At 37.1% G+C, this 72,089-nt stretch overlaps 4 protein-coding genes across 7 annotated transcripts; 1 reads left to right on the top strand and 3 right to left on the bottom strand.

Moving 5' to 3' along the window:
* Nucleotides 1-1,268: 1,268 nt before the first annotated feature.
* On the bottom strand, nt 1,269-2,231 carry LOC145006939 (uncharacterized). Its single transcript, XM_078965954.1, has 2 exons — nt 2,035-2,231; nt 1,269-1,422 (listed from the first exon to the last, which is right to left on the bottom strand). Exons 1-2 carry the CDS (start codon nt 2,229-2,231, stop codon nt 1,269-1,271), a joined length of 351 nt encoding a protein of 116 aa, XP_078822080.1.
* A 22,427-nt stretch (nt 2,232-24,658) lies between these two features.
* On the top strand, nt 24,659-31,601 carry LOC145004121 (disease resistance protein RUN1-like). Of its 2 annotated transcripts, none has more exons than XM_078963018.1 (9): nt 24,659-25,150; nt 26,064-27,168; nt 27,268-27,342; nt 27,527-27,751; nt 28,185-28,928; nt 29,451-30,033; nt 30,397-30,494; nt 30,961-31,069; nt 31,280-31,601. In XM_078963018.1, the coding sequence occupies exons 1-8, from the start codon at nt 24,690-24,692 to the stop codon at nt 31,036-31,038; spliced, it is 3,369 nt and encodes a 1,122-aa protein (XP_078819144.1). In that variant the 5' UTR covers nt 24,659-24,689; the 3' UTR covers nt 31,039-31,069; nt 31,280-31,601. The 2 variants fall into 2 exon arrangements, with proteins under 2 accessions (XP_078819144.1, XP_078819145.1); XM_078963019.1 differs by having other exon boundaries at nt 25,044-25,150; nt 25,878-27,168.
* Nucleotides 31,602-35,898: 4,297 nt separating this feature from the next.
* LOC145004122 (disease resistance protein RUN1-like) lies at nt 35,899-41,515 on the bottom strand. Its single transcript, XM_078963020.1, has 6 exons — nt 41,259-41,515; nt 39,318-40,413; nt 38,707-38,772; nt 37,023-38,097; nt 36,330-36,915; nt 35,899-36,236 (listed from the first exon to the last, which is right to left on the bottom strand). Exons 1-4 carry the CDS (start codon nt 41,459-41,461, stop codon nt 37,831-37,833), a joined length of 1,632 nt encoding a protein of 543 aa, XP_078819146.1. The 5' UTR covers nt 41,462-41,515; the 3' UTR covers nt 35,899-36,236; nt 36,330-36,915; nt 37,023-37,830.
* A 1,212-nt stretch (nt 41,516-42,727) lies between these two features.
* On the bottom strand, nt 42,728-53,362 carry LOC145004120 (disease resistance protein RUN1-like). 3 transcript variants are annotated; one of them, XR_013662275.1, is made up of 10 exons: nt 52,768-53,362; nt 50,916-52,056; nt 50,752-50,817; nt 49,884-50,105; nt 49,046-49,795; nt 48,349-48,937; nt 48,173-48,270; nt 47,489-47,763; nt 47,367-47,403; nt 43,011-43,123 (listed from the first exon to the last, which is right to left on the bottom strand). XR_013662275.1 is itself a non-coding variant. In XM_078963016.1 (8 exons), the coding sequence occupies exons 1-8, from the start codon at nt 53,262-53,264 to the stop codon at nt 43,001-43,003; spliced, it is 3,486 nt and encodes a 1,161-aa protein (XP_078819142.1). In that variant the 5' UTR covers nt 53,265-53,360; the 3' UTR covers nt 42,728-43,000. The 3 variants fall into 3 exon arrangements, 1 of the variants encoding a protein (XP_078819142.1); XR_013662276.1 differs by lacking the exon at nt 47,367-47,403 and having other exon boundaries at nt 43,038-43,123; XM_078963016.1 differs by lacking the exons at nt 47,367-47,403; nt 47,489-47,763 and having other exon boundaries at nt 42,728-43,123; nt 52,768-53,360.
* Between the last annotated feature and the right edge of the window lie 18,727 nt (nt 53,363-72,089).

Raw genomic sequence — 72,089 nt, 5'->3', positions numbered from 1 at the left:
GTAAATGCTGAGAGTCTCAAGGGTTACATTTATGAAATAAAATATGATGGAGAAAAGTGTTGAGGTGGTTAAAGAACCGAAAGTACCTCTGTTATGTGAAAGTGACCAAGCAGATAACTCTTAACTCAATATGAGAATAGTAAGGTAGCTCGTGACTTATGTGATTTTAGCAGCCTGATTGGGAAGAAACGATTTGTATATATCGAATCAGTAAGGCTTCACTTATAGTCTTTGAGGCTTTGGACAACATGTTGCAGCATGCTTCTAGGGATACATAGCTAGTGCAAAGACAGAGAGTTATACCTTCTCCAGTCCCATCATGTGAATTTGTCCACGACCCTTTCAGTACAATATTTGAAGTAATTTTTATTGATTTGTGAAAAAGAAATTAAAATAAAACTAAAAACAAAAGAAAATATTTTTGTAAAATTTTCATTTTTCCAAAAAGAAATAAAAACAGAAAGGAAAATATTTTTTTAATCTTTGATGTTTCTGAAAAGAAATAAAAACAGCAAAGAAAATATTTTCGAATTTTTATTTTTTCTGAAAAGAAAAAATAGAAAGAAAATATATTTTTGGATTTTTGATTTTTCTGAAAAGAAATAAAAACAGAAAAAAAATATTTTTGGATTTTTGAAAAGTAATTACAAACATAAAATGAATTATGTGAAAAGATATACATAGTGTACATAATATACAACCACATTTTCACCTTTGAGTAATGAAGCGAAATGGAACGAGCATTTGGTCATTTCAGCTCCCAAAAAATCCATAACCGAATAGACTGATCGTTCGCTCTATTTCACTTGTTAAATTTTAATAAGGTGAAAGTGGTTTTGGTACTGATTTAGCTTCCATCATTTCCAAGCCTTGGATTATTTTATTAAAACTTGCTTCAGGTAAGGCTTTCGTGAAGATGTCAGCTAATTGATTAGCGGATCGAACAAAGTGGATTTCAACGTTACCATCTTCTACGTGATCCTTGATAAAGTGGTACCTCAGTGCTATATTTTTCGTTTTTGAGTGTTGCACTGGGTTGTGACATATCTGAATAGATCTTTCTGAGTCACAATAGAGGGGAATCGTCTTCATGTTCAGGCCATAATCTCTAAGTTGGCTTTGTATACAAATGACTTGTGAAGTGCAAGATGCTGCAGCAATGTATTTACTTTCGGCCGTAGATAGGGACACACACTTTTTTTTCTTGGATTGCCAGCTAATGAGTTTTCCATAAAGGAATTGACACCCTACAGTTGTTCTCTTTCGGTCTAGACCACATCCTCTAAGATCGGCATTGAGAATGCTTGAACAAAGAAGCCTGATCTCGCAGGGTACCAAAGATCGAGAGACGATGTTCGCTTCAAATACCTAAAGATATTTTTCACAGCCACCATATGAAGTTCACGTGGATTAGCTTGGAACCTGGCACAATAACAGATAGAAAACATAATATCTGGTCTACTAGTTATTAGATACATTAGGGACCCTATCATTTGACGAAAGAGGGTCATATCGGCAGCCAGTCTCTCTAGAGATGGTGTTCGCTTCGTGCTGAATGCGATTGGAATCTTTACATTAGAATCTCCCATCATACCAAACTTCGCCAGTAAGGTCTGTGTGTAAGCCTCTTGATTAATGAATATACCTTCTGGTCCCTATCTAATGTTTAATCCAAGGAAAAAGTTAATTGGACCCATGGAGCCCATCTCAAATTTAGTCTCCATCAACTTCCGGAATTCATCTGTTAAGCTAGGATTCGTAGAACCAAAGGTGATGTCATTGACATAGATTTGGACGATCATTAAATGGTCACCCTCTTTCTTGCGAAAGAAGGTTGGGTCAACCAAACCTTTTTTGAATTTTGACATTTTAAGAAAGCGAGTTAACGTTTCAAACCAGGCTTTAGGAGCTTGCTTCAGACTATAAACCGCCTTGTCCAAAATGTAGCAATGATCAGGATACTTCTCATTCATAATTCTCGATGGTTGCTCAATGTACACGGTCTTTTCTAGTTCTCCATTCAAGAGCGCACACTTGACATCCATTTGAAAAACTTCAAAATTCTTGTGAGCAGCGTATGCCAGAAAGATCCGAACTGATTCCAAACTTGCTACTGGAGCGAAGGTTTCTTCATAATCTATACCTTCTTCCTGAAAACCTCCTTCACCACTAGCCTTGATTTTTTGCATATCATGTTCCCTTCTTTGTCCTTCTTGTTCCGGAATACCCATTTTAATCGAACCACAGATGCATCCTTTGGTGTAGGAATTAATCTCCAGACTCAGTTTCACTCAAACTTATTAAGTTCGTCTTGGATAGCATGTACCCAATCAGAGTGATCAAGTGCAGTATTAACTGTTTTTGGTTCAATCTTGGAGACAAACGAATTAAACATTCAGAATTCCACTTGAGAGAATAAAGCAGTTTGCTTTGCTTTCAGTTGAGAGCGTGTAAGAACTCCCTCAGATGATTCACTGATAACTTGAGTTTTTGGATGATCTCTTGTCCATTTTGTGAGTGGAGGATAGTTTGAATCATAAACAGGATCCAATTTAGCATTTATTTCTTCTTCAAATTCTGATTGAGCATCTTCGTCATTTGTATTATGATTCTCCCCCTCGAATGATGAAACAATTTCAATTTCAGGTTTAGAATTCTCCCCCTCGATTGGACTTCCATGGTTCATTGTTAGTGATGGGTTCTCCCCCTAGAAAGGCAAATCAGGTCTCTTTAATGTAGATGAATCCTCCCCTTTGAATGTGGAGCGTTTATGTGTAGGTTCGCTTGTACTTTGAGGTTCGCTTGGACCTTGAGGTTTGCTTGGACCTTGAGAGTCGTTTTCCATGGATTTTGCAACTGCGTCGATTATCTTCTCCAAGTTTTCAACCTTATTATCAGCTCCCTTCACTTCAGTGAGAATGGCATTCTCCGGTTCATCAAAGAGCAACATGTACTATTCAAACAGATTGGATATTGGAACTGAGACTTGACCGGTTTTTGGAAAGATTTCCTCCATTGGTCCTTCGTTGGATGGAAGTTTCTTCATGTAATTATCACCAAATGTGAAATAATAGGTTCCCTCGATTTTCTTTGAATGTTTATTCAGAACCCTATATGCCTTGGAGGTGAGAGAGTAGCCATGGAAAATTCCTTCGTTAGATTTTACATCAAATTTGTTTCAGTTCTCTTTAGAGTTAAAGATGCAACACCTGGAACTGAAAACATGGAAAAACTTGACATTAGGCTTGCAATTATTTAGAATTTCATATGGAGTGATAGAAAATCGCTTATTGAGAAAGGTTCGGTTCTGGGTATAACAAGCAGCAAAAATTGCATCAGCTTAGAAATATAGTGGATTAGAAGCAAAGCTTAGCATGGTTCGGGCAACTTCACATAAGGAGTGGTTTCTTCTTTCAACAACACAGTTCTGCTGTGGAGTATAGGGAGCGGAGAAGTTGTGAGATACTCCCTTTTCGGTCCGAAATTCTTCAAATTCATTGTTTTTGAATTCTAACCCGTTATCACTTCTAACATTTCTCACTACCTTTCTCAGCTTTACTTCCACTTGTTTTATAAAGGTTTTGAGCTTTAGAGTTGCCTCTGATTTCTATTTAAGAAAGAAAACCCAAGTGAAGCGTGAAAAATCATCGACAATCACAAGAATGTAATTATTTCCACCGATACTTTCTATGGCTGATGGACCGCATATATCGATGTGTAGAAGCTCAAGAGGTTCGATGATCTTTGTATTAACACGTGTGGGATGATTTTTCTGGATTTGCTTTCCCATTTTGCATGCAGTGCACAAATGCTCTTTGTCAAAATTGAGAAGTGGAAGTCCTCGCACATGATCACCAAGGACAAACTTATTGATATCTTTTAAGTTAAGGTGTGTGATCCTTTGGTGCCATAGCCAGCTTGCATCAAAATGAGCTTTCGTTAGAAGGCATACAACTGGCTTCCCTCGTATCGGGTTTAGATTTCATGGATACATCTCGCCTTTGCGTTGGGACTTCAACAGAACTTTCTTAGTTTTATTCTCTATGATTTTGGATCCCTCGTCATCAAACGAGACCATCAGGCCAGTCCCCACAACCAATTGCGAAACACTTATGAGATTGAGTTGCAATCCTTCCACATAGGACACCTTTCGAATTGAAAAGTCTCCGTTCATGATCATTGCATAGCCTTTTATTATGACATATGATTTGTTTCCATACTTGACACATCCACCATCTTTTAGAGCCCGAAACTCCCTTAGCTCTACCCTTCTCCCTGTCATGTGATGCGAGCAGCCACTATCGATATACCATTCATCGTCGAACTGCGCATCACTAATAACCTGCAAAAATCAAGCAGATTTAGGAATAACCCAAATTTTCTTGGGTCCTTCTGAGCATTTTACAGAACAAATAATAGAAATAGAAACATCAACCAAATATTTTCGTTTTATTTAAGTGGTTTCGTCTTTCCTTTTGATGGTGAAAACCTTAATTTTGTTTTCTTTCGGTTTGTTTGAATCAGATTGTGGAGTTTTATTTTGATTCTTAAAAAATTGTTCTTTTGTTTCCTAGTGTTAGCCGTCGTCTTCTTCATTTGTGTTTCGTGTTCAGAGACGAGATTTCCTTTCCCCTTGACATCCTTGTTAGGATCTTGCTTTGGTTTTGTAACATCCCGAAATTCAGTTGAAGCTATTTAACCTTTCCCTTTTGTCAAGTTGTCAAGATTAGTTCCTTGAGTGAGTTCTTGTAGCAAGTGAGTACGCTGAGCGTACTGGCGTCTACGCTGCGCGTACTCATGTGCTTAAGTTGGACGGTTACGCTACGCTGAGCGTACTGGCGTCCTTAGCTTGAGTGTGAGTGTTTTGGAGCTAAAAGTACCTTGGTGTGTTAGTGAAGAAGAATGAGAGGAGCTTGTGGAGGCTAGGGCTTGAAGTGCAAGTTTGGATCTCAAATCTTCAGAGGAAGGAGCTTCATCTAGAGGTATAAAGTTCAAAACGTTCCTCTTTATTTGGTTTGATGTTGCATGGACATTTCTAGGGTTAAAAGTCCCAAAGGTGGAGACTTTATGAGTGTAATGGACTCCATGGACCTAGATCTGTCCCATTTCAGTGATATTTGTGTTGTAGATCCATAAAAATCCCAACTTCATCATTGTTATGCGGTCATGCTTGAGTTAAGCTTTCTAGGGTTGGGAATGGAATGTTATGGGTGTTAGTGACTTGTCCAGCCATGCAAAGGCTTAAAGTCACCAACTTTATGGATTAAGAGGCTTAGGGGTGGTCAAATCTGAAAGTTGGATGTGTGTCTTAACTGTTTAAGACCCCAATAGCTAGAGAGTCTGAACTGGGAGTTACGCGGGGCATAATCCCACTACGCGCGGCGTAAGGGGTCACGTACCCCATTTTTGTGAGGACGTCGGGTACGCCCAGCGTACATGTTTGGTATGCGGAGCATAACCCGGAGAGTTAACTTTTGTTGACTTTTAGTGTTTGGTCAACTTTAGGGTCTTTGAGCCGCAAGAGGGGTAAAATGGTCTTTTACCGTTCTGAGAGTACTAAGAGAGGGAATAGTCTAGCCTTGAGGGATGTATTGATTAAGAGTGTTTATTTCGTATGATTAGGCGGAGGCTAGATCAGATTTTTACAGAGTTCGAGATTACCGAGTCACCAGAGGTGAGTCTTCTCACTATACTTTACCTAGAGTGATAATTAGAGTTATATGACAGGGTATCTTGTATGCTATTTATGTGATTGTGATGCACTGCATTATTTCTATGTGATTTATGTTGTGTATGTTCCAAAGTTTACAGAGTTAGAACCGGAAGGTTCATATAGTTAGGACCAGAGGGTCCACAGAGTTATAGCCTCGAGTGGCTAATATGTGTTATATGTGGTATTTTGGGGAACTCACTAAGCATTTATGCTTACAGTGTTGTGTTATGTGTTTCAGGTACCAGTAAGGATTGCAAGAAGGAACCGACATTACCAGTACACACATGAGGAGTTTTATGCATTATGATCTTGGGTTGTGTCTCTATGGTTGATGTGTGGTACAATGACATTTTTATAATATTTATGAATGAAAGTATGTTTTTGAAAATGTAAAAATTGTTTGAAAATTTTGGGTGTTACAAGTTGGTATCAGAGTCTTGGTTTGGGGGATTCGGGTGCACCTTCGGGTGTATCTGAACTCAAACTGAGGATTTGAGAGATTTTCAAATAAAATTCACAAAACTTTCTCAAGGAGTAAAAAGTTTTTTTTAAGAGCAGAGCAGAGCAGTGTGTACCATCAGCCAGCGCCCGAACGGTGATTTCCCAAAATACCCTTACATTATAAGTTATGAGAAATGTTATGATATGCTATGCATGCTAGAATAGGCTAGGTATTCTTATTAGGACTAGAGTGTCCTGATTTGTGATGTCATAGCCTAGGGGCTTTGCTAAGAGATGCTTGAGAGCGAGTAGATAGCAACGAGGAGCTATGAGAGATCTGCTAGAGAGTAGACTATGCATAGTGAGAGAAGAGTACTTGGGATTTGGGATCCTAGGAGGAGGACTTGGGATGAATATTGATGTGGTGTGGATGGTAGTATTGGGCCCGTACTACTGAAGACACCGGAGCAGTGCGCAACCCAAGTAAGAATCCTTGGGTGACCAGGGAACGAGTAGGGTCGAGTTATCGAGTGTGAGTATGTTCGAGTGAGTCTTTGATATGTTTTATGTTGTATTTCAGAGACATCATGGTTGGGACACCCCACAGACCAGGGACCAGCAGGGTGAGCCATGAGGAGCTCCGCCAGATGATCCATGAGGAGGTGGTTGCGGCTATCCGTGCAGAGATTCCAGAGATCTTTGTGTCTATTAAGACCACTCTGATTGAGACTTTCGATGAGAGATATGCGGCGGTTACTGAGGCTACAGCCGCTGCAGCTACCGCAGGTGTTGCTGCTGCCAGACCTCAGGGTGGCGATTCGTTGCTGTTCCGGGAGTTCAGCAACACGAAGCCACCAGAGTTTGATGGGACGCAGGATCTGATTGCTGCAATGAGATGGGTTTCTGATATTAAGGGATGCTTTTATACGTGTTCATGTCCAGAGCATCTGAGGTTCCGTTTCGCGCTGAACCAGCTTCATTTGAGAGCGAAGGACTGGTGGAAGTTTGTGACGGTGCACTTTTCGTCTACTGAGCTTGCCGTAGTGACCTGTGAGAGGTTCACCGCTATGTTTCGTGATGAGTATGTTCCCCCAGTGGAGAGGAAACATTTAGCCAAGGAGTTTCTAACCCTCAAGCAGGGTATTGAGTCTGTTACTGTGATCACCAGGATGTTCCATGAGAGGGCGATGTTCTGCCCTGAGCACGTGTCTACCGAGCAAGCACCTATGAGTCGGTATTTGAGTATTCTGAGGAGGGACATACGAGAGTTCGTAGCAAAATCATCATACCGAACACTTTTCAAGCTTTAGGTAAATGCTCGGAAGAGGGAGATAGAGCTGGAGACTCAGGTTAGGGAGGAGGCAGAGTCTTAGGGGAGGGATCGGCGACCGGCTCAGTCCCAGCCGGCAGCCAAGCGGGCCAAGCCCGCCGATTCGAGATCAGGGAACCAGAAGGGTTGTACTTGTGGCAAGTGCGGCAAAGGTCATGAGGGAGTGTGTAGAGCAGGGTATTGCTACAAGTGTGGCAAGGAGGGGCATATGGCCAAGGATTTCTCCAAGGGATTTGCAGTCTGTTTTCACTACAACCAGATCAGATACCGGAAGGCCAAGTGTCCGTAGCTACGGAGATCTGCCCATGCTGTTGTTCGAGCTATCGAGAGCCGACCGGTGAAGGCCGATGCACCGAAGGCACGAGGGAGATCCTTCCAGTTGACCACAGAGGAGGTCTGCACGGCGCCCGATGTTGTGGCTGGTATGTATTCTTTCACGTATTTACTATGATGTTTGAGATATGGTGTTTAGATTATGTTATGCGTAGGTACTTTCCTTGTGTGTTTTGTGCCTGCTTTTGTGTTATTTGACTCGGGTGCGAGTTGGTCTTTTGTGTCGTTAGCCTTTAGTCAGCACATCAGTATTCATCGAGAGATGTTGAGTCGACCTTTGCGAGTTTCCATAGCTGAAGAGAGAGTAGTGTATGCCACAGATGTGATTCGAGGATGTGTACTCGAGATCTTCAGCGTAGAGTTTCTGATTGATTTGGTCTCGATTGTTATCTGAGATGTCTGTGTCATTGTGGGCATGGACTGGTTAAGTAGATTTGGAGCGGTTATCGACTGCGAGCGACAGCTGGTGACCATACGAGACCCTAGTGGGGGAGTTCCTATGGTTTATAGTGAGGGTACCTGTTTTGGGTCAGCATTTTGTTCAGCCGCAAGAGTGAGGCAGAGTCTACAGCAGGGCTGTAGTGGGTTTGTGGCTTATGTGGTGGATATGAGAGTAGGTGCATAAAGACCGCGGTCGGTCGATGAGGTCCCGATAGTGCGTGAGTTCCCGGATGTTTCCCTGAGGAGTTGTCGGGTGTGCCTCCCGAGAGGCAGATGGAGTTCTGTATCGATTTGGTTCTGGGGGCAGCGCCTATCGCCAAGGCGCCCTATCGCCTTGCACTTCCAGAGATGCAGGAGTTATCCTCGCAGCTTTAGGAGCTACTGGGAAAGGGGTTTGTACGACCGAGTAGCTCGTCGTGGGCAGCGTCGATCCTTTTTGTCAAGAAAAAGGATGGTTCACACCAGACGTGCATTGATTACCAAGAGTTGAGTAAGCTAACGGTCAAGAACCATTACCCCTTACCGAGGATCGACGATTTGTTTGATTAGTTGCAGGGAGCGTCTTGGTTCTCTAAGATTGATTTGAGGTCTGGATATCATCAGATGAGGGTGCGTGATGAGGATATCCAGAAGACAATGTTCAAGACTCGTTATGGAAATTACGAGTTCGTGGTGATGCCTTTCGGGCTCACCAATGCACCGGCGGCGTTCATGGACCTCATGAACAGGGTGTGCAGGCCGATGTTGGATCATTCGGTCATCGTGTTCATTGATGATATATTGGTGTATTTGAGATCCAGAGAGTAGCATGAGGAGAATTTGAGGGAGATCCTCGGAGTCCTGAGATTGGAGAGGCTTTATGCCAAATTCTCTATGTGTGATTTTTGGTTACGAGAGGTCCAGTTTCTAGGACACCTCATCAACCAGAACGGGATATTGGTCGATCCGACCAAGATCGAGGCGGTGATGAGTTGGGAGGTGCCGAGATCCCCCTCAAAGATCATGAGTTTTCTGGGGTTGGGTGGATTTCATTAGAGATTTATCAAAGATTTCTCCAAGATTGTGATTCCTCTCACTAGGTTGACCCAGAAAGGCGTAGCATTCAGTTGGGGCCCAGAGCAGCAGGCCTCATTCGAGACACTTCACCAGAGATTATGCGAAGCCCCGGTATTGGCCCTTCCGGAGGGAATAAAGGACTTTGTGGTATATTGTGATGCGTCGATATCGGGACTGGGTATGGTGCTGATGCAGAGAGGACATGTGATAGCATACGCATCGAGGCAGCTGAAGCCTCATGAGACGAGGTATCCTAATCACGATCTGTAGTTGGGGGCTGTGGTGTTCGCCCTCAAGATCTGGTGTCACTATTTGTATGGGGTTCGGAGTACTATATATACGGACCACAAGAGCTTGAAGTATCTAATGGATCAGCCCAACCTGAACATGCGTCAGAGGAGATGGTTGGACGTGGTAAAGGATCATGAGTGTGAGATCCTGTACCACCCAGGCAAGTCTAACGTGGTAGCTGATGCGTTGATTCGTAGTGCAGAGAGTGCCCCATTACGAGATGTTTGTTTGAGGTTGACAGTGATGACTCCGGTGTTGGACACCATTCGGGAGGCCCTGGTAGAGGCCATGAGACCAGAGAACAGCAAGCAAGAGCCGGTGATCGGACAGATATCTGAGTTCATTGCCGATAGCCAGGGGCTTATGACCTTCCAGAGCTGGATTTGGGTGCCATTTGAGGGTGGGGCACGTGCCATTTTGATGGAGGAGGCGCACAGGTTGAGGTTTTCGATCCATCCTGGGGCCACTAAGATGTATTTGGACCTGAAAAGAGGCTATTGGTGGCCCTGTATGAAGAGGGATGTGGCGTGGTCTGTAGAGAGGTGCTTGACCTGTCGCAGGGTTAAGGTCGAGCACCAGTGTCCACATGGCAAGTTGCAGTCACTTGAGGTTCCCCAGTGGAAGTGGGAACATATTTCCATGGATTTTATCACCAAATTGTCGAGGACTGCAAGAGGCATCGATGTAATTTGGGTTATCGTCGACCGGCTGACAAAGAGCGCTCATTTTCTTGCTATCAGTGAGAGCTCTTCCACAGAGAGGCTGGCAGAGGTGTATGTAAGGGAGGTGGTATTGCGGCATGGTGTACCGATCTCGATTGTCTCAGATCGAGATGTGCGTTTCACTTCCAGGTTCCGGAAGAAGTTCAATGAGGAGTTGGGTACTAGGCTGCATTTCAGTACCGCATACCACCCACAGATGGATGGACAGAGTGAGCAGACGATTCAGACGCTCGAGGACATGCTTCGGGCATGTGTGTTGGACTTCTGAGGGAGTTGGGACACGTATCTGCCTTTGGCTGAGTTTTCTTATAACAACATCCACCATTCGAGCATTGGTATGCCTCCTTTCGAGTTGTTGTACGGGAGGAGGTATCGGGCTCCCATCTGTCGGGGAGAGGTAGGGCAGCGAGTGATAGGCAGCACCAAGATAGTGCTTCAGACGACCGAGCAGATTCAACAGGTTAGACAGAGGTTGCTGATAGCCCAAAGTCTCCAGAAGAGTTACACGGATAGGCGACGATCCGAGCTCGAGTTTCAGGTTGGAGATCTTGTACTCCTGAAAGGGTCTCCTTGGAAGAGAGTGATTCGATTTAGGAAAATGGGCAAGTTGGGGCCCTGGTACATTCGACAGTTTAGGGTGATCGCGAGGGTGGGCAGGGTAGCATATTGTTTGGAGCTACCTGCAGAGCTAAGCCAGATCCATGATACCTTCCACGTGTCTCAGCTGAGGAAGTGTATAACCAACGAGTCGCTAGTGGTACCGTTGGAGGATATCCAGGTGGACGCAAGACTGAATTATGTTGAGAGACCGATCGCGATCTTGGACCGGAAGGTCAAGGTTCTGAGAAACAAGGAGGTGCCTCTGGTTCAGGTCCGGTGGCAACATCAGAAGGGATCCGAGCTAAGTTGGGAGTCGGAGTCAAGGTTGCGGGAGCAGCATCCGGATTTGTTTTCGGCATGAGACTTCGAGGGCGAAGTCTGGTCCTAGTGGGGGAGAATTGTAACATCCCAAAATTCAGGTAAGGCTATTTAACCCTTCCTTTTTGTCAAGTTGTCAAGATTAGTCCCTTGAGTGAGTTCTTGTAGCAAGTAAGTACGCTGAGCGTACTGGGTCATACATTGCGCGTACTCATGCGCTTAAGTTGGACACGGACTCGCCTGGGTATGTTGGGCATACCCAGGGTTACGCTGGGCGTAGCGAGCCCAGATGCAAACCCTAATATTTGGCTTGTGCACTATATAAGGGATGTTAATGCTCATTTCTCAGCCTCCATATTAGAGAGTAAAACCCTAAGAAAGCCTTCCAGTGTCCTTAGCTTGAGTGTGAGTGTTTTGGAGCTAAAAGTACCTTGGTGTGTTAGTGAAGAAGAAGGAGAGGAGCTTGTGGAGGCTAGGGCTTGAAGTGCAAGTTTGGATCTGAGATCTTCAGAGGAAGGAGCTTCATCTAGAAGTATAAAGTTCAAAACATTCCTCTTTATTTGGTTTGATATTTCAAGGACCATTTCTAGGGTTAAAAGTCATAAAGGTGGATACTTTATGAGTGTAATGGACTCCATGGACCAAGATTTTTCCCATTTTAGTGATATTTGTGTTGTAGATCCATAAAAATCCCAACTTGGTCGTTGTTATGGGGTCATGCTTGAGTTATAAGCTTTCTAGGGTTGGGAATGGAATGTTATGGGTATTAGTGACTTGTCCGGCCATGCAAAGGCTTAAAGTCACCAACTTTATGGATTAAGAGGCTTAGGGTTGGTCAGATCTGAAAGTTGGACGTGTGTCTTAACTATTTAAGACCCCAATAGCTAAAGAGTCTGAACTGGGAGTTACGCGGGGTATAATCCCAGTACGGGCGGCATAAGGGGTCGTGTACCCCGTTTCTGTAAGGACGCCGGGTATGCCCAGCGTACATGTTTGGTACGCGCAGCGTAACCCGGAGAGTTGACTTTTGTTAACTTTTAGTGTTTGGTCAACTTTAGGGTCTTTGAGCCGCGAGAGGGGTAAAATGGTCTTTTACCGTTCTGAGAGTACTAAGAGAGGGAATAGTCTTGCCTTGAGGGATGTATTGATTAAGAGTATTTATCTCGTATGATTAGGCGGAGGCTAGATAAGATTTTTATAGAGTTCGAGATTACCGAGTCACCCGAGGTGAGTCTTCTCACTATACTTTACCTAGAGTGATAATTAGAGTTATATGATGGAGTATCTTGTATGCTATTTATTTGATTGTGATGCACTGCATTATTTCTATGTGATTTATGTTGTGTATGTTCCTGCACAATCAAAGCATTCATTGAACTGTTTGAAGCCTTTTTCTTCTTTATCTCTTCCAGCTTACCCAAATGGTAAGCTTCATCATCTTCACCATCCTTCTTCTCGGATAGCTTCCTCAACATACAATCTTTGGCAAAGTGATTTTTGTCGTGATAGAAATTGCAATCATATCCGGAGTCACGTACAAGCTTGCTCTCCTTCTTCACTTCTTTTTGCCGATGAGCATTTTTAACCTCCTCTTTCGTCTTTTCTGAACTGTAGCTTCCTTGCCAGTTCCGGTTCTTGGAGGTATGGAAATTTTTGCGAGAAAACTTCTTGGGATTAGAGAACATTAATGCATATTCTTCATTTGTTAGATCACATTCAGAAAGATCCAAATCTTCTCCTTCTTCAGCCACGTTCTTACCCATTGAGAGAAGGGCCAAAGATCCTATACTAGACACCACATTCATTTCCTTAGTCACAACACTTTCATGTGACTTGAGTATTCCCACAAGCTTCGGCAATGAATAGCTTTTGAACTATTCATGAGCTTTCACAGTCGAAACCACCACCATCCATTCAGGTCTTAGGCCGTTCATAAAAGTGACCTTCTGCTCGATCACTTCTCTACCGATTCCGTGCTTGATCATCTTGTTGAGAAGATGATTGAAACGATCGAATACCTGAATAAGTTTTTCTTCTGGATTTTGCTTGAAGTCTCTGAACTCCAAGAGCAAAAGAGTTTGTATTGAATGCTCTAGATCCTCATTTGTGGAATACAACTCCTTAAGCCTATCCCAGATTTGTTTTGCTGTTGTGCATGAACTAACCAGACGAAAAGTATCAGATTGTAAGGCAAATCTGATCATCCTCATAGCTTTGATGTTGCTCATCAGTTTGTTCTTCTCGTCTTGAGGAACTTTCTCCACGTCGATCATAAGCTAATTATATTTCTTTTGCGTCTTGATGGTTCTACTTGTTCCAGAATGAACAAACATACCTAATGTAATAGTCTGCCAGATTAGATACCCATTTTCCTCTAAACCAAGAACATAGTCTTCAAAGTGATCCGTCCAGACTTCATAATCTTGAGTGTATAGAATCGGGATTCTCATGGTAGATCATATGTTGTTGGAGATGTTGATGGGGTTGGAATGAGAGTCGTCATATGACATGATGATTTGGTTTGATAACCTGTCAAGAATCAGACTAGTAAACTGAGTTAGGGTAAGATCGAGATCTAAGAGCAACGTCAATAACCAGATGATAGCTCTAATAGATACGATAATAGCAGAAACCCTAAAGCCTTCTTGAACAGAAGAGTTGTGTATGGATTACATAGTCTCCTGCTCTGATACCAATTGATGAGTCAAAAACTCTTTTAAGATCGAATAGATTCTTAACAAGCAAATCAAGAAAGAAAAGAAAAGCGTGAACACACAACGAATCAAACAAGTGATGAATGATTAATCTACAGCACCTCAGAAGAGCTCGATAAAGAACTTCTATTGTAGAGGTGTGCTAGCGTTACAATACAATTAAGAAAATAATCAATGAGAAGCGTACAAAGAACGATGCATGCATACATAATGGACTAAGATAACAAGCCCAATGACACAACTCCTAGACTCAACAATGGGTCCACAACCTCTTGGTTGGATTACCCCCAACTCACAATGTCACACCCCGAAAACCGAGGGCGGAAACATTTCCGGGGCAGACTCCACGTTGAGTATCAAATCCAATGCACATAGTAAGCGAAGTAAAACACAAAACATTACATTACATTACATAGATATCATTACATCAGTTGAAAAGTAAAGTAGTACAAGTTTCATAGTTACATAGTTTATACAAAAGGAAGACGTGACTTCCATTCGCTCCGTCTTCAACAAAAGAGCGCAGGGATACCTGTCTAAGAAGAACCTGAGAATACAAGCAGTTTTAAAATCAGCAAAGAGCTGGTGAGTTCATAAGCAGTTTATTTTTATGAAATGGTATAAGATTCCTCTTAAATTCTGAAAAGGTTATGACCCAAGAAAATCCCATATTTTCTTATAAGTAATTATTAGTCCATTTGATTACTCACACGATACTAGATATATGAATTCACTAACCCAGGAAAATCCCATATTTTCCTAAAAGTAAGGTTTTAGTTTTTAAAATCACATTGTAAAGTTTAAAACTATAACACTATCACCCAATACTAATTATGAATTCAAATCATGGGATTACCATCCCGTACCAAATATAGATTTAAAACCATGGGATTACTATCACGTATAAGATATAGTTAAAATTCATGGGATTACTATCCCGTAACAGAAAAGATCATGGGAAAAACATCCCGTACGAGTATAGATATAAAACCATGGGATCACTATCCCGGACTAGATACATATAGTTTGATAATACCATGGGATCACTATCCCGAAAGATAGATAGATTCTAAAACCCAAACAGTGAATAAATTAATATTAATACATGTTGTGAGTCGGGTAACCATACTAATACGACAACGTGACCTCCTTGATGTTTGTCAGACGTCGAAACGATATCCAGAAATTTGTCACCCCAGGCGTGCCCGCCTAACTGTAGCTAGCAGTTAAGGTGTGGGATTGTCAATCCCGAATAGATCTATTCACAAATTCCGCGCTCTCCTTCCAGGAGACTCTGGTTACACTTCCGGGGAGGATTTACTGATCATCCATAAAGGGTAGTGACTATCTCACAAACTAGTACTAAACTATTCACCGGGTTCTCATAAGATATCGACATACAAAAGATTACGAAACATAGTATAGTAAATATATAGATACATACAATGAAATTATCTGACAATACAATCAAATGATACGGAGATAAACTGAATCAGACATAGTTTATCTAGTAACCTTATATAGATATCAATACATTATAAAACGAATAGTAAAGAACCCCAAATTATTCCCATAATAATTTGATTAGTTTTGTTATTTCCTTAACTAAAATCCATTTAGTTATAATTGATAAATCATTCCTTATGCTCAGCATAATACATAAGGAGTAAAAGTGTTTATAAGTTTGTCAGATATTGTTTGAAACAAATAAATTTTATGATTTGAAAACAGTTACAGTTTGCTTGTATCCCCCCCCCCCCTGAAAACATTGAAAATGGTGAAAAAGCCGTAAGGGTATGAACTCACCGGACGCGAAGTTGTGTCGGATGGAAAGCTAAACGTCGAACCGAGGTTTGAATACGAGTGAAGTTCCTATTGTAATATTAAATAATACACACAATATATATCTAATTAGATTCAAATAACTAATTAGATACACTTGAACATTTTAAGATGCGAAAACACTCCAAAATGAGCGTTTGAAGGGACCCGGGTGGCGTTATAGGACATGAATGGCTAGGATTTAGAGTTTACTCTCCAATGGTAGACTCTTAGGGAATGTTTATGGCCTAAACACCACATCCCCATGAGTTTACGGCCGTAAACTCATGGTGGGTGTTTTTATGTGCTAAATGGCTTTAAATCAAATAATGGGTGTTGTTAGGTTTGGCTTTTGGACATTTGAAAGGGATTAAATCATTATATGGATTAATAGAAGAGTTTATGGCTATAAACTAAGAGTTTACGGCCGTAAACTCTTACCCACATCCATCTAAATTAATTTGAAGGCCAAGGATTAATCACATGTGATTCAACTCATTTTTACAAGGCTTAGGGTGAGTTTGGGGCTTCAAATGACATACATCTATGAGTTTACGGCCTTGGAGCATATGCTCTGGCCGTAAACTCTCAATTAGAGGGTTTATGATGTGTTTAAGGCTTCTAAACTATTTTTGGTTGGTTCCCTAATTTATTCCAAGGCTTTTGGTGGTGTTGGATGGCATTCTAACACTTTAGAAATGATTTTATACCCATGTTTGAGGAGTTTACGGCCCAAGCATATGGCTTGGCCGTAAACTCATACAATTCTCTCAAAATTGATGTTTAATGAGTTCCAAGTCCATTACATAATTTCTAAAAATCATAACTAGGGCTTGATTGAGTTTAGGGAGGGTTTAAGGGCTTAAAACCCCTTTAAATGTGAGTTTACGGCCTAGGCACCTTCAATGGCCGTAAACTCATATACAATGCTTCAAGTTATAGTTTAAGGCATTCTAAGTCCATTCCACAAGGTCATTTAGTCATGTCTAAGGTCCATTTGAGGTTTGCAAGGGTTTTGTTGCTCTAAAAACCCCACTTTCTTGAGTTTACGGCCTAGTATTGTTCTAGGGCCGTAAACTCATAATAATGGTCCTAATTAAATGTTAAAACTCGAATTCTAAAGCTAGAGAGGTTGTACAACAAGTTATGGAAGGTACCTCAAGGATTTGGAGTCTTAAATTGATAATTTGGACCCTTAACTTTGGATTTAGGAGAGAGGTTAGAGAGAGAGTAGAGAGAGGAAGAAAAAGCTTCAAATGGGTGCTTAAACACGTTTATATAGGTTCTAAAACTTGGAAACGGTGGAATTCTACCCGATACTGACCTTAAACGGGGCTTTTGGTCGCACCCGATTAAGTTTCCGTCACTCGGCGGGGACGTTTCCAAACTTTTTGAAATAAACATTTTTGAGCTAGTTTCATGAGTTCCTAAAGGGTTTGGACACTCAATGGATTAAAATAAATATATAAATTTAATTAATTTAATCAAAAATGGGAAAAGAAACGAATTGACTAAGGGTGAATTTTTACGGGTAGAACGGGTTTTCGACGATGGAAAACTTCGGGTTGTTACATTATCCCCCCCGTTAGAGGGAATTTCGTCCCGAAATTCAATGATTAAGATATAGATCATGAATTGGAATGAGATATGAATAGACTTGTTGCCTCGGATCTTCACATTCTCAAGTGGAATCGGGTCTCCGTTGGGCGCTCCAGCGAACCCTCAATATCGAGATGCGACTTTGTTTCGCACATAGACTCTCTCTCGATCTGTGATCTCAACTGGTTCTCTCATGGGAGTTTCAATCCTGGACGACTTCGGTTTCTTCAAAGGAAATTACTAAGGTTTCATCGGGCAAGTGCTTCTAAAGATTTGGAATGTTGAAGAAAGGATTGACGTTTCTAAGTTCTGAAGGTACTCGGAGTTCGAAGGCTACAGGGTGGATCCTAATGAGGATCTCGAAGGGCCTATTATACACAAGCTTCACTTTCCTTGTCCTTGACAGTGTCACACGTTCCCAGAGCGAGGCCATTAGTAGGACGCAATCTCCAACTTGGAATTTCTCAAGGTTTGCATTGGTCATTGGAATAACTCGGGTATCAATCTAGCGAAGTTTTAAATTGTTCTCATAATGGCTGACAAAACACAAGAATTGACCGGTTTTCTACGGGCGTCTTTAGTGCTGATCAATTATTTCTTACTTCGGTCTTATGAGAATCCACGTGTATGACTTCATTGCTAATTACATGACTAAAGGAGAATGGTTTTACCGAATGGTATCAATACGAACTCCTAATGATCATATTGAGCTTTGATTCAGAAAATGATGCGAAGATTTGGGCCAAGCTTGACACTATATTTCATGAGGGTCCAGTCAGAGGGAAAAGTTGAGATGAATGTCCTTTTCATAACAAAGTGTATCAATATGATTGGGATTCAATCGATATGTGTCAAGGATAATATCAAAGTTCTTTATTGAAATTGACATTAGATCAATGAGGAAAGAATGATTAATCAATGTAAGGATGTAGCTCGAGGAAAAGTCACTAGTACACTCATTCTCACTGGTAACCATATTGACGGAAAATGTTTCGGTTATTAGACGAGGACTATGTTTACGAAGATATTTGAGTGAATGACTAATAAAACTTTCTTGACCCTAGATTCGAAAGGGATGTGAACATAAGAATAGTCGGAAAGAAATATACCCGCGATGTTAGTGGGATTGGCGGCTGCTTCCTCCTGTTTCAAAACTAAAACCATTCCGGCGTTGTTGACATTTTTGGGGGTTGCTGCTTTTGGACAGTTTCGCTTAAAATGTCCAATTTCTCCGCAACTATAGCAGACTTGCTTGATACTTGATTCAGAAGTTTGTTCGAGGTGTTGGACTAATGTCCTGTAGTTTCTAGCAAGATGACCTTCCTTGCCACAGCGTTTGCAATTCATCTTGCGACATGGGCCATAAATATAATGATGATAACTACACCTGCTGCACCAAGAGAGATTACCAGCATATCCAGTGACAGGTGCTTGAGCCTTAGACGAAATAACAGGAGTAGTGGTAGCTGGAACTATAGGAACAACGGTAGGATTGGTAGCAACTTGGACTGCCACATTTTTGAGCTTTTTGGAGGGTCCTTGGGAACTCTGACCTTTCCGCTTTTTGCTCTTATCGTTTTCATTCTTATGCTCCTGAACATTTTCATGGTCTTGGGGATAAGGGTTATGTCCTGAACCAATAGACTTGTTAGGGTTCAAGATCGTCATTACAGCCGTCACTGCAGCAGAAACAGCCAGCTGGAACATCACAGGGTCGAAGCGAGATGAGGGTTGCGACGGAGGGCTGTTGTTTCTTGAGCTGGATTCTTCCTTCGAAGACATTTTGATCTAAAGTGATTAGGAAAAAGAGTATGGTAAGTCCTCTACATTAAATCAAGAGATATGAAATAAGGAATATCTCTTTAAGACTAACATACAATTTTTATTAAGCGATAAAGCAGGATTAAATTATCAGGACTGATAAATTATCGTTAAAGGAATGATCGAGGACAACGCTTGAATGAGGAATTTCTACTACAAAGTTGGATCCGGAAATACTCCCATAGTATTTCACGATTTACCGCAACGACGACTCGTTGTTTGTAGTATTCGGGTAAGTTTTAGGTATGCTGCATTCCACAGTCACTCCCAAACACATGTTGGCCGTGTCTTGAATGAATATAGTTGATCAGGCTATATTGATCCTAGACACGACTACATAACTGCCCAGGTTTAACTGCAGCATACAACACCCAATTACTTATGTTCTATTCTACTTATAGATACGATTCTCGACGGCTAGGATACTTGTATACTTTTTGAAAATACTTATATTTTGAAGTATACTTTTAGTTCAGAGCACTTAGGCCCCTTAATGTTTATAGTCTTATACCATGTAAGGTTTGGTATACTCGGTTCACTATAAACAAGGGCTCTGATACCAATCTGTCACACCCTGAAAACCGAGGGCGGAAACATTTCCGGGGCAGACTCCACATTGAGTATCAAATCCAATGCACATAGTAAGCGAAGTAAAACACAAAACATTACATTACATTACATAGATATCATTACATCAGTTGAAAAGTAAAGTAGTACAAGTTTCATAGTTACATAGTTTATACAAAAGGAAGACGTGACTTCCATTTGCTCCGTCTTCAACAAAAGAGCGCAGGGATACCTGTCTAAGAAGAACCTGAGGATACAAGCAGTTTTAAAATCAGCAAAGAGCTGGTGAGTTCATAAGCAGTTTATTTTTATGAAATGGTATAAGATTCCTCTTAAATTCTGAAAAGGTTATGACCCAAGAAAATCCCATATTTTCTTATAAGTAATTATTAGTCCATTTGATTACTCACACGATACTAGATATATGAATTCACTAACCCAGGAAAATCCCATATTTTCCTAAAAGTAAGGTTTTAGTTTTTAAAATCACATTGTAAAGTTTAAAACTATAAAACTATCACCCAATACTAATTATGAATTCAAATCATGGGATTACCATCCCGTACCAAATATAGATTTAAAACCATGGGATTACTATCCCGTATAAGATATAGTTAAAATTCATGGGATTACTATCCCGTAACAGAAAAGATCATGGGAAAAACATCCCGTACGAGTATAGATATAAAACCATGGGATCACTATCCCGGACTAGATACAAATAGTTTGATAATACCATGGGATCACTATCCCGAAAGATAGATAGATTCTAAAACCCAAACAGTGAATAAATTAATATTAATACATGTTGTGAGTCGGGTAACCATACTAATACGACAACGTGACCTCCTTGACGTTTGGCAGACGTCGAAACGATATCCAGAAATTTGTCACCCCAGGCGTGCCCGCCTAACTGTAGCTAGCAGTTAAGGTGTGGGATTGTCAATCCCGAATAGCTCTATTCACAAATTCCGCGCTCTCCTTCCAGGAGACTCTGGTTACACTTCCGGGGAGGATTTACTGATCATCCATAAAGGGTAGTGACTATCTCACAAACCAGTACTAAACTATTCACCGGGTTCTCATAAGATATCGACATACAAAAGATTACGAAACATAGTATAGTAAATATATAGATACATACAATGAAATTATCTGACAATACAATCAAATGATACGGAGATAAACTGAATCAGACATAGTTTATCTAGTAACCTTATATAGATATCAATACATTATAAAACGAATAGTAAAGAACCCCAAATTATTCCCATAATAATTTGATTAGTTTTGTTATTTCCTTAACTAAAATCCATTTAGTTATAATTGATAAATCATTCCTTATGCTCAGCATAATACATAAGGAGTAAAAGTGTTTATAAGTTTGTCAGATATTGTTTGAAACAAATAAATTTTATGATTTGAAAACAGTTACAGTTTGCTTGTATCCCCCCCCCCCTCCCCTGAAAACATTGAAAATGGTGAAAAAGCCGTAGGGGTATGAACTCACCGGACGCGAAGTTGTGTCGGATGGAAAGCTAAACGTCGAACCGAGGTTTGAATATGAGTGAAGTTCCTATTGTAATATTAAATAATACACACAATATATATCTAATTAGATTCAAATAACTAATTAGACACACTTGAACATTTTAAAATGCGAAAACACTCCAAAATGAGCGTTTGAAGGGACCCGGGTGGCGTTATAGGACATGAATGGCTAGGATTTAGAGTTTACTCTCCAATGGTAGACTCTTAGGGAATGTTTATGGCCTAAACACCACATCCCCATGAGTTTACGGCCGTAAACTCATGGTGGGTGTTTTTATGTGCTAAATGGCTTTAAATCAAATAATGGGTGTTGTTAGGTTTGGCTTTTGGACATTTGAAAGGGATTAAATCATTATATGGATTAATAGAAGAGCTTATGGCTATAAACTAAGAGTTTACGGCCGTAAACTCTTACCCACATCCATCTAAATTAATTTGAAGGCCAAGGATTAATCACATGTGATTCAACTCATTTTTACAAGGCTTAGGGTGAGTTTGGGGCTTCAAATGACATACATCTATGAGTTTACGGCCTTGGAGCATATGCTCTGGCCGTAAACTCTCAATTAGAGGGTTTATGATGTGTTTAAGGCTTCTAAACTATTTTTGGTTGGTTCCCTAATTTATTCCAAGGCTTTTGGTGGTGTTGGATGGCATTCTAACACTTTAGAAATGATTTTATACCCATGTTTGAGGAGTTTACGGCCCAAGCATATGGCTTGGCCGTAAACTCATACAATTCTCTCAAAATTGATGTTTAATGAGTTCCAAGTCCATTACATAATTTCTAAAAATCATAACTAGGGCTTGATTGAGTTTAGGGAGGGTTTAAGGGCTTAAAACCCCTTTAAATGTGAGTTTACGGCCTAGGCACCTTCAATGGCCGTAAACTCATATACAATGCTTCAAGTTATAGTTTAAGGCATTCTAAGTCCATTCCACAAGGTCATTTAGTCATGTCTAAGGTCCATTTGAGGTTTGCAAGGGTTTTGTTGCTCTAAAAACCCCACTTTCTTGAGTTTACGGCCTAGTACTGTTCTAGGGCCGTAAACTCATAATAATGGTCCTAATTAAATGTTAAAACTCGAATTCTAAAGCTAGAGAGGTTGTACAACAAGTTATGGAAGGTACCTCAAGGATTTGGAGTCTTAAATTGATAATTTGGACCCTTAACTTTGGATTTAGGAGAGAGGTTAGAGAGAGAGTAGAGAGAGGAAGAAAAAGCTTCAAATGGGTGCTTAAACACGTTTATATAGGTTCTAAAACTTGGACACGGTGGAATTCTACCCGATACTGACCTTAAACGGGGCTTTTGGTCGCACCCGATTAAGTTTCCGTCACTCGGCGGGGACGTTTCCAAACTTTTTGAAATAAACATTTTTGAGCTAGTTTCATGAGTTCCTAAAGGGTTTGGACACTCAATGGATTAAAATAAATATATAAATTTAATTAATTTAACCAAAAATGGGAAAAGAAACGAATTGACTAACGGTGAATTTTTACGGGTAGAACGGGTTTTCGACGATGGAAAACTTCGGGTTGTTACACACAACCTTATGGTTGGAATGGCCCGGGCCACAACCTTATGGTTGGAATGCCACGGTGTGTTGACTTACAACACAATGCAATACAGTCTCAACCCCACCATACCATGTCGACATGCGCATAACAATTAACATATAACGAACAAAATATAATCATATAACCAGTTAATTGACTAGAAATAATATCTATCTATTACTACTGTATAGCAACATCCTAGATACCAGGATACATAACCAAAAGGGGTTGGTATTGGTGCCTTCGATGCATAAGAAAAGTGAGGAAACTCACCTCACGGTCTGAAGAATAACTGAACAAGATATTGCTCCAAATACCTGCTCTACAGGTCACCTATTCAATAGATAGAGACCAAGGCTAAACAATAGCTCAAAATACCTAAAATACCCTTAAGTCAAACTTGGTCAACCCAGGTCAAAATCAATGGGTCAAGGGAGTCCACTTGGTCCACTCAGCTGAGTACCTGCGTACTCAACTCGATCCTACGTTTGGCATAATCTTGGCTTGACCGAGGTCGGGATTTTGACTGCATACGCGTGGTGTACGTTGGGGTACGCACAACGTACTGCCATAATCTTCTTTTCTCAATAACAACTTAATGCAATAGGCTCTTACGTCCAAACTTCATATCCAAGGCTGAAATACTACTAAGAGTCATAAAATTTTCCAACTTTATGACTTTTCATGTCCATTAAGTGCTTAATACACAAAATCCCAACATCTTAATGCCTTAAGACCTTCGAGAGCATATTTTTATGACTCAAGACCCCTCTTAATGTATGAAAGGACGACTTATTTGGTTAAGAGCATGGCATGCTTAAGAATCACCATATTTGGGACCAAAAGTGCCCTAAATGAAGAAATGGATAGATCTACAAGATAGGGTGATCAAGTTATGAACTTTTTACCTCCTCAAGGTCGCTAGGAAGGAGATAATCTCATATCCAAGTTTCTTCCAAGCTTCAAGCTCTTCTCACCACCTTCTTCTTCAAGAATGCCACAAAACACAAGGATAAGCTCAAGATGCACTCTTCTCACTTAGGGTTAGCTTGGGGATCATTTTTCTCAGATGGAGGCTAGTGAGGGAATGAGAAATGAGAGATAATAATGCTTAAATATGGATGAAACCCTAAAAAATAGGGTTTGAAGTTTTACTGTGTACGCCTTGCGTACACGGTGTACGGTTTGCGTACACGGTGTACGGCCAACGTACTAGGGTCCGCCCAGCATAAACAACATACGCTTGACGTACTAACTTCCTGGCCAAAATTACCGAAATGCCATTATGGGCCATTCTTCCAATCTTTTTGAACCCAATGTTCAAAATGCAATGTTCTTTCATACTTAAGGTTAAAATTAAAATACCTCATTGTCGGGATGTTACAGTAACCCTAATTACGGGTTTTCACATTAATCAACAAATAACAAGACTCTTTGCATACTTGATAACGGAAAAGTCATTATTTTTTAAATATAAAATAGCATATTATCGTGTACAATTAATCAATCGAGAACTTCAATAAAAATATGATTTTTCTATAAATTAAAAATAATAATAATAAAACTTTACTAACAAAATCCCATAAATATATTTCAGAATCATAGTGGAACAAAATCAAACAAAACCACGAAACCCAAAGTCCAAAACCACATAATAAAATACTAACAATCATTTCGCGTGCAAATTTTTTATTTTTGTTGGTCAGTAATTACGGAAAGGTAGATCACTCATTAAAATTTGTTGAGAATGACACCACCCATGTGACAAAATCCCTTTAATTTCAATCGCTTCCCGTTCGTCCTCTACAATCATGAGTTCTCCAGTGGCTCATTTTGGCACGTATGACGTCTTTCTAAGCTTTAGAGGCGAAGATACTCGAAATGCTTTTACAGATCATCTCTATGAGGCATTAGTGCAAGCAGGACTTCGCACTTTTAGGGATAATGATGAAATAGATAGAGGTGAAGAACTGAAGCCTGAGATCGATAGAGCAATCAAAGAATCGAGGGCTTCAGTAGTTGTATTATCAGAGAACTATGCAACTTCCACATGGTGCCTTGAAGAGCTTTGGTTGATTCTTGAACAAAGGAAGAAGTGCAATCACTATGTTCTACCGGTGTTTTATCACGTTGATCCTTCAGATGTAAGGAAACAGAGTGAGCCTTTCAAGATAAAAGTCAATACCTCGCCAAGGTGGACTAATGATAACGTGAATCGGTGGAAGGCGGCCCTTACGAAGGTTGCCGATTTGACTGGTCTGGTTCTTTCAGGGTAAGTTTCTCTGTTATTTTCCAAATACATTTCAACTGGTTCCACTCAAATACAATTTTATTGAGGAAGTTGCTATGCTCTGAAGTGGTTTAAGGGGGTTGTTTGTTTGCCAGTTGAACAACAATCTTAACCTACGAATTGGTAAGTTTCTTTGTTGTTTGTTAGTGAAGCTTGGAGAAATGACTCTAGTGAGATTTTGCAATCTTTTAAGAAACAAACCATAAATGTTATAGGTTGAACTTGTTGAATTGTTGTCTTTAGTATACAAGTGTTTGATTATTTTAGTGTTTTGCTGTTGCCAAATTACTTTGTTGCATAACCTTCCCATGTTTAGCATTTGGACAATTGTGGATATTGAAGCATGAAATCTAGCATGGTTGTGTAGCTTCTGATCGGAACCCACATAATCCTTGTGTCATGTAAAAAGACACGGTCATGCCACTACTAACTATCTAAACGTTGACCTTTTTCTACATTTTATTTGACCTGTGTTTAACAGTTGATTTTCGGAGGAAAATAATTATGTACAAATTTTTATAACTCCCAAGAGTGTATAAATTGGAAAAATGAAGTCATTTTTCTCTTATTAGCGTAGGCTTCTTTCAGGATTGTTTTTTTCTCTGCTCTCTTTCCCTCCCAAAATATAGACCGAAAGAAATTATTCTTCCTTTCCATTTCTCCTTTAAATGATAAAAAGTAAAACAAAGATGTTCATGGGGGATTTCAGGAATGATGTGTATAATTCTAATCGGGAGGAATCTTGGGACTATTCTAGCTCGGTGAACCACGGGTTTTTGTAGTGGAGCTTTGATTCCTTAAGCATCTCATCCTTAATTTGTTGTCTCATTTGTGTTTTTTTTTTCAGTTCTTTTAACTTACATCAGACCTTTCTTATGTTCTTGTTTTGTTACAGGCCTGAAACACAACTTTTGAAGGACATTGTTGATATTATTTATAATAAACTTGATTGCAAACAAGTTTATCTTCCATCAAATCTAATAGGGATGGAAACTCGGGATAAGGAGATAAATTTCTGGCTAAAGCAATCTGATGCCGAATTTTTGGCAATCTGTGGGATGGGAGGAAGCGGGAAAACGACATTGGCCCGATACATTGTGTACTCAAATTCCCAAAACTTTGAAAGCGTTAGTATTGTCGAAGACATTGGAAGTAGATGTAAAGAACCACATGATTTGCTTCAGTTACAAGAAAAACTTTTTAGAGATATTTCAGGAGGCAAGAGGAGGAAAATACCCAGTGTTAGTCAAGGTACAATCAAGATTGAAGAGGTCTTACAAGTGAAGAAGGCACTTATTGTTCTTGATGACATTGTTGAACCGAGCCAGTTGGTAGCTCTTCTTGGATCCAGTTACATTAACAAACAAAGCAAGATAATAATAACAACTAGGGAAAATAATATAGGAAAATGGTTTGAGTCCAAACCTTGGAGGTGTCAAGAGTGCCAAATGAAATTACTAGATGAGAATGAATCATTACAGCTTTTAAGTCAACATGCCTTTGGATCGAAATGTCTGATGGAAGGTTATGAAGAGCATGCAAAACAGGTATTGCAGTATTGTGAAGGAAATCCATTGGCTCTTGAAGTTTTGGGTTCCTTGCTAGCAGAGGATAGTAGCATCCTATTTTGGAAAAGTACATTGAGCTTATTGGGAAGAGATATTGATTCTGGAATTAAACGTGTACTGATTAGGAGCTACAACTCTTTGCCACATGACTCTAACAAACAGTTGTTTTTGCATATTGCTTGTTTCTTTGTTGGCAAAGACAAGGATTATGTGGTGAAGATATTGGAGCCTGATTACTCAGCAGTATCTGGGATTAAAACCCTAACTAATAGATGCCTTTTATCTCTTTCACTAAACAACAAACTAATGATGCATCCTTTGCTTCAAGAGATGGGGAGAACAATAGTACACCAAGAATCACCAAAGGACCCTGCAAAACGCAGTAGAGTCTGGCGTAATAAGGATTCTTATGATGTTTTGCGAAAAGGAAAGGTGGGATGCCTTTAATGTTTATGTTGAAGCTTATTTTTCCTTTCACACCCTTCACTTTTGTCTGAGATTCAATCATCCATTCTCTTCTTTTTTAATTAGGGTTCTGAAACACTGGAAGGACTAGCACTTGACATGAAAATGTTGACCGAAGAAAAGATGAACCATTCACTCACGGTAATATATATATATATATATATATATATATATATATATATATATATAAAACAAGTAAAACTAAGGCCTGATCTTGATATGTATTCAAAAGAAATTATGATGATTTTCTTAGCTGAACATTATTTCTACGTTATTAATTCTAGATATGAGGTATGCTTACTATCTCTTTATGGTAAATTTGTAGTCATTAGACCTCAAGACTGATTCTCTAAAAAAGATGGACCACCTAAAAGTGCTCCAGCTTAATTTTGTGCATCTCACTGGATCCTACGAAAATGTTTCTGAAGATTTAAGATGGCTCTGCTGGATTGGGTTTCATAAAAGAATCATACCTCCCAACTTACTCATGGAAAGCTTGGTGGCCATAGATATGAGCTCTAGCAACTTGGAAGCATTCAATCCACCCATTGTAGGGAATTGTACATCCTCTATTTACCTCTTGTCCTTTTATAGGCCTGGTTTGTTATACATGCCATGACATGACATGTTATGACGTGATATGATATGACATGACATGAGAACACAACATAACACGTCTTATTGTGTTTATCATGCATTGAACTTTTGATGGTATTAAGGCCAATAGTACGGAAATTGCAATCTTTTGTCCCACCAAATAGGTGGAGCAAGGTGGGACAGGGAATCGTTCCCAGTCTCTCGTTTGTGCAAAAGACGTAAAAGCCCCTTCTCATCCTCACCATCAAGAATACCCCTAAAACATTTGTCTAGTCCCGTATAGTTGAGTCCACTTGTGTATAACAAATGCAGCCTTGACTTCCAAATTGTTTATGGTCTTTATGGCAATATACCATGCTAAATAAATCCTTTCACTTTTGCAACAGGTTCTTCCATTACTACAGATTCTAAATCTTAAAGACTCTCACAATCTATTGTTAATTGACAATATTTTCAGACTCCCTAAGCTGGAGACTTTGATTCTTGGGAATTGTAAAAGTTTGGTTCATGTTTGTGAAACCATTGGAGGCCTTACAAGTCTTGTTTTACTGGATATCACTGGGTGTAAACGCTTGCGCAAGAAAGTAAATCTGTTAGCAGAGACAAATGCAACTACTTCTGGTGGTGGAATTACAGAACAACCTTCCTTTTTTTTGCCACGTTCAGTGCAACGCCTATTCCTTAAGGACTGCAACCTAAAAAATAACTGTTCCTTTCCTCTGAGCTTCAGTTTCCAACCTCTCTTGCAGTACTTGAATCTCTGCAATAACCTATTTGAATTCCTTCCTGATTACAGTCATCTTAAAAATCTCCGGGTGCTTGACTTGAGTTTATGTTCCAGACTTAAAAGCCTCCTATGTCTCCCGAATACACTTGCAGAATTGTATACATATTATTGCAAGTCACTGGAGAGAATAACTTTCCAATCACCTCGATTCACATTGCAAGAATTTGGCTACCAAGGTTGTATAAATTTGAATGAAATTGAAGGCTTTATCAAACTGATACCGATAGCCACATTGAAAGGAACGGATTTGGGACATATGAAGTGGCTAAAAGAATATCAAGATCATGAAGTTCGCTTGGTTGGTGATGATGAGCTGACCATAGGCAGAAGTTGGCAAGTCCAGGTTCGTGTTCCTCTCTTAACCCCGTTTGTTACATAAGACCAGACAAGAGGCCTTGTTTAGTATGTGGCATGCATTGGATAAACAGTTGCAACTTTTGTCCATTAATTTGACATCAGTATTTGCAGTCCGAGTATAATGCACACCAAAGACAGTGCCTATTTAAGTTTGGTCCCGTGTATTCTTTAATTGGCTGCAACACCGATAGCTTGGAGAGTTGGATAGGAGGATTTTAGGCAATTGTCTGTGGTATTAAATTCTCAAAGACTTCTACTTCTAGTGAGAAAAGAACCACAAAAGTAGAAATAAACTAGCCACTAATTATCACTACTAGAAAATAGGATTTAATGGCCAACATGGCCTTCATTCGGTCAATAAAAACAAACTTCCCCATGATTCTCATATTTCGGTTTCCTTCAACAGCGTAAGGACATGCTTGAGCACACACAAGCATAATTAAATACTACCTACAAGCTGATCATATATGAACGACTAATGATTGAACTCTATTGCTTGTTAGCACAGATGTTGTATGAATTTAATATAAGGAGCACATCTCTGCCACACATAGAGGATCCAAACATGAGACCTGAGTATATATCAAAATCGTCATCTTTGTCCTTTGAAGTGCCTTTTCCACCTAAGAACAAGACGCTCAAAGGACTAGATGTAACATTCAGATATAAAATATCAGGAAACGAATGTGTATGGTTTGCTAAAATCAGCACGACCAATGATGTTGATTTCATATACAACCCGAAAGTATTTGGTGATCCTGGATTTGATGAAGTTGGTGTATGGTTAAGCTATTGGCCAATTGGAAACATATTAAATGCTGGAGATAAAGTTAATGTGTGTATTGATGTCATTAGCGGATTGGAGGTATACGAATGTGGTGCAAGCTTTGTATATATTAATGATGGCTTAAGGTATGAAACTCCTGAAAATGATATGGAGGGGGTTGAAAATCTTGGAAATCTGTCAGACTTTCGGCTGAGCTCAGGATCATACTATCTTTGTCGGCGTGATTTCTTTGAGTTAATGGAGGTCGGCAGACTCCCACGTGGTTGGTTTAGAAATATAATTGGTGATATGGTTGACCATACAGGTAAATCATTCAAGTTAAGCTAATTTTGGGTGTGTGTTTGTTTGTTTTTCTTAGTACATACATAGTTATTGTCTTTTCAATGAAGTGTCTCATTTAAGTCATTTGGTAAAAAGTAGTTTGACCTTCGGTGATTTTATCTAATACAATAATATTCAACTTGCCCCGGAGCCTAGTGGTTGGGGTGAGGAATTCCGCACACAAGATCAAAGAAACCGTGGCACACTAAAAATATTGATAGTGTTCTGCGGTTGACCTCTCATATGGACCCGGACCAGGTTGATGTGGGTCGTTCAAATGATACGGTTTACTATAATATTTAACCATATACAGTAAAGAACGTTCCTAAGGTCACAATTGTTACAGAGGTACGAGGATGGAGCAATATTGGTCGACCTAAGAAGTTGAACCCGTCATTTACGGAGTTGAAATATGTTAGTTGCATCATCCATGGTCCTGAATCGGTAAGTATGGTCTATTAAATATCTTTTTGCTATGATTTATTACATGAGCTTGATATGTTGTTTTGTTTTTACTTGATGGGCTTAATGAGACAGAACTTAATCCAACAAACTATATGTGGGCATTTCTTATTGATTTGGTGTAATTAACCAAAGACTCTTTTCACATTAAGTCCTCTCTTTCAATAAATTTGCCCTCATTTATGTTTTCCTTCTATTTCCCCAAGTATGCCGTCATATTCTTTGTCATCATTTATCCAGACAATAATTTACAACTTTATCTGGACAAGACTTGATGGGACACTAAAGAAACTAGGCCTTAGATGGTTTTATGAAGGCTCTTATGCATTATGGTTTGCTAAATTGTTATTCTTTGGTTTAGTCTTCGTAAATTGATGCCAAGTAGGTCGTAAATAATGTCATAATCAACTTTTTCTAACCTCAATTTGGTATTTTATTAAAAAACCAGGAGCAAGTTTACAAGATTCCAAAGAAGCCTAAATCACTATTTGTCAATAAAGCGACGGAGTTCACGTCAAGCATGTAATAACCTTGTTTATTGATCAACAAATTACGAGGTAATGAATGAACAATGATGTGAAATATGTTTATGTTATGGTGGTGACTCGACTGAAATTAAAAAGATAACAATGTTAAATTCAATTTTGATATGGATCTGTGCTTTTGCAATGACACATAGTAATGTATGACAATTTGATAAAACTTGTAGAATCGTTTAAAATCATTAATCATTGATTTTTATCGTAATTGTTTAAACAATGAAACAGATACCATCACTTACAAAAAGGATAGTTAGTTGTACATGGGAGCTGAGATGAGGATATGTTATCACGATCAAGTTTGCATCTGGGAGAGCATGTCGCTACCTTGGAATGCTTATGTTAAGTTGTGGAGACCGGTCAACCCTTTGACCTTATAGTTGTAGGCAGACCAAGTTTAGGGCAAATTTATCAGAGTTTATGTCTTGACCTTATTGACAAATTTTTAGTATTATGCCATCTTTATATGGATCCCTTGAGTTCATGTAATCTACGACAAGTAAGAAAAATTGTAATTCGGTAGTGTCAATAAAATCTCTCTATTTTGTTTTCTTGTGGACGAAGTCGATCACTCTAATCGTGTAAACCACGTTAAATATATCTGCAAACTGATGAGCTGATGGCACATGCAAAACGCGCACATGTCCAATAGCAACACGTTCCCTAACAAAATGTAAATCTATTTCCACATGCTTGGTACGTTGGTGCTGTATCGGGTTTGAAGATAAATACATAGCACTCACATTATCGCAAAAAGTCAACACGTTGCACTGATCAACCATGTCTACTGTTCCGGCTTCTTCCTCTTCAGCGATTCCATCTACCTTAACCATGGTTTGTTCTCTTACTAACGCGTACAACCAATTCAGCTTCAAATTAAATGTGGATGGTTCTCGATACAAGTTGTGGAGACAAATCTTCTCCAATATGTGTCGTGGCACTATGTGTTATGGGCATATCTCAGGCAAATCTAAGCCTTCAGGAAATGATGATGAAGAATGGTTCTCAGTTGATGCCCGTATCAAGTTCTTGTTCTACAGCACATGTGATCCGAGCCTACTTCAAATTATTTCAAGCGATGAATGCACTGCCAAAGAACTCTGGGATAAGATTGAAGAGTTTTTCCGTAACAACAAAATGTCTCAGATGTTGCAGCTTCAAGATCAGTTCAGAAACACCAAGAAAGGTTCTCACTCTATCACTGAGTATTGCCATACTCTTAAAAATCTTGCTGATGACCTTCGAGATGTGGACTCTCCTATCACAGAAATAGAATTGGTAATACAAATTCTAAGACAATTACCTCCATCATACCACAGCCTTGTGGATGTAATTACCAATTCCAAGCCATTCCCCTCTTTTTTGGAAGCCAAAAATATGCTTCTCTTGCATGAATCACGTGAGGCTGCCTGAGACTCAACTATTGAGTCTATAATGTCCCAAAGCTCCGCCTTGTATTCTTCCTCAAACAATAATGGCAGAAACAAAAACAGATGGTCCAAGAATCGAAATGCTCAAAAATTTGCAAGTAAAAATCCCAATACAAGTGGGCAACCGGATCCTCCACACACCTTTGCTGGTGTATTGGGTATTGCTCATGCATCATCCCCTTCTCATAGTTTTTTTGGACCTGCTGCTACTGTTTTTCCGCCGCCTGTTCCATCTTATAATGTTGTTCCGCCTGCTCTGCCTTAGCAACATCCTTTCCTGCCATCGCCACCTGGTTCAACAGTTGCTGTGCATCAGCAGCCTTCCAGCTTTGGTCCATCACCTCTACAATACCTCGGCCAGCAACACTTGCAGCCACCAGTTGGTCAGCACTCTCAGCTGCACCCTCAAGCTTCTCCACAGCTTCGACAGTCGAGTTACTCCCAACAACAATCACCCTCGGCTTCTTCTTTTGGGGGTCACCCACAAGCTACACCACCACTTCACAGATTTAGCATCGGTGTTTCAGGCTATGTCAGTTCAACAAACTCCTGACAACAACTTCTACATGGATTCCGGGGCGAGCTCGATATGTCCTTGTATTCCGGTAACATGATTTCCCTAATACCTTGTAACTCTAAATCTATTATGGTTGGTAATGGTGCTATACCTCCTGTCACTCACATTGGTCAAACAAAATTTCCGCACTCACATAACCGTCTTGCTTTAAATGATGTTCTAGTCTCAAATAAAATAGTCAAAAATCTTGTCTCTGTGCGCAAATTTACTGTTGACAATTCTGTTTCTGTTACATTTGACCCATTTGGTTTCACTATGAAGGATTTTAAAACAGGTGCTTCCATTCAGCGTTGTGACAGTGTTGGTGATCTCTACCCTATTGTCTCGTCTCCTCCTTCAGCTACCACCTATGTTGCAGTATCTCTTCCCACGTGGCATCGGCGTCTTGGCCATCCTGGCTCCTCTATCTTAAAGTTCCTGCAATCTCGTCGTTTTATTTCTAGCTCTAAAAATAAACTTCCCATCTGTCATGCCTGTCAGCTTGGGAAGCATTGTCGATTACCTTTCTCATCTTCTACTACTAAAACTTCTCGTTTATTTGAATTAGTTCATTCTGATTTGTGGACATCTCCTGTTAGTAGTATGAGTGGTTTTAAGTACTATGTTCTTTTTTTGGATGATTTTTCTCATTTTCTTTGGGTGTTTCCATTGCGTGCTAAATCTGATGTTTTCTCTGTCTTTACTTCGTTTCAAAGCTATGTTCAAAATCAATTTAAAACCAAAACACAACTGTTGCTTTAGACAATGGACAAGATAACTCAATAAGGAAATTGCGAAGCCATGTAGCCTCAGCAACCACATTGCCCACCCCGCGATACTCGGCCTCATCGGAGGAGCGCGAAACAACGTGTTGACGTTTAGACGACCAAGAGACAAGATTATCTTCCAGATAGACACAAAAACCCGAAGTTGAGCGACGCGTGTGAGGGCAGCCAGCCCAGTCAGCATCAATGTAAGAAACCAAGCGATCAAGTGAAGAGGGGCGTAGAAAAAGGCCATGAGACAGAGTACCCTGAATATAGAGAAGAATGCGTTTGAGAGCAAGGAGATGCGGTTCTCGAGGATCATGCATGAACAAACAAATCTGTTGAATAGCATAAGCAATATCAGGACGAGTGAACGTAAGATATTGAAGAGCACCAGCAAGACTCCGATAGAGACTTGGATCGGATACAGGAGCACCATCAGGAGGGAGTGAGCAACATAAGCGATGACAGAAGGGACCCTTGAGATCAGCAAAACATGTGACGTGAGGGAGGTGGAGCCAGGACGTCAATCACACAAGGAAGGAACAGCAAGCTTTTCTTGAACTAGTCTTGAACAACCGACCACAGAAGAACAAAATCGATCCAGGAGGGAGCGAGAAAAGAAAAAAAAATAGTGTATGCAGTGTTTTCTGTGAACGTACGTGAGAGGAACAAGGGGTAGGAAACCCTAGCTCGATACCATGTTAAATGTGGAAAAGCCCTATCGATTAGGGATTAGGAAATCCTAGCTCGATACCATGTTAAATGTGGAAAAGCCATGTCGATTAGGGATTAGCATTGCATATATATATATATATATATATATATATATATATATATATATATATATATATATATATATAGGACTGGGTGAGAAGTGTATTAATACCAAGAGAGAGAGATTTAGGCTAATGAATCATGAAAGCCATGGTGGCTAATAGTTTCATAGTATGTGTTCAAAGTGTATTCAAGGTGTGTTCTTTACCCAAAGATAAATAGGCTGATTACATAGAGATTACATAGCTGGACAACACAGCTGTCCACTACACTATCTCCCTAGATTTACACCACCCACTACACTATGTCTAATACTAGTTTCATCATCATAATATGAATACTCATATAAATACATTCTAATAATAAGTATATCAGTTGTATTTGATTTATACACATATTATAGTAAGAAATGTTATGATATAAATAAATCACAATGACCCTATTCATTTTATACCAACTGCATAGGCAGTGTACAAGACAACTTTGTGGTAGCCCTGTCGAAAATACCCGATACCCGAATTACCCGTTCGATTTTTTCGGGTATCGGGTAAATTTTTCCAAGTAATCGGGTTACCCGATTTTTTCGGGTCGGGTAAAGGGTAAATTTTTTGGGTTTCGGGTATACCCGAATTACCCAAATTTTTTAAAATTTTTTTTTGTAGAGCTCGTACTATATAGCAGATATTTGATCATGCTTAAACTAACTATCATTATTGTAAAACATAAATATATTTATTATGACAATACGACACTAATAATATTAAAAGTAATTTTTATATATCATCACGTTCTTTAAAACTTAATTGTTTTCTAGATTATAGTTTTTATTGCAACTAACAAACTCATTATCTTGACAAAACTTCAGAACATGGCAAAATTTATGGCTACATTTATCTTAAACATTTTAAACTTTTAAATTAAGACCTTTAGGTATTTGTTTTTTTAACATCTTATTAGATTAATTAGTTGATATCTCATGTATTATTGACTAAAAAATCTCAATGTTCAAAGCTTGAGTAACTTCGTTTATGTCTCGTTTGTTTATATAAACAAGACTAATAAAGCACGACGTATTTAAATTAAGACCTTTAGGTATTTGTTTTTTTAACATCTTATTAGATTAGATTAAGTTGTTAAAAAATTACTTGATATCTCATGTATTATTGACTAAAAAATCTCAATGTTCAAAGCTTGAGTAACTTCGTTTATGTCTCGTTTGTTTATATAAACAAGACTAATAAAGCACGACGTATTTATTTCATTAAATTTATTTTAAGGTGAAATGCAAAAAAAAAAAAAATTATATATTTCGGCTAATACCCGAATTACCCAAACCTGACCCGATACCCGAATTAACCAAACCCGAATTACCCGAATTTAGTTTGGGTAGGGTAACGGGTAATTTTTCTAACATGAAAAACCCGAATTACCTGATCCGAATTACCCGAAACCCGAAAAAATTACCCGTTCAACACCCCTACTTTGTGGACCCTTCACATTATTAAGGTAACGACTTTATGCAAAAGAAAAAATAAGGAAATATTACAGAGAAAATTTACCAATTCAGGACCATGGATGATGCATCTAACAGTTTTCAACTCTGTAAATGATTGATTCAACTGCTTAGGTCGGCCTGTTTTTCTCCATCCTTGTACCTATGAAACGATTTGTCATAAGATAAACTTTCTCTATTTGAAGCATAAATCTAAGTACATATGCATAGAACTAGCTTAACAAAATGGACATACCTATAAAGTGAATAGTATCTCCAACTAAATTTCTAAACCAATCAGGAGTGAGTCTGTCCACCTCCATTAACTCAAAGAAATCACGGCGACAAAGATAGTATGATCCTGTGCTGAGTTGAAATCCAGACAAATTTCCTCCAAGAATTCCCACCCATCCGTTGTTATTTTCCAATATTTCCTCAGCTACTTTATCATCAGTGTAAACAAGGCTTACACCACATCCGTGGACCTCTAATCCACTCTTTACAACAATAGACACATTTACTATATCTTCAACATTTAAATTGTTTCCAATTGGCCAATAGCTTAACCATATACCAACTTCATCAGAATCAGGTTTACCAAAAACTTTGGGGTTGTACATGAAATCAACACCATTGGTTGCACTGATTTTACAGAACCATGCACAATCATCACTTAATATTTTATATCTGAAAGTTACATCAAGTCCTTTGATCTTCCTGTTCTCAGGATCTGAAGGCACGTTAAAATACAAAGACGAGAATTCTGATACATACGTAGGCTTCATGTTTGGATCCCTTATGTCTGGCAGAGATGTGCTCATTATATCAAATTCATACAACATCTGTAACACACAAGGACTAGAATTCAGTCTCATATAATCAGTTCATAGGTGGTATGTCAATGTGCTTGTGTGTGTTTATGCTTGTGCTTGAAAGAGATTCAACTAACCTGTATACATGAACTTCTGCCTTTGGTGAGCTCATCATCACCAATCAGGCACACCTCATGATTTGGATATTCTTTCAGCCACTTCATGTGTCCCAAATCATTTTCTTCAAGTTTGGCTACAGGCACCAATTTGATAAAGCCTTCGATTTCACATAAACTTATACAGCCTTCATAGCCAAACTCTTGCAATGTGAATCTAGGTGATTCAAAAGTTATTCTCTCCAGTAATATACATACAATTCAGCAAGTGTACTTGGCAGACATAGAAGCCATTTAAGTCTCGTGCAAAAACTCAAGTCAAGGACCCGAAGATTTCTAAGATGATTGTAACAAGGTAGGAACTCAAATAGACTATTGCATAAATTCAAGTACTCCAAAGATAGTTGCACACTGAAGCTCAGAGGAAAAAAATCAGTACACTCAAGATTGCCGTCCTTGAGGAACAGCTGTCGTATTGAATGTGGGAAGGAAAAGGTAGGCTGTTTTTCAACACTTCTATTAAAAGTAAAAGCTTCTAACCCAACTAACAGATTTGTATGTTCCATCATGAACAGGCTTTTACACCCTGTCATGTTCAGCACTGAAAGATTCTTTAATTCTCCAATCGTTTCACAAATATAAACGAATCTGTGACAGCTCCAAAGAATCAAAGTCTCAAGATGAGGAATCCTCGATAAGTTGCGGATTTCAAATAGATTGTATGAATCTTTAAGATTTAGAATCTTCAATGACTGAAGAACCTGTTGCAAAAGTAACATGATTTATGTAGGATTAGATGTCTGCATGAAGACAATTAAAAACTAAGAGGCTACATGGATAAGCAACAAAAAAAGGATACTGAATTCCTTACCATGGGAAGTTCAAATACTTCCAAGTTGCTATAGCTCATATCTATAGCCACCAATTTTCCCATGGATAAGTCAGAGGGTATAGTTTTTAGATGGAAGCCAAACCAGCAGAGCCATCTTAAATCTTCTGAAACATTCTGGTAGGACCCATCAAGATACACAAAATTTAAGTGGAGCAATTTTAATTTATCCATCTTGTTAAGTGCATCTGTCTTGAGGTCTAATGACTGCAAATTTAACATGAAGAGGGAGTGTAAGCTTACATCATATCCAAAAATAAATTCACACAAGATTCCATGTGTTGAGAACCAATCAAGAATCTTCATATCCTAGATGATTGAGTGTGATGATTCAGGTTATAATTGGAGCCTTCCCCTCCTCCACCATACACTATATATATATATATATATATATATATATATATATATATATATATATATATATATACACACACACAAGCAGACACATACACACAAAAACACACACCTGTGTGTATAAAGAGTTAATTAGAGGGTTATTGTTATTTGGCAAAGCAGGACATGTCATGTTGCCACTTCTTTAATACTATCATTTTTTACTAATATACTCATTTACAGCAAAAAGAATTTACAAAGCAACCTGCTTTTCTTAAACAAATTTCTTCATCTCCCTTTTGTACTTCCTTTTTCATATATATACATGAAACAGTATAAATCCAAAATTGATAGATAATCTAAGAAATTATAATTAAATCTAAACAAAAAAAAAACAAAAAAAACAAAAAAAACAAAAAAAAAAAAAAACAAAAAACAAAAAACAAAAAAACAAAACTTCAGTTTTTAGTTATTCTATCTTACCTTGACTGGAACCTCTGTCCTTAACATTTCCAAGTCAAGTGCTAGACCTTCCAATGTTTCTGAACCCTAAAAGGAAAAAAAATGATAGACTTCAGAATCTAAATGAAATAAGATGTGAGCATAAAAGTAGGTTTAAACATATATATATATATATATATATATATATATATATATATATATATATATATATATATCCGGTAAGAAATTTTTTTTGGTAGGAAGGTAAGAAGTTTTTTTTTCTACATATTTTTTTGACGAACAAAATAAATGAACCACTAGATGATTCATTTGTAAGATGATTCACAAGAAAAAATTCCCAAAAAAACATCTTTATGATTCATTTTTAAGTAAATTAAGAAAAAATTCATTTTTATGATAATTTTAGTGAATAACAACAAAATCATTGTATAAATGAACCATCGAGATGTTTTTTTGATAATTTTTTCTTGTGAATCATCTTACAAATGAATCATCTAATGATTCATTTTGTTTGTTCGCGAAAAAAATATGTAAAAAAAAAATTTCTTACCTTCCTATCAAAATTTCCTTCTTATTTGATCTTGACTATATATATATATATATATATATATATATATATATATATATATTACCTCTCCTTTGGTCAATATCTTATAAGAGTCACTATTAAGCCAGACTCTACTACGTTTTGCAGGGAATTTCAATGCTTCTTGACGAACTATGTCTTTTCCCATCTCCTGAAGCAAGCTATGCATCATCAGTTTATTGTTTGGTGAAACAGAAAGAAGGAATCTGTTGGATAGGATTTTGATCGCATAGTAATCGGGCTCCAATATTTTTTCCACATAATCCTTGTCTTTTCCAATAAAGAAACAAGCAATATGCAAAAACAACTGTCTGTTAGACTCATGTGGCAACAACTCGTAGCTCCTAAGGAGTATACATTGAATTCCAGAAACAATCTCTTTTTCCAATGACCTCAATGTACTTTCCCAAAATGGGATGCTATTATCCTCTGCTAGCAATCGACCCAACATTGCAAGAGCCAGTGGATTCCCTTCACAATAATGTAATGCCTGTAGTGCAAGCTTCTTGAAACCTTCTGTGGGAAATTTGGATATAAAGGCATGATCACATAAAAGAGAAAGTGATTCATCATCATTCAATAATCTGATTGTGTATTTTTGACACCTCCAAGATCTTGACTCAAACCATTGGTCTGTGATTAGAACCCGGGATGTTATAATAATCTTACTTTGTGCATTAATCTTCCGAGTTCCAAGTAGAGTGACTAACTGCCTATGATCAGTAATGTCATCAAGAACAATAAACACTCTTTTTGTTTGTAAGGCCTCCTCAATCTTACATGTGACTTGAGAAACACTAGGTATTCTTCTATTCTTGCCTCCTAGAATATCATTCAGAAGTTGTTCCTGTAGCTGAAGCAAATCATCATATCTTTTACATCTGTCACTAATCTCTTCAAGAAAACTCATGTTGTCAAAAGATCTCCAACTTGAATTGTAAATATACTTGGCCAATGTTGTCTTACCACTTCCACCCATTCCACAAATTGCTAAAAAGTTGACATTAGGTTCATTTATAAAGGATTTGATATCCTTGTATCGAGTGGCCATCCCTGTTAGATTGACTGGAAGATGAAATTTTTTATAATCCAGTTTATTGTAAATGGTATCAACAATTTTCTTCAGAAACTCTGTTTCAGGCCTGTAACAACACGTAAAAAGTGAACATGTTCATTGGATGGAATTTAAATATTCATTGATATAACTGAATGAAAATTGAATAATAATAAACTTTCCAAATGTATCGGACATACTAGTATAGGCTTAAATTTTATTACCATTAGGTTTTCGAGAAAGATCAAAATTAAATGTTAAACACAATCGAAGTGTTTAGAATGATACAGCCATATAGAAGATTTCTTAAACTTAGTTAAAATAAAATAAAATAAATTGATAGGTTAATCAGAATATGAAAATTGTTTTTCTAGTTTCCGGGTTCAAAAGAAAGCAAAGGGAAAAAAAAAATTTGTGTTCCCGAGTTGAAAGGAAAATTAAACTGCAACTTTACAATTATACCCCTAATGATAAATATATTACCAACAATTATGGCCAAGCATGATGATGAATCCACAAGGGTAATTTAGTCATTTTATGTTAGTCAACACCATTCTTATGACAATAACAAACATTAAGGACAATATGTGTTCAAATTGAAAACTCAGAACTTGATTCAAGAAAAGTACATAACCATAGGGACTATTTTTGTAATTTACTCCAAAAAAAAAATAGCCATCACATTTTGTTAATTAAATTACTTTTTCACCTACTTCTTCAAACATCCCAATCCAATCAGAGATCTTTTTACGGTTCTTATGTTAAATTCACTGACATCACATGCTTAACAACTAAAGCTTACCAGGTCATAATTTGAAGTAGAGGCCAATATTTAGCTAGAAGTTAACTTTAATAAACCTCAAATTATTAGATCAAAGTAGCATCTTTAATCTTTAATAATAAATAATCTACAAGAAGAGACAAAAGGCATACCCGGAAAGAATCAAGCCAGCCAAAAGAGCAACCTCCTCAAGAGCTTTCTTCCACAAGTTAACGTTGTACTCTGTCCACCTTGAAGAGTCTTTGACTTGGATAGCAAAGGTTTTATTGTGTTTCCCCACATCAGAAGGATCAACGTGACAAAAAACAGGTAAAACGAGTTGATTGCACTCCTTCCTTTGTTCCAGGATCAGCATAAGCTCATCAAGACACCAACTGGAAGTTGCATAGCTCTGTGACAATACACCGACTGTAGCAGGTTACATCCGGTCATAATGGTTATATGTGAACACTTCCAAAAAGTTGGTTACCAAGATGTGTACAAAAAAATAGTTACCCAGATGTGAACAAACCGAAAAGTTAATTGCCTTGATAACTCAATTTTTTTCTTTTTTACTTTACCTTATAATTTTGATTTGGTATAAAATTTAACTTAGATGATAAATATTTTAAAAACTACGCCATTTTGGTAAATATCTTTTCAAAATAAACTACTTTGGTTTAAAATTAATAATAATAATAATAATAATAATAATAATAATAATAACAAGACTCTAGATTTGACATGGAAAAAAACACATCGTCGTTTTATAGAATTTTATTGTTTAAAATATTAAATATAAAAAATTAAATTTACTAGAGACAATATCATAAATAGAAACCAATAAAAAAATACACCCTTGTGAGGAGCTAAAGCTTTGAATGTTGTTAATAGAGTTTCAAGTTTTGATTTGCATATCAAGTTATGGTTTTCATTGATCTTGTTCTCCAATTTTTCTTTTTGGTATTAGTTTTCTTTTCCTGCAAGGATTGTGATGCATTGGGTTGTACCGGTGGAAAATTCGATGAATAGATAATAGGTTCTGGTGTTGATTCATTGGAGTTGAAGGACGGAAAAAAATGGATGGTGAAGACGTCGATGTCACTAAATATGGAAAAGAAATAGAAGTTAAGGAGGATGAGAGATGGGATGGTGACTAGTGAGATTCGGATTAAAATTTTCAAATGTGGTTTCAGGTTTAAGGTGAGAAGATACAGATATGTAGGGTCTATTAATTTTTTTAATATATAAAAAACAAATAAATAAATAAGAAAATTAATTAAAAAATAAATTAATATGGGCACAATACTCTTTTTAGGTAAGACAGTGACCAAGCACGCAACAAAAATAAATAGTACGGGCTATCCGAGTTTTAAAAAAATAAATTATGGACCAAACATGCAAATTACTAGCTCCAACCCATATTAATATTGTACTCCTCACTCTTAATTAATAAAAACATAAGTTTTTCATTACTTTAAAAACAATATTACATAGTTAAATTGAAACGCAACTAAAACATTACACAAATTAAAATAGGACATCACACTGAAACCTAACAAAGATTTTTTTTTTCCTAATGTTCGTCTTACACTACGATGCTCCCACACCCTCCATTCTAATAAATAAATTAGAAATAAAATTGATGTAAAGTAGTCATTTTCATAAATGTACAACTGGACTGTTAACTTTGACTACTCATGAACAAAAGCATAATAAAATGATACAACATATTTGAAAAAAAAAAAAAAAAAAAAAAAAAAGGAACATTTTTTTTTGCACTATATCCAAAAGAACAGGTATAGGCGTAATGGCGTATAGCAGGGACCAAATTTACATTATGCTTAATATCAATGTTAGAATATTGACATAAAGCACTTTTCTAAGACTTATAATATTTTGGAATGTTATACAGTCAATGTTTTGCCCGCTTCTTAATACAATTTTCCATACCTTTCCATGTAACACTTTTTCTCCTCCGTACCTTCATCATTAATTTCTCTGTGTCGGTGACTTCATCATCTCTCTCACCATCATCCTTTAACAAATCAAAATACAAAGATAACTTCAATTTACATCCAAAATCAAATTAATTTATGCATTTAAATAAAATCAAATAACCCTAACGATTACAAATCATCGGAGAAATCTAAAACGCCATAAGACTTCAACTTGGGTTTTGTTTCATCATAATTTTATTCTTCTCAATCCAAATAAACTTTCGTCTGCAGCTAGATACTTATACTAATATTTGGTTATATTTTTTTTATATATTATAGTTAACTTCAGAACTATAAAAACAGTAGATTGCTGCTATTAACTTTGTGAAAGAATCTGTATGTATCAAATTACGAAAGCTGTTATGTTTGATCAGAAAAACTATCAAACAATATAGAGAGCGAGAAATACAATTGCCAATGATGATGCAGAAATACAATTACGAAAGCTGATACGTTTGTGAAAGAATCGCTTATGTGGCATCCAACCAATGATGATGCAGAAATACAATTGCCAAATCAGCATTCACATTTTTCCAGGTAAAATACAAAAATAAATGGAGTCAACAACTTTAGAAACCTTTAGCTCTCTCTTGTGTAGAAAACTAATATTTAATCTATTCGCCAAGGGGCAAAATGGTAATTTGTTGCAGCTTTGGTCCTTTACACATAAAATGGTAACATTCTACATTGCTAAACGAGAGGTCCATGCCTGGAAACCTGTTGCCTCCATTTATGATGGTATTTAACTTGACAATATTTTAATGTTGATTTGGCAATTGGATTGCCACATCATTATTTAAGTTGTGGAGTCTGTTTACAGACTAGGCAAACCAAAGAGTAAATTACACGAATGGTTCCTATGATTTGGGATAATTTGTATGTTTAGTCTCTAACTTATTTTTCTAACTCAGAAGATCCCTACTGTTTGTTTTTGTTACGCGCTTGGCCCCTACTGTTTGTTTTTGTTACGCGTTTGGTCCCTGTCTTACCGAAAAAGACTATTATTTTAATAGGGAAAAATGGTGGGGTAGGTAATGTAAGGTTAGGAGGGTGGGGTTGGGGATGTGTTTATTTAAATAAGTTAAAAAATCAAGGGAAAAATAGTCTTTTTAGGTAAGACAAGGACCAAACGTGTAACAAAAACAAACAGTAGGGACCTTCCAAATTAAAAAATAAGTTAGGGACCAAGCACGCAAATTACCCCAAACCATAGGGACCATTCATGTAATTTACTCCAGACCAAACATAGGGTCCCATTCCCTAAAGAGCGGCCGGGGATCAAGGGAGAGCCGACCTTGCGGGTGTCGGGGTAGTGCCCCAGGAAGAAAACTTTTTGTTGGTTAGTTCCTTTATCAAATTCGACATCAAAATACGTCATGGGCGAGTTTGATTAGAGCTTATGGCCTTGACCATATTAACATTTTAGATCTTTTGTTCTTATATATAGATCCATAGAATTAGTGTAACCTAAGCTATGGTAGCAGAAATGTAATTCGGTGGTAATAAATAAAATCTCTCTCATGTTCGTCTGTAGATATAACCGATCACTTTGATCACGTGAACCAAAACCACGTTAAATATTGTGGTTTGTGTTTTTTGTTTGCATTATTACTTTGCGAGAAAGCATTTATCGTTTGTTAAAGTGCTTAAACCTAATTGGTGGGATGCCACATAAGCCAAAAAGTTAGAAAAATCAAATTTTAACCAACTCTCCGGTTTAAAGTTCTTATTTTTTTTTTGCAGAAAATCATTAGAACTTTTTTATTATGGGTAAAAAAACAAGGTTGTAAATATCGTTCGGCTGTAGCTAGGCCGGGGTCAAGCGATTAATCGGTTTGGCGGGGATTAATCGGAGACCCTAAACTATTAATAAAACTATTTTAAAACTTAATATATCCTAAGAAAATTAGTATTTGAAAATTTAAAAATTTTGAATTTTGAATTTTTAAAATATTTGTTATAATATTTGAAATTTTGAATATTTAAAAATTTAAAATTTTTAAAATTTTGGTGTAATATTTGAAATTTTGAAATTTTGAATTTTTTTAAATATTTCCGCCTACAACCGTCGATGACTATTAGCCCGAGTTTGACCAATATCGATCAATTTCCGCCAAACACCCCTAATCGTAATCAGACCGTCTAGGCCGATATTTACAACACCAGTAAAAACTAAAGTATATTACCTAGACCGCTAAAAAAAGGAAAATAATCTTTCAAAAAAAAAAAAAAAAAAAAAAAAGTGTATTTCACCCACTTTTCTGAGCAACGTACAACACAACTTCAATTTGTTACACAGTTTATTTACATATATAATAAAAAAGAGTTTTAACATAAATCCAATCCACGGTTTATTCACGTGTGAATAAAATGTATGACTTTATTTTATGTAAAAAAAAAGTTATACTTATATAAAAAAACATATCAATATGAATGTTGATTAACAAAGAATAAAACATTACACATTTTGACATATTCCTATTTTTTTCAATAAATAGCATTCAGAAAAGAATGGCTAACATTCATCCTGCATTCTCAACCTTCTTTTATTCCTCTATGTGTGTGAAGCCAAGAAAATTCTTGGCATGGTGATTTTAGAAATCAATCAACTGGAAATTTATACCCGAGTCAAAGTAGCTACATCAACAAAGTCTTACATTAGTTCAATATGCAAAATGTCAAGCCAGTGAGTACTCCACTATCTGGCCATTTATTTATTATCATCCAACCTCTCTACTCAAAGCACCGAAGAAATCGATGGCATGGCCAATGATCCTTATTCCAGTATCATGATTTGCTAGATCACTTATGTATATCATGGTTTGCTATTGTCCTGACTTATCTCAAACTTCAAGTGTAGCAACTCGATTTATGGCAAACAGCGAAAAGGAATTCAATGGATCTTTAGATACATGTGTGGTAATTCTACTACTTGCTTGTAGTTTAAGAAATCGACAAAGGGGCTATGTGGTTTTCTCGGTTCAAATTTTCTAGGTGGCTTACACAAAAGAAGATATGGTTCTGATTATTTAGGTGACTTACACAAAACATCCTATGAAGGTTATGTATTGACCATTTATGATTGTGAAAGCTACCATATGATCTAGCATGTCTTTCTCAACAATTGAAGTTAAGTATAGGGTTGTTTCAAAAGTGTATAAACAAACCACATGGCTTAGAGTTTTATATTGGTAGATTTGTGGAGATTTATCTTGCATTCCTATTTTCTACAACACTCAAAGTGATATATTCCCTATGAAGGATTCCATGTTCCATGACGGAATGGAGTGCATTGACATTAAACATAACTATATCATAGAAGCTATTGCACAAGACAATATTAAGGTAAGCAAGATAAATACAAATGCCAAGCCCGTCAACATGATGAAAAAGCCCGTTTTGATATAGTTTAAACTTTGTTCTAGTTTAGTTGGTATTTTAGTTTAGACCTTAAGGCTTTTGTAACTACATGTATTTTTCGATTTCTTATGAAAGTTTAAAGGTTCTTTTGCTAAAGACATAACTCTTCTCAAGGTGGAGCTTGTTGGAGTATGCTCTAAATTCCTGTATTGCATGGGAAGTTTCTGCTATAAGGCAACACTTATGCTAAAGTCTTGCAGCATGCATGGGAATGTTTTCTATATAAGACACTGTTTTTGTTTAATGTTGCATTGTGTAGGTTTAGAGATATTTTAGGAATCTTGTTACAAGGCTATAAATAAGCCGTTTAGATGTTTTAATTCATTCCATCATTGTAGCTTTTCCCACATGGGTTTCCATGCAGCTATTTGTCTATTATTGGTATTTTGATCCTTCTATCTACTATAATAAATGAAGGTTTTTTGCTACATGTCCTCTTCTCATTAATTTGGACACATGGCATTTTCTAGAATTTTTAAATTTTTTATTTTCCACTTGTCATTTTATTGTATTTTTCATTTTATTAAATTAAAATTTCACATTTAATATGTAAGGTAATATATATGTAAGGATTTATTAGAAAGGGTTTATATATGTAATGTATTCAATACATTAAAGCCTCATTAATTTTAATAATTTAAAATTTTTCTTATTTTTCTTATAAATTCAAACTTTTCAAATTGTTAAAATTTCATATTTAATTTTTTTTTAAATAAACTCATGTAATACATGGGTCTCACACCTAGTTGTTCAACATATCATAACAAGTTGATCGTAGTCAACCCCTTCACCCAATGTTGCATCATTTAATCGTTTGGACCAACAATTCCATATCACTTACAAAATTATATGATAGAATACCTCATCTTAGGATTTTTGGACCAAGGAGTCATCAAACCTAGCAACATTGGTTTTTCATCATGAGCAGTGTTTGTGAAGAAAAAAGTTGTGGATGGAAAGCATTAGATACTACTTTCCCATACCTTTGGTGGAAGAGCTTCTTGTTTAGCTTCATGGCAGATAACATTTTCCCAAGATGGACCTTACATCCGTGTATTATGATATTGATCTGGATACAAAATATCTTTCCAAACCAACTTTAAGGACTCCTCATGGACTTTACAAGTTCCTTATAATGTCTTTTAGGCTTAACAAATACACCATCAACTTTTCAGGGATCGACGAACCATATACTTGAATCTATTTCGAGGAAATTCATGTTGGTTTTCTCGAATGATATTCTTGTCTACAGCTACACCTAGTACACACATTTAGAACATCTTAAGCTCATTTTAAGCACCTTGATGCAACATCCACTCATAGCTACATTTAGTAAATTTTCATTTGGCATCCGGAAAATTAAGTTATTTGGGCAATATCCTTTCTCGGGAGGCTATGGTAATAGACCCTAGCCAAAGAGTCCATCTTAGAATGGCCAACTCTTACAGCACATAAAAACAACTTCAGGTTTTTTGGGGGCTATATAGCCAGATGCTCACCACTATCGACCAACCATTTAAAAATAATCAACTAGAAATTCAGGAATAGTCGAGGAACAAAATTAGCAATTTAATATAAGAATAAACAAAAAAAAACTCCACAAGCAGTTGCATGAGATACCTACTTGAAAATTGGGAAAAACATAGGCTCTGAAAGTATATACTTACTTGCAAATTGGGAAAAACATAGGCTCTGAAAGTTTCCAACTCCATAAATGATGCATCTAAGTGTTTTGATTGACGAGATTTTCTCCATCCTCGTAACTCTATAGCAACATATGATATAAGTATCTATCAATATTTGAAGCTTAAACTCATCTAAAGCATCAGCAAAAAGAACTTACCTGTAGATGGAATGGTATTACCAACTAACATATTTAACCAATCAAGAGTTGTCGACTTGATGAAATCACGGCGGCAAAGATAGTATTCTCCTGTACTCAGCTTAAACTCCGATAGATCTCCACCAATGACTTCTTCCTCTTTCGTGTAATTTTTACAGTATTCTAGCTCTACTTCACCATCATCCATATACACAAGGCTGGCACTACACCCGCTTACCATCAATCCATTTCCCACAATGACAGACACATTGATTTCATCACCAGCATCTAAAATGTTCCCAATGGGCCAATAGCTTAACCACACTGCATCTTCTCCAACTCTCGGATTGCAATAGACCACAGGGTTGTACATCCAAATAAGATCTTTGGTTGTATTGCTGATTTTGATGAACAAAACCCACATATCTTCTTCCTCACCTGATGGTCTGTATAAGGTGGTTACCTGTAATCCTTGGATCCTGTGTTTCCTAGGACAAGATGGCACACGAAAGGATATATTCGGGGACGATGACATGTACACGGGCTTTGTCATGCTTTGATCCTTTACATCTGGTAGATATGTACTCATTATACCATATTCGTATAGCACCTAGCCACACAATATGCAGAAAAAATTACTTCATTTATATACTTATTAGTTTGCAGAGGTCATTAGATGTGTTTTTGTGTGCATTTAGAGAGAGAGAGGGAGAGATACCTGGACACGCCAATTTCTGTCTTTAGTGATCTCATCACCCACCAGGTCGACCTCAAGATCTTGATATGCTTTGATCCATTTCATATGTCCCAAATCTGCTTCATCAAGTTTTGCTATTGGCACCAATTTGAAAAGGCCTTGAATTTCAGAGATTTTGTTACAACCTCGATATACAAATTCCCGTAATCTGAACCGGGTTGATTCAAATGTTATTTTCTCTAGTGAAAAGCACCAATTTGTATACAGCTCTTCTAGTGTACTTGGGAGACATAGGAGGCACTTGAGATTTGGACAAAAAGTCAATTCGAGTACCCGAAGCGTTTTAAAATTAATGTTATTGGGCAGGAACTCAAATAGATTATTGCCTAAATTCATGTATAAGAATGGCTGGCCACTAAATGTCACTGGAATATAATTGCTTTTCTCAAGGTTGCAGTTATTGAGAAACAAAAAATTCAACGAGTCTGGTAAGGAAAACGACTGTTGTGGAACTTCTTCACCAGTATATAAAGCTCTTAGCCTTAGCAGTTGATTTACATACTTATTCGATGAAACCTTCCACAGATTCTTACACCCTGTAAAATCCAGTAGAGCAAGTCTCTCAAGACCTTGGATTGTTTTACAAACATGAGTGAGATTGCTACAGTTCCACAAAATCAAAGTCTCAAGATTAGGAAGTTGGGAAAGATTGCGGATGCTGACAAGTTTTTGAGAATCTTTGAGATTTAGAATCTTCAGCGAATTAAGAACCTATTTCAAGAATAGAAAAGTTAATTTATCATCATACATTCACAGAAAAACTGTCCAAAAATGAGAAGCTAAAAGGTCAAGTAATAACCGTGGGTGGTTCAAACATTTTCAAGTTTCCATAACTCATATCTATAGCCACCAAGCTGCTCATCAATAAACCGGAGGGTATTGTTGTCAAATTACATCCATGCCAGCACAACCATCTTAACTCAGGAAAATTCTCATAGGAACCCGTGAGTTCTACATATTTGAGCTGGAGCAATTTTAGTTTGTCCATCTTTGCAAGCGAACTAGTTTTAAGGGCTAATGACTGCAAATTTAGCATCAAAAATACGCCCCATAAGTATCGCAACTCAAGATATCACATCTAATATTACCCAACCAATTAATCATGAACATCTTCAGACTTACTTAATTATAGCTTGTAATGGGTTTATACTTGTAGCTAGTTTTGTTTCAAGTTCAATATTTTGTTAGCTTCATGAATTAATTCCATTCCAATACAAATTAACAGGCTTATGTCAGAGTTATCACCTCTTTTGATGGAATGATCAGAATTAAACGAATCACAGAAGGGAATACAATGTAAATTCTAGAGGAACTTATTAGCATTCATCAATTCCATTTATTAAACCTTATTTAAACCTCTGAAAATCGTAACCAAATAGTCCATTAACAAAATATTCAAATGTAAATACTGTCTTTCCATAAAAAAAAAACAAACAGAAAAACCACCATCAATTAAATTAAGTTTTGAATCCATAATCCCAGTCAAAGAACCCCCTTGAAACCCATGTAAAGGTAGACCATTCTCTCTCTTAAAACCTTATAACTAACTAGAAGAAAATCAAAGGAACAATATATCTTTAATGACAAAGAAGTGAGGAAAAAAGTAATATCAACTGATTCCTAACAAGATTAAGTATACCACATATTAATTCACTTCTTTTGCTTACATTGGATCTCTTCCATTGGCTGAGCTTTCGCATGTCAAGTGCTAGACCTTCAATTGTTTCTGAACCCTAATGAGAAAAGGCAGGACATGAGAAAAGTCTATCTAGCATATATGAGGTTGTGAGAGGGAAAATAAGTTTTTAGATACACATAAGAAGCATCATACCTGTCCTTTTCCCAACAAACGATAAGATTCATTATTTTGAAGGACTCTACTACGTTTTGCAGGATCTTTAGACTCTTCAAGAACTATCTTTCTTCCCATCTCTCGAAGCAGTTGATGCATCACCAGTTTCTTACTTGATGAGATGGATAGAAGGCATCTATTAATGAGGGTCATGATCCCAGCTTTTGCATGCCAATCATGTTCCAATATCTTTACCACATAATCCTCATATTCACCAACAAAGAAAAAAGCAATATGCAAAAACAACTCTCTGTTACTTGCACGTGGTAAGGAATCAAAGCTCTTTTGAAGTATACCTTGGATTTTATCATCAAGATCTCCTCCTACTGAATTAAGTGAATTCAATGTACTTCTCCAAATCTCTATTATGCTACTTCTTTTCCTTGGGTCTTTAGCATTAACAAATAGAGAAGAGCCCAGTACTTTAAGAGCTAGTGGGTTTCCACCACAATACTTTGCTATCTGAACAGCAAGCTCCTTAAAACCTTCCATAGGAACTTTGGATCCAAATGCATGAAAACACAGAAGCTCTAATGATTCATGGTCATTTAACAATCCAAGTTTGTGCACTTGGCATCTCCAAGATATGGACCCAAACCATGCATGTATATCTAGAAGTCTAGTTGTTATTATGATCTTGCTTTGTGTATGGAACGCCCTTCTTCCAAGTAAAGCATCTAATTCGTCATGTTCATCAATGTCATCAAGAACTATAAGCACTCTTTTCACTTGTAAGGCCTCCTCAACCTTACGTGTACCCTCAAAAACACTGGATATCCTTTCATTCTTGCCCCCTAAAATGTCTGTGAGAAGTTGTTTCTGTAGCCCAAGCAAACCATGAGGCTGTTTGTAGTGCTTTCCAATCTCTTCAAGGTAAGAGCTGCTTCCAAATTTTTGCTTGTTTGAGTTGTAAATGAATTGGGCCAGTGTGGTCTTGCCACTGCCTCCCATGCCACAAATTGCTAAGACATTAGCACCAGATTGCTCATTTTTCAACCAGGAGTTGATATCATTAGCTCGAGAGTCCATTCCAATTAGATGAGCTGGAGTACTAACTAGTTTCATATCTAGTTTACAGTCAATTGCATCAACAATTTTTGCAATAAAGTCTGCTTCAGACCTGCAAAGAATGAAGAAAGAAAAGAAAATGATAACATTCAGACCATTGCATTTAAACTTCTTAAGAACTTAACTGCATCGGTTATAGTGCATGAATTAAAAATGCTTCAGGAAATTTAATATTCTTCCTTCAACTACTATTAAACCCCTAAAAATGAACAACTGCTGAGTGTATAGGGATTTGATTAAACACTGAATTGAATAATGACATGCCACTACATACAGGCCAATGAGCAAGGTTGAGCAAAGTGCCAAATGGGCAAGTTGTTTCATTAGTTGGTATCAATGCCTGTGGCAAACCGCAAATACCTGCTATGTTATCTTTTGTTTTAGTTACACTTCACTCATATGCAGATGAACGTATGCATGTTTTATAATTGTAGTAAACTATGCATAAATAAGAGGGAGAATGGCATAACATCTATGAATATGCAAGTATGTAAACCAAAAGCTATTTCTCCTTTTGATTGGATATTTATTAAACAAAGCTAAACCATCATGTCAGATACATGAGTCCAAACACAATAAAAATCTATGAACTTGATGTTCTGAAAAGCATACCTGAATTCGATCATATGCTATGCACAAATTACGATACCTTATCAAACTTAACACTTGCAATTAGCAACCAATTAGCATAATATCCTATTTGTATTAATCAAGAAGAGTTTCCAAAAGAACAAACTATAAGAATGAATAGAGAAAGTATTACCCTGATACAACCATACCAGTCAAATCAGCAACCTCTGAAAGGGCTACTTTCCATCGATTGACATTATACTCCGTCCATTTTGACCCTTCTACTCCGTCTTCTACTTCAATCGCGAAACTTTGTCTTTGGTACCTGATATCTGAGGGATCGACATGGTAGAAAACTGGTAAAACAAAATGATTAAAGCTCCGCCGTTGCTCAAGCATCAACAAAAGCTCGTCAAGGCACCAGCTGGAAGTCGCATATTTCTCCGACAATATAACTATAGAAGCCCTAGATTCTATAATCGCTCTCTCGATTTCTGGCTTGAGTTCGTGACCTCTTTTGAGATCATCATTATCCCTAAAAGTGCGGAGTCCTGCTCGTACTAGCGCCGCATAGAGATGATCTGTAAATGAATTACGAGTATCTTGGCCTCTAAAGCTTAGAAAAACGTCATAGTGGATACTATGATCGCTATGATTTAGCAGAGAAGCCGATGATGAAGAAGATGCCATTGAAATTAGTAGATGATCAGTCGTTGTGAAGAAAGGGAATATAAGGCATCGAAAGTCAATGTCTCCGGACAGTTTCAGAAATGTTAGGTGCCAATAGGCTGTCATCAGTCAGTCAAACAACTGTTTGTCAACGCCTTTCTATTACGTAGGTATGGTTAAGAACTACAAAATGGTGAGTTGTATTATTTATTAGAAAATTTCAGAAATGTGATATAAATTTTTTCAAGTTCGTTTCATGTGCTTTAAAATTTTTAGTATTTGATCTTTATTACTTAATCCATCATCTCTAGAGGGTATTTTTGTCATTTTATTATAAACTTTAATCTTGGTCAGTGGCGTAGCTATACCATGTGAAGGTGGGTTCTAGGACCTACATTTTTTCTTTTTTAATACAAAAATTCTATATAAAAAAACATAAGGAATTACCTTATTTTTGCTAAAAAACCTACATTTTCATACTTTTTCCATTTCATTTATATAAGGAACCACCTTGATTTTGGTTCTAGATTCGCCATTGATCTTGGTCCTTATTGCTCACTCTCTCATCTTTTATCTGTTAGCCGAAGAATATTTTCATTATTTCAATACCAGTGACCATTTATAAAATTTTGTCGTATTATATATATATTAACCACTGTCAAAATGTTATATACCGTAGATACTACAAAGCACTGTAGCTTGAAGACTTTGTTCTACTGGCATACTCCTTCTCCATAGTTTGTTATACTGTACTTGAATAGCTTTCTTCTCCCTCCTCTTCTCTGACATAACACCAATTTGTTCTTTTAGAAACCTTGATTTTAAAACTCTCTCCTATCTATCTTCGTATTCTCTCTCCGAATAAAACTGAAGGTTCTGATCCTTCATTAGGGGTGCCCATTTTGGGTTTTTTTGTTCCTTTTTCTGAAGTTGAGCCATTGCACCAATCACCAGTATATAATTGATAATTTTATCTATATTTTCTACTATTATTCATTTTTATATACATATTTGACATAGGGCGATATTTTGTCAAAGTTTGGCGGCTAGTACAAGTCTTGGAGCCATAGTGCGTCATGGCAAGCATTTTAGAACATAGATTACCATATTATGATTTTTTTATTTATTATTTAGGCAGTGTACTTTGAACATATATTCAAATGCTTTAACATTTTGATATCATTTTATAATGTCTAATATGTTTTAAAATTGGGATCCGCTTGTGGGGGTGTTATATGTAAAAATTAGTAGGGGTACTTTATTTATTTGTTTATTTTAGCATTCTACTTCCATTTCTTATTGTAGCATTAACTGTAACATCATGTTTCCTTCCATCTTTGGACCGTGGGTCGGAAGTCAATTGTGTAAGGCTTTGAGCTTTGAGGAAACAAGGTTTAGTCCTTGTGGAAGGAGGTAATGTTTGTTAACAGATTTAACCCTTGAATTGTGTTTTGAGGCGAAGGGTGAAACGGGAAAAGTCATAAGTTGAGTTCTTGCATGAAATATGGATTTTAGTCGAGAAGTTTTTGGCCCAAAATAGTTAGATGATATTGTAGAGTTCTTCAATACCTTTTCGTGGATATAAAGATCGCCGAAAACGGAGTTGAAACGAATAAGTTATGGTTGTTCGAAGTTGGCATTTGGGGGAAATCTAAGCTCACGACGTGAGCAACTAGAGCTCATGACATGAGAAGCGATTAACCATAAAATATTATTTTAACTGTGCTCACGACATGAGCATTAACGGCTCGCGATGTAACGCCCGCAGATCCGGGCTAGTCAATTTAGAGACAATAAGCATCAAAAATGAGTTTTTGATAGAAGATTATTTAGAAAGATTAATCTTAGTCAAGTTGTAGTATATGTTACAAGGGTTCAGTACATATAAAGAATGCCAAAATCCGAGTTATAACAAAAAAGTTATGACTCGTCGAAGTTTTTCGGCAAAACCGGCACGGCACCGGGAGACGTAAATAGGGAATTTACGATAAAGAACTTTTTAGCCTTAGTAATCTAAATAAAAGTCGTAGAATATGTTAAAATGAGAGTGTCCATGAAAAGAATGCCCAAATCTGACTTTGTATGAGGAAGTTATGAATTTTCTAACATTTGGCATAGCAGTGCACGGTCCGAAACTTGAATTTTAGTTCGAGCGGTTTTTGGCCTACACGGCGTAAATGAGAGTTGAATATCTCATTAATAGGAACTCAACGGTAAAAAGACAGACGAAAACAGAGTCTGTATCTAGAAGTTATGAATTTTACGCGGACATTTAACAATATAATCTCCTCCTACTGTTAAATTTAAGACCGGTCGAGAATTAGCCAACTGAGTCTAAATGAAAGTTTTAGATCTTGTTTTTACCTACGCACAGATATAAGGAATGTCGAGATTAGAGATCCTATGTTAAAGATATGGACGAAATTTGGTCCCTACTCTTCGAGGGCGATAAATTCGATACAGTTTTGTAAATCTAAGATAGAATGGGAATTAGTTGGCGGCATCTAAATGAAAGTTGTGGTACTCGTAAATACCAGTGTGTGGATATAAAGAACGTCAAAATGGAGTTCGTATGAACGAATTACAAATTATAATAGCATATTTATGTATTAAGTACACACACACACACACACACATATATATATATATATATATATATACACACACACACACACAAATGTATATATCATTAGAAAGGTATCGACGATGCGGTTATTATAAGACTAGTGTTGAGTACTTTCGACATTAGTTTAGTACAAATATCATTAAATCTATTTAAAATAGTATTATGAAGGGGTGTTTAGTCGTTTATATAACTATAAGGTCATTAAGTAATTATGGAGGGTAGTTTTTGTAAATTCAATTACTATAAATAAGAAGTTTGGGCTCTCATATTTCTTGCACCATTCTCTTGATTCAAGAGTCTTTCTCTTCTTATCCCCTGACCATTTCGGTCCCTCGTGATTCGACTTCTCTTTCTGTAGTTTTAGTATAGTAAGGTGAGCGCTGAAGTGTTGCACGAATCTTTCTTAGAAAGATTCAGCGACGAAGTTCTGCCCCTGCAGAGCCCGACTCCTAGCTAAAACCCCCTTGTAAGTAAGTTATGCTTACCCTATTTTAATATAGCTTATATTTATATTAGTATTGTTATTATGATCTTATAAAAAATATTTGAGCTATTATTATATAAGTGTCGTTATAATATCTTTTTAACTACTCACAGTACAGGGAATCTGGTTTAAAGGGTCGCATAGGGTTGTTGGATTTCAGAAGTGTTATGTGCCAAAATGGTCCTGCCCTCCGGTGTTTTATGTCTGGCCCCTGTCTGTACATAGTGGTTGGAAAGTATTGTTTAAACATTTATATAATAATAATAAGACTAATAATTAGTCACGGTAAGTATTAGACTAAAATCTAGTGGTAATAATACTAGGTTTTGTCGAAGGAAATTATTTTAAAGTAAACAAAGCGTTATCCGAGTACCGAGTCACCACTTTATCAAGTGAGTGCATAGTCCCTTTCATCTTACACATAGATATGACGTATTTTAATATAAATTGCATGCTATGTGTGCATATTGTCTGAATACTTGTTATCTATGTTGGGTGAAAGATTTTTATACATGTTTTAAATGATTTAAATTGTATATGTATTTTATATCTACATAATATGTTGGGTAAAACATGGGTAGATGAAATATGAGTTGGATGATGAGTTGAGAGGTGATATAGACCATGAGGTAAGGGTGAGAGGTAGACGATGTGAGAAGCCTTGTTACCAAATGTTGGCCCCATCATCTAGCAGAGTATGGATGACAACCATGGACTATTCTAGATAGTGGAACACTAGCAGGCTCACAAAACCTGTAGGTGTTGTGAACGATGTGTTCACCTGGTGTACTCTAAACCTTGGCGATCATGCAGACTTGATGCCTAAACCCTGGTGACTATGCAAACTTAGTGCCTAAACCTTGACGATCATGCAGACTTGATGCCTAAACTCTGGTGACTATGCAGGCTTAGTGCCTAAACCTTGGCGATCATGCAGACTTGATGCCTAAACCCTAGTGACCATGCAGACTTGGAGCCTAATCCCTGGCGACTATGCAGACTTAGTGCCTATTGTGTAAACCGTGGCAACGATGGACTTCGTGCTAATTCCTTAGGAATAAATAAACGAGGAATAGCTGATTCTTAGGGTAGATCCTTAAGAGTAAAGAAGATAATGGGGATGGGTAATTGGGTTGATTGTTTGATGTTTAAAAAAAATAATTATATTATTGTGGGTTGAAAACCCTATGTACTCACCAGGTTTCCCAACCTGACCCACTCAGTTTATTTATATCATATGTGTTGATATGAAGTCACATTACACTGAGAGATTAAGGAGATATAAATCAGTAGTGATAATGAATGTAAGTTATGTTTATGCTTATGTTTCTGTATTGACGATGACATCCCAAATGTTTTAAAATAAGTAAAAATACTTTTCTTCGGAAATGCTTTGATAACGTATTTATCATGTTTTGCTGGGAACAAATTGCGCAACATTTTTATCAAAAGATGTGCTTTGATTTTCATTAAGCATAAACATAATCGGTCTTTTCTGGCCGTGAAAATGGGTATGCCACACACGACATGAGAATTATGCAACCCAAGCCCACGAAGTTTTAAGGTTTTCAACATATATAAGGGTTGGTTCTGTATTTTAGGGAATTTTATGAGCCTACATCATGTCTAGATCATCTTGAGAGAAACCATGGCCTCCCTTTCACCATTTTGAGCCTCCCGTTTCCTCTTCCATCCATTTATGAAGATTTTGGTGCATTTCTAGCTTGAAGAAGAAGAAATAAGTACTCTAGTGGTGGAGTGAGCAAAGTACCATCATCATCATCACCATCTTTTCCTGCTTTTGGACCTTTGTAAGTATCAAAGGCTCCAACTATATTGCTTATTATTGATAGATCTAGAGTTTTTTCCATCATATTCATGTTATTTCATGCTTTAGTGAAGTAAATCCATAAAGTTAGCTACTTTATGGATTCTAAGAGTCCCTAGATCATAATATTGTTCAAATCTGAAAGATGGTATGTATTTGAGGCATACATGAAAGATTGAAGCTTATTTCTTCACTTTGACCTAAAAAGAGGTTAGATCATGCATGGTGCACACATGACCATAAAGGAAACATTTTTATGGACCTTAGGAGTCCATTTTATCTTATGGATGAAATGGGTTCAAGTACTTAATGGTTTAAGGACTTAAAATAGTAACCTTTTACCACAGTCAACTCTCATGACGTGAGATGCTAGATCTCACGACGTAAGATGCTAGATCTCACGACATGAGATTCGAGGAGCCCCTATTTTTTTAAGATCATTGAAGCTCACGGCGTGAGGAAGAGTGTTCACGTCGTGATGACGACTCAAGTGAATTCTTTAACTGAGTTGACAAGGTTGGACCGAGTCGAGTTGGAATCAGACCGAGAACGATGTCACGATGTGACCAAGGCCTGGTCACGACGTGAGTGTCAGCTAATGGGAATATTGACTGTTGGGTATTTTGGATTGTGTTGAGACTTTGGTTATTTGGTTAGATAGGTGACGGCTAGAGCTGAGATTCGGATTTAGGACCCCATCAGTTATCATTCAGACTACGAGGTGAGTTTTCCTCACTGTACTTATGGGTCGAAGGCACCAAGGTCGGTCCTTTGGATTGATATAATGGTTTACCGTATGTTGCTATGTTGTAATGATCTTTAAGAACTATATCATGGTATATAGGATGTTGCTATGTTGTAGATATTTGTTAGATCTATATCTTGGTATATAGGATGTTGCTATGTTGTAGTGATCTGTTAGATCTGTATCTTGGTATATAGGATATTGCTATGTTGTAATGATCTTTTAGATCGACATCCTAGTATATAGGATGTTGTTATGTTGTAGTGATTTGTTAAATATGATTATTGTCTGCTGACTGGTTATATGTTATGTATATGTGAACATGTTATGTGTGGTTGGCTTGAGGCGGACCGGTGGAGACTAAACACCAAGAGGTCGACGGTGGCCCGAATAGACTGAAGGCATGTGAGGCGGACCAGTCATGATGAAGGCCTGTAGAACAGTCCATATAGGCTGAAGGCCCGATGAGGTGTCCGGTCATGCTGAAGGTTCTATGAGCGGTCCAGATAGTTTGTAGGTCGGCGCGACATTCCAGTCAGGCTGAAGGCTCCATATGCATGTTGTTTTTTTGTTTTATATATATATATATATATATATATATATATATATATATATATATATATGTATATATGGTGGTACTTTGGGGAAACTCGCTAAGCTTTGTGCTTACAGTTTCAGTTTATTATTTCAGGTGCTTTAGATGATTGTGGCAAGGCGAAGGCGTGGTCGTATACATCCTTAGTTTTACTACTGATTGGATCTTGGGAGGCTCTGATTTTAAATCATGTTTTCGAAAATGGTTTTGTAAACACTTTTATTAGTAAATGGATTGATTTTGAAAAGTTTAAAATTGTTGAAATTTTTGGGGTGTTTCAAGTTGGTATCAGAGCCTTGGTTTGATTGAATTAGAAGAACACATATGTGAATCCAGTCTCAAACTAAGGAATTGTAATGGTTGTAAATATGATTTCCAAATTGTTTTCAAAATTAATTAGGAAAGGATGTGATGTGTGCAATCAGTCGGAGCCAGTAAGTATACCCTAAGTTACCATATTGTTATTTGATATAGTGGTTGAGAAGTATTGTTTAAATGTTTATATAATAATAATAATAATAATAATAATAATAATAATAATAATAATAATTAGTCACGGTAAACATTAGACTAAAATCTAGTGGTAATAGTACCAGGTTTTATCGAAGGAAATTATATTGTTAAGAAGCGGAGCGCTGTCCGAGTTTGGAATCATCACTCTAACAAGTGAGTGCATAGTTACCTTCATCTTACACACACACATACACACACACACACACACACATATATATATATATATATATATGTGTGTGTGCGTGTGTGTGTGTGTGAAATATATAATATAAATTACATGTTATGTGTGCATATTGTGTGTGTTTATGATATCTATGTTGGATGAACAAAATATACACGTTTTATTCGATTTAAATTGTATACATATTTTATACCTATAAATTACAATGGTTAAAGATGGGTAGATGAAATATGAGATGGATGATGAGAGATGAAGGATGATATAGATCAAAAGATGATGGTGAGAAGTGGAAAATAAGAAAAGCATTTACCCAAGCATTGGGCCCGTCATCTAGTAAAGTATGTATGAAAACCACGACCTATTCTAGATGATCCGGTGGAACACTAGCAGGATCGCAACCTATAGGTGTTGTAAACGATGTGTTCACCCGGTGTACTCTAAAAACCTTGGCAGCTATGGACTTAATGTCTCATAAATGAACACTGGCAGCTATGGACTTAGTACCTTATAAATATACATTGGTAGCTATGGAGTTAGTACCTTACAGATGAACATTGGTAGCTACAGATTTAGTACCTCGGCAGCTATGGTCTTAGTGCATGTTAAATAAACCCTAGCAGTGATGGACTTTGTGCCTATTCCTTAGGACAATCCTTAGGAATGAATGAGTGGATGATAGACGATTCTCAGGGTAGATCCTTAAAAGCTAAAGAAGATAATGGTGATGGGTAATTGGGTTAATTGTTTGCTAATAAAACATAAAACTTTATTATTATGGTTTGAAAACCATGTGTACTCACCAAGTTTCCCAACCTAACCCACTCAGTTTATTTGTATCAGAGGTGTCGATATGAAGCTACATTACACTGAGAGATTAAAGAGATCACTAGTGTAAATAAATACAAGGTCTTTTTATGCTTATGTTTCTGTATTGACGATGACATATCAATGTTTTAAAATGAATAAAATATATTTTTTGGGAAAAGCTTTGATAACGTATTTATCATGTTTTTTTGGGAACAAATTCTGCAACATTTTTCTTTAAAAGGATACTCTGATTTTCAAATGAAGCATAAACAAAACGGTCTTTTCTGGTCGTGAAATTGGGGATATCACACTTTTGGGCCTCAGTGGTGATGTCAGTTTGGGTTTGAATAGTGCAGACCTCGGGTGTGTTTGTTGGTTTTGAGGTCTCGAAGCCTTTCTCAAGGCTATACATTTGAGTTGCGGTACTCAGGAAGGAAACAGTTGTTATGGTCGGCTTGAGGATTCTAGTTGGAAGCTGAGTGGTTGACATATGGATTGGGGGCTAGTTGGTTGTGGTGATTGGAGATAGTAGGACAAAGTAGGAATACGCAGGAGGATTGATGTGGTACAGATGCTTAGTGATGCGATTACATGGTATGTTTCCCTTGTATATTGGTAGGTCAGGTACCGGATTGACAGTCAGGATTGCAGGCAAGGAATGTATGTCTTCGATAGTAAGTTGGTGTTTGCTTATGCATTTGCATGAAATCATTAATGTTAAAGGTATTTATGATTGGAAAATTTCCTAGGGTCTTCATCTAAAATTCAGAATCTCTTAGGGTTTGCTTTGTAATGCTCAGGTTTCTATCTAAGCATTAGTATGATGATGTAATAGTTAGGGTCAATAATTGTAACCGATTTTGAAGTAATTTGAGTATCATATGATTTATGTGCATTATATGTGCTAATAAAGATATAATAAAATAATAATAAAAATCAGCATAAAAAATAGACTGAAAATCTAACCCAATATCTATGAAGAAAGTTGAAGTAGTCATATCAAGGATTTCGGGAATATAAGGAACGCTAAAATCCGACACAACCTAAACGAGAATTGAAGATCTCATTAATAGGAGCTCAACGATATAAATACAGACAAAAACGGACGTCGGATGATAAAGTTATGAATTTTTAATGGACTTTATCTATCTAAGCTTGTTAAAATATAAATTTAAAAATAAAGTGAAAGTTAGCCAACGAAGTATAAGCGAAAGTTGTAGATTACATCGCCACTTACGCTTGGATATAAAGAACGTCAAAAACAGAGCTTGTATGCGAAAGTTACGAAATTTAGAAGTTTATTAAATTATGGAAGGATGCAAGGGTGACACGTGGCCAAACTAGGGCAATTCCTTTCTCTCCATGGCTTCGCTTCGGATGCTGACACATGCCCCCTCGTAAGCGCAACGTAATGCTTTGGATGCCCCGTGTACTGCGTACGCCCAATGTACTCCGAAGATACGCCCAACGTAGTTTGAAGCCTCAGCCTATTAATAGGTGCGAGGACCACCTCATTTTCTCACACCTTTCCCATTCTTTCTCTCTCAATACTCCCAAACTCTCTCTCCCATTCCCTAGCACTTCCCAAGTGTTATAGGTGAGTCCCGGAGTGCCAGAAGGCTCCGATAAAAAGAGCTTTCGACTCAGAAGTGTTGCCACAGCAGAGCCTGACTCCTAGCTAAATCCCCCAGTAAGTGAGTTATACTTACACTACTTTAAATATAACTTGTGTTTAAGTTCATTATTGTTATTATGACCCTATAAGAAATACATGTGCTAAGTATTATAAATTATACAAGTGTCATTATAATACCTTTTTAACTGCTCACGGTATGGGGAATCCGGTTTGAAGGGTCGTTTGTGTTTGATTTTGAGCATTCTAACACTCCTATGGTGTGCATGCAACCATAGATACCTTGGATATCTGTTTTCTCTATTATACATGTAAACTTTGATTTTTCCAAGGTATCATCCTAACTAACATACTATAGAGTACATACATTACATAAATCTAGTTAGATGACTTACCTTTGTTGTAGCTTTGATTCCTTAAGATTTTGTGAGCCTAGCACCCCAAATGTGATGCCTCAAATGCTTCACACAACACCACCAACAATGGAGGACCTTTAGATAAGATTTCTTTGCTTCACAAATTCGGCTAGCTCTTCACACACACTCTAGTGGTCAATTCTACTAGGCATGAGATCTCTTATATAGTGTGTTACAATTAGGGTTTCACCATGCAAACCCTAATGCACATGAATTTACACATTCCTTATGCTCAATGAGTTTTAACCTCCATGGAGTATCCATGGGTCATCCCATGGGTTTAGCCCAACATAAAGATATGGATCATAAGCCCACTTTATAAGAGTGAATGACTTACACAATCAATCCACATATATTTAGTTAGTCTCTTTTGATCACAAAATTAATTTCAAATTAATTCTTGATCAATACTAATTAAATAACATGATTATATATTAATATATTAGAACTTATAATATATTAATAAATCATCAATATCCTCTTCTCATAATTCCATCCTTACAAATTGTTCCGGTGCCATGCAACCCAAATGGACCATGCTAAATCGGGTCGAGTACATACCAAATATAATTATGGACTTAGACACCTTATCCAACAGTCTTCGAATTGAATAAGTCTAATAATTATAGTTGCAAGTACAACTTCAGGATCTGACTAGCAATCGTAGCTCTTAAAAATCTTGTGGAACAAAGACCGCCATTTTAGATAAGTGATCATATAATCCTCTGTACTCAAGATATCAGTCAGACAAATACATGGAACAACTCCGTACATATTGTCCAACATTTTGTTTCCATATTACCTATTTGTTTGATATAGAACTTAATCGAACACATCAATTTAGTTCTGACCAATCCCGACACATAAGTCAAAACAAAATCATCGACGGGTCCCATGATATCGCTTTTAATCCTCCAAGGACTAAAAGGAACAGATGACTTCGACTCATATGCTTGTACTAACTATTCATCAAATTGTACACAACAACATGTTTTATATCATCAAGTTATTGATGAGTTTTCGCACTATCAATGTACAACCAACTCATATCTCTTGGTTTGAAGACTTATATGATATTACCGTCTCACGATCGCTCGAGATAAATTCCATGAAGTGATAAAAGTGAGCGTGGGTTGAATCCAATACTCAGACCTTATGAGCACTCATGAATGTTGTAGCAACCATTGCTATGTCTAATATAATTTGGACAAATCTACAAATCCAATTCATGACAACCTTGTTTTAATACCTACTTCCAAAGTATGATTGACTGTGGATAGTTTGAATAATATAATTATTCTGGAAGTCAAAACATGCAAAATGAAACAATAGTAAATGATTGACACAAAACAGTACCATACTAGTAAATAAAAACACCTTTTATTTAAACATCAAATGTCAATTACATTTCAACTAGTACAAGTTTCGAAAGCTATCTAATTACTAAAACTAATATCATCCTTCAGCCCAATGCGCCTTGCATGATGTAAATGCTTAACCCTACTCAGTACCTTTATGAGGGGATCTGCTGTGTTCTCATCTGATGATACCCTCTTTTCCACAATAAGTCCTTCTTGTATTCGATGTCTAATAAAGTGGTATTTTCTGTCGATGTGCCTGGATCAGCTGTAATCCCTTGGTTCCTTGGCTAAGGCAACTGCACTCTCGCTATCAAAGAAAATCGCTATAGGTTCCTTTATAGTTGGAGCAACTCCAAGGTCTCCAATGAAGTTTTTCAGCCATATTGCCTCCTTTGTCGCCTCGCTTGCTGTTACGTACTCTGATTCGCAAGTTGAAGCAGCTATTGTCTCCTGCTTGGAACTTTTCCAAGTTATTGCTCCTCCATTCAGGGTAAAGACCCAGCCCGAATGAGAGCGGAATTTATCCCTGTCAGTCTGAAAGCTAGCATCGCTACACCCCTCCATTTTCAATTTATCACTCCCATTGAGGGTAAGAACCTAGTCCTTAGTCCTCTGCAGTTACTTGAGAATGTTCTTTACTGCAGCCCAGTGAGCCTTGCCAGGGTTCCCCTGATATCTGCTGACCATGCTCAAAGCAAAGGCCACATGAGGGCGAGTACAAGTCATATCATACATGATCGAGCCTACAATAGAAGCATATGGTATTCAACTCATCTCAGCTATCTTAGCCTTTGTACTTGGACTATGAGTCTTACTGAGTTTGGCGTTGCTCTAGATCGGTAAGTCACCATTCTTGGAATTCTGCATGTTGAACCTTTTCAGCACCTTATCCAAGTAGGTACTTTGACTAAGTCCAATTAGTCTCTTACTCATGTCTCTCAGTATCCTTATCCCCAGAATATAGGCAGCTTCTCCGAGGTCCTTCATATCAAAACACTTCTTAAGCCAGGACTTAATCTCCTGCAAGGTTGGGATGTCATTTCCTATGAGTAGTATGTCATCCACATACAATACCAAAAAACTAACTATACTCCCACTAGCCTTGACATATACATAACACTCATCCTTGCTTCTCGAAAAACCAAACTCTTTTACTTTATCATCGAAACAAAGATTTCATCTGCGAGATGCTTGTTTTAATCCATAAATGGATTTCTCAAGCTTACACACTTTATTAGGGTACTTTGCACGACAAAACCCTCTGGCTAACTCATGTAAATATCCTCAGCCAACTTTCATTAAGGAAAGCAGTTTTGACATCTATTTGTCATATTTCATAATCATGAAATGCAATTATGGCTAGCATAACCCTAACTTTAAGGCTCTATATGCATGTTGTTTGTTTGTTATATGTATGTGGTGGTACTTTGGGGGAACTCACTAAGCTTTGTGCTTACAGTTTCAATTTATCGTTTCAGGTGCTTCAGATGATTGTGGCAAAGAGAAGGCGTGATCGTACACATCCTTGGTTTTACTACTGACTGGATCTTGGGAGACTCTGATTTCAAATCATGTTTTGGAAACAATGGTTTTGTAAACACTTTTATTAGCAAATGGAATGTTTTGAAAAGTTCAAAATTATTGAAATTTTTGGGGGTGAAAATTCTAATCAATATACAAAGAATTTTTCATTTTTATATTTACTTTGGTAAAAATATCAAAGTACATTGTCCTAATAAGAGTAAAATTGAAAAGATACTCCAAAATTTTGGTAGAATTTTAAAAGTACAATGCCTCTGCTAAAAAATAGAAGTAGAATACCACGTTTACCTTTTTTGTGTCTAGACCCAAATTGTAGCATTGTATTAAAAAAATACCCAATTATAGTACTGTGCTTTCTTTTGGATCTTGAATGAAGGGACGATGTAGGATTTCTTCAACAACTATCCTATTGTAGTTTATTTGTATAGTTTTTATGACATGATACCTAATTATAGTGTTGCATTTTTAGTCTTCTTAAAAACGGTTATAACATTTTACTTTCCTTTTTTTTTTTTTAAATTTGTAACATCCCAAAAATTACTAAGTAAAAAAATTCATTTTAAAAACCAACAAAAACATCATTTATTCATTTCAAAACTGATCAAAATGTGTTAATTTATAAAATAGTTATCAAAGTATAAATCAGGTCATAAAATGTGGAATGATGGTGGATGCGGTGCGATCGTGCCAGGTCCTTTCCTTTTGAACTGGAAGTACCTGAAACCAAAAATATAAAACTGTAAGCACAAAACTTAGTGAGTTCCTATAAAATACCCCATATTATTCATACATAACAGTACAAAACTAAAATGGATCTACTTCACCCCCTACGGTCTCTTTCAACCGGTATTGAGTCTATTTCACTCCCTTCGGTCTCTATCAACCAGTATTGGGTCTATTTCACCCCCTTTTGGTATCTTTCAATCAGTATTGGGTCTGTTTCACCTCTACAGCTAAGCATAAAATCATATCAGCAAGAGTCACAAAAATAACAATGCACATACATACATATCAGTAAATGTCACAAAGATAACTATCATCCTACACACATAATACAATGGGTCGGCATTGGTGCCTTTGACCCACAAGCATAGTCAAGAGAGTCACCTCAATCAGTCAATGAACATATCTTAATCTCTCTCGGGCTGTTGGAGTTAAAGGTTCTCTTACTGAACATAACAAAACCAACCTTGATTTGCCGAGGCTATTAAGAAGCGAGGAGCTGGAGCACGGTAGAATGAACTTGATCATGGGGAATAGGCGATCTTCACCTGTCACCAATATTGGAGTTTATGGACTAGTGCTTAGTAGTGGTGTTTTTTGAGATTTAATAAAAAAATTTCCACTCGTCAGAAATGACACGTAACATTATTTCATTTCATGCATCGTTCAGAAAAGGTTTTAGATATTCTTTTAATGATTTGAATGGCTCTATTTCTGCTAATAATAATGGTGTTTTTTATTTTGAAGTTTTACCTTGTGATGGTGTGTATGAAACTGTAACGTGTGTAGACAATTTAGGCAATAGTGTATCTCAAATTGATTCGTCTAATGATATAGACAAAGCGTGCTTATGGCATTGTTGTCTTGGACACATCAACAAGAAATGCATCGCCCAACTCCAAAAGGATGTAGTGCTAGAATCATTTGACCTAAGGTCAGATGATGCATGTGAATCTTGTCTTTTAGGTAAGATGACAAAATCACCTTTCACCATATCTTGTAAAAGAGGTGAAGGTTTGTTGGATCTCATACAAGCAAATGTGTGTGGACCCTTTAGATCATCCACAAGGGATGCTAATCGATTCTATGTGACTTTTATTGATGATCATAACAGATATGGTTATATCTACTTAATCAAGCATAAGTTAGAAACCTTTGAAAAGTTCATAGAGTTTAAACATGGAGTCAAAAATCAAGTGGATATGAAGATAAAGATGCTCTGATCAGATAGAGGCGGAGAGTATCTTAATATCGAGTTCCACGACTACCTCAAAAAATGTGGAATAGTTTCACAATTGACCCTTCCAAGGACACCAAAACTTAATGGTGTGGCTGGGAGGCACAATCAAACCTTTTTAGACATTGTTCATTCCATGATGAGTCGAGCTTCTCTTCTAATTTTATTATGGGGGTATACCTTAGAGACTGCCGACCATATTCTTTATATTTTCCAAATTAAAAAGGTTACCAAAACACCTCGCAAGATGTGGACAAGGAAAGTTCCCTCGTTAGCACATATCAAGGTTTGAGGTTATGAAGCTTTCGTTAGACGAGAGATTCAGGAAAAGCTTGAACCTCAAAGTGAGAGATGTATTTTCATCGGCTACACATAGAAGTCCTTTGGATATTTGTTCTACAAGCCTAGTGAGGATGTGGTCTTTGTAGCACAAAGATGAATCTTTTACGAGAGAGCTTATATGCAAAGAAGGCACTGAGAGCGCCATTGACCTTGAACAGATTCAAGAGTTAACTAATGAAGGAATCTTTGAAGACTCTAGTTTTCAACCAGATAAAGAGATTCCAGTTGACAATTCATTACCTCTTCGTTGCTCTAATAGAGTTAGCATGCCACCTAAGTTCTATGGTTTCCATATAACCACTGATGGTGATATGTTTATCAGTGACAGCTCACTAATAGACTTTAATGAACCAATTAACTACAAGGAAGCAATAGCAGGCCCTGAGGCAGCCAAATGGAAAGAGGCAATAGACAAAGCGATCAAGTCCATGTATGGCAACCAAGTTTGGAATTTGGTTGATAATGTACCAGGTCGAAAGACAGTTGGGTGCAAATAGATCTTCAAGAAGAATACTGACATGGATGGAAAGGTACACACCTTCAAGGCTCGACTAGTTGTGAAGGGTTTTACTCAAACCCCAAGGGTTGATTATGATGAAACCTTCTGACTAGTGGCCAAGATAAAATCTATTTGGATAATGCTCGCCATAGCTACATATTATGACTATGAAATTTGGCAGATGGATGTCAAAACCGCTTTCCTTAATGGGAAGTTGGCTGAGTATGTTTACATGAATCAGCCATAGGGTTTTGTAGATGAAAATTATCCAAATAGAGTATGTAATCTTAAGAAATCAATCTATGCATTGAAACAAACATCTCTTAGATGGAATCTTTGTTTCAACGAGAAATTCAAGGAGTATGGTTTCTCTAGAAGTGAAGATGAGTCGTGTATATATTAAAGCTACTAGGAGTATAATAATCTTGCTAGTATTGTATGTTGATGACATACTTCTTATAGGAAATGAAATTCCAACTTTGCAAAAGGTTAAGTCTTGTCTTGCCTAGGTGAGGTTGCATATATTACGGGGATAAGAATTCTAAGGAATAGAAAAGACTAATTGGACTTAGTCAAAGTATATACTTGGAAAAAGTGCTAAAACGTTTTAGAATGGAAAATTCTATGAAATGAGAACTGGCAATCCAGAGTAACACCAAACCGAGTAAGACTTAGAGTCCGAGTATTGATGCAAAGATATCAGAAATGAGTCGGATTCCATACGCTTGTACCGTTGGATCGATCATGTATGCTATGACATGTACTCGCCCTAACAATTCCTCTGTTTGAGCATGGTCAATTATTATCAGAGAAATCCAGGAAAAGCTCATTGGATAGCAATTAAGAATATTCTAAAGTATCTGCGAAAGAGTAAGGATTGGGTCCTAGTACTTAGTGGCGGTGATACATTGCGAACAACTAGGTATAGTGACGCCATCTTTCAAACGGATAGGGACAACTTCCGTTCTCAATCTGGTTGGGTGTTTACTTTAAATGGAGGAGTAGTTACTTGGAAAAGTTCCAAGAAAGAAACAGTGGTTGATTCTACCTGTGAATCAGAGTACATAGAGGTAAGTGAAGCATTAAAGGAAGCAATTTGGTTGAAGAACTTCATCAGAGATCTTGCAGTTGTTCCAACTATTAAGGAGTCAATGGAACGTTTCTATGATAATGAAGGAGCGGTTGCCTTGACAAAGGAACCAAGAGATCATGGAAGATCAATACATGTCCATAGAAAGTACCATTTCATCAAACATAGAGTAGAAGATGGTCACCTCATTGTGAAGAGAATATCGTCTGAAGAGAATCCTGCAGATCCACTCACAAAGGGTCTGAGTAAGGCTAAACACATTTATCATCCCAGGAGCATTGTTTTAGTAGCTAGATAGTTAGTTTGAAACTTGTAACAAAGTAAATGTAATTGACTTTTGGTGATTAAATAATAGAGAGTTATTAATGAGTTTGTTTAATACCTTTTGTCAATTGTTTATTCTTGTGTTTCATTTTGAATGTTTTACTTCCCGAATAGTGTGATTATTCAACATTCCACAGTCGGTCATACTTTTGGAAGTAAGTAGTGAATTAAGACTATCATGAACTGGATTGGAGATTGTCTAAGGAGTTAGAAATGGAAATAGTATTGCTGCAACGTTAATAAGTACTTAAAAATGGAGATTTAAGTATTAGATTAACCACACTCAGAGAATTACTTCATGAGATTTATCACGATTAATTTTGAGACGATAATATCTTATAATCTTAAAATGGAGATATATGAGTTGCAATTTACAAATCGGTTGTGCATTGATAAAACGTAAACGCATCACTAACTTGATGTTACAAAATGTATTGTCATGCATGATATGATGAGTAAATGGTGAAAGCATATAAGTCAAAGTTTATTCGTTCCTTTTGCCCTAATGGGAAAAATGATATCTTTGGGCCCTTCAATGATTTGGTATTGACTTATAGTTTCAGGCCCGACCAGTACTAAATTGATGTGTTAAATTAGAAGTTATATGTCATTACAAATCAGAAATCAGGAAACAAAATTTTAGACATTGAGAATGATTTTATTCCATGTCTCGTGTTCGAATGATTTCTTCCAGAATGGAGGATTATATAATCACTTATCTTAGGACACATAACTTACTGGGTCAGAGTTTAACAACAACTTTTGGAAGCTATAATTTGTCGATTGGTTTAGAAGTTATACTGGCAATTATAGTTATAGACTTATCCAAGTGGAAGACTATTGGATTAGGTCTCTAAGCCCATAACTATAATTGGTATACACTTGAATTGATAGTAACACGATTCTTTTGAGTTGCCCTCAAACCTAACAATTAGACATGATGACTTTTAGATATAGATTAACTTATTATGTGAATAATAAATTAAATGGTTTATTAATGTGTTATGAAAATAATATAATAACTAGAAATAATATTATTTAATTAATAATTAATTAGAAATTAATTGGATGAGTAAATTACACGAATGATCCCTATGGTTTGGGGTAACTTGCATGCTTAGTCCCTAACTTATTTTTTTAACTCGAAAAAGTCCATACTGTTTGTTTTTGTTATGCGCTTGGTCCCTACTGTTTGTTTTTGTTACGCACTTGGTCCCTGTCTTACTTAAAATTACTATTATTTAAATAAGGAAAAATGATGAGGTAGGGAAGGTAAGGTGAGAGGGGTGGGGTTGAGGGTGTGCTTATTCAAATAAATTAAAAATTAAGGGCAAGATAGTCTTTTAATGTAAGACAGTGACCAAATGCGTAACAAAAACAAACGGTAGGGACCTTCTGAGTTAAAAAATAAGTTAGGGACCAGACGCATAAATTACCCTAAACCATAAGGACCATTCGTGTAATTTACTCTAATTGGACTTATTCAAAGTACAAGGACTGTTTGGTTATTTTTTGATAGTTGAGGAAGGAGGGCTCTAGAACCGAATGAGGTATATAAAAATCTCTAGGGCAAGCCTAAGAGATTACGTCCAAGGCCCTTTGGATAAGGGGATTAGACTGCTTGGTCACCAAGCAAGGGAATCTATGGCTTATCCTTTGAACCCTAGCTTTGGCCCTAAGTATACTCAACTATATAAGGAACTCCTAGCCCATTGATTTCGTCTATGCCTTCCCGCCACAAGCCTTGGACGAAAATCCATTGATACGTGTAGAATGTACTAGTTTTAATCCTACTAACTTAAACACAAAGACAAACACACGAAAGGAAGTGTACTTATCTATTAGGTAAGTAGGGTATCGAACACAGGGAGCGGTAAACAATTAAAATTAATAATAATTT

Source organism: Lactuca saligna, chromosome 7 (assembly GCF_052625555.1).
Source record: "Lactuca saligna cultivar CGN05327 chromosome 7, ASM5262555v1, whole genome shotgun sequence".
Classification (NCBI taxonomy): domain Eukaryota; kingdom Viridiplantae; phylum Streptophyta; class Magnoliopsida; order Asterales; family Asteraceae; genus Lactuca; species Lactuca saligna.
Note: the sequence above shows the minus strand (reverse complement) of the source record. Positions and strands in the feature narration are given on the sequence as shown.

Excerpts from the sequence above, each read along its gene's own strand:
- LOC145006939 (XM_078965954.1), bottom strand. The coding sequence starts at position 2,231 with ATGGGTATTCCGGAACAAGAAGGACAAAGAAGGGAACATGATATGCAA. Across the intron at positions 1,423-2,034 it reads GTTTTTCAAATGGATGTCAA|GTTCCAAGCTAATCCACGTG; the intron begins GTGTGCGCTCTT and ends TTATTGTGCCAG.
- LOC145004121 (XM_078963018.1), top strand. The coding sequence starts at position 24,690 with ATGAGTTCTCCAGTGGCTCATTTTGGCACGTATGACGTCTTTCTAAGC. Across the intron at positions 25,151-26,063 it reads ACTGGTCTGGTTCTTTCAGG|GCCTGAAACACAACTTTTGA; the intron begins GTAAGTTTCTCT and ends GTTTTGTTACAG. Across the intron at positions 30,495-30,960 it reads TCATCCATGGTCCTGAATCG|GAGCAAGTTTACAAGATTCC; the intron begins GTAAGTATGGTC and ends TTAAAAAACCAG.
- LOC145004122 (XM_078963020.1), bottom strand. The coding sequence starts at position 41,461 with ATGCTGATCCTGGAACAAAGGAAGGAGTGCAATCAACTCGTTTTACCT. Across the intron at positions 40,414-41,258 it reads GCTGGCTTGATTCTTTCCGG|GCCTGAAACAGAGTTTCTGA; the intron begins GTATGCCTTTTG and ends GTGTTGTTACAG. Across the intron at positions 38,098-38,706 it reads GGACAGAGGTTCCAGTCAAG|TCATTAGACCTCAAGACAGA; the intron begins GTAAGATAGAAT and ends TTAAATTTGCAG.
- LOC145004120 (XM_078963016.1), bottom strand. The coding sequence starts at position 53,264 with ATGGCATCTTCTTCATCATCGGCTTCTCTGCTAAATCATAGCGATCAT. Across the intron at positions 52,057-52,767 it reads ACTGGTATGGTTGTATCAGG|GTCTGAAGCAGACTTTATTG; the intron begins GTAATACTTTCT and ends CATTCTTTGCAG. Across the intron at positions 48,271-48,348 it reads TAATACCATTCCATCTACAG|AGTTACGAGGATGGAGAAAA; the intron begins GTAAGTTCTTTT and ends ATGTTGCTATAG.